This window comes from Melopsittacus undulatus, chromosome 1 (assembly GCF_012275295.1).
Source record: "Melopsittacus undulatus isolate bMelUnd1 chromosome 1, bMelUnd1.mat.Z, whole genome shotgun sequence".
Taxonomy (NCBI): Eukaryota; Metazoa; Chordata; class Aves; order Psittaciformes; family Psittaculidae; genus Melopsittacus; species Melopsittacus undulatus.
The window spans coordinates 68116255-68177202 of NC_047527.1; the positions used below are offsets into that span (position 1 = coordinate 68116255).

At 38.7% G+C, this 60948-nt stretch overlaps 2 protein-coding genes across 4 annotated transcripts; one reads left to right on the top strand and one right to left on the bottom strand.

Annotated features, from left to right (window-relative positions):
* Window positions 1-2880: 2880 nt before the first annotated feature.
* Window positions 2881-8459, top strand: C1H18orf21 (chromosome 1 C18orf21 homolog). The gene is made up of 5 exons (XM_034067470.1): window positions 2881-3073; window positions 3330-3352; window positions 4247-4446; window positions 7615-7823; window positions 8245-8459. Exons 1-5 carry the CDS (start codon window positions 2994-2996, stop codon window positions 8408-8410), a joined length of 678 nt encoding a protein of 225 aa, XP_033923361.1. The 5' UTR covers window positions 2881-2993; the 3' UTR covers window positions 8411-8459.
* A 2687-nt stretch (window positions 8460-11146) lies between these two features.
* RPRD1A (regulation of nuclear pre-mRNA domain containing 1A) lies at window positions 11147-53457 on the bottom strand. 3 transcript variants are annotated; one of them, XM_005153394.3, is made up of 7 exons: window positions 53081-53457; window positions 42701-42830; window positions 41899-42005; window positions 41722-41816; window positions 40615-40741; window positions 40341-40516; window positions 11147-15696 (listed from the first exon to the last, which is right to left on the bottom strand). In XM_005153394.3, the coding sequence occupies exons 1-7, from the start codon at window positions 53229-53231 to the stop codon at window positions 15547-15549; spliced, it is 936 nt and encodes a 311-aa protein (XP_005153451.1). In that variant the 5' UTR covers window positions 53232-53457; the 3' UTR covers window positions 11147-15546. The 3 variants fall into 3 exon arrangements, with proteins under 3 accessions (XP_005153451.1, XP_012985584.1, XP_030908709.1); XM_013130130.3 differs by lacking the exon at window positions 11147-15696 and adding an exon at window positions 38759-38841; XM_031052849.2 differs by lacking the exon at window positions 11147-15696 and adding an exon at window positions 38759-38853.
* Window positions 53458-60948: the final 7491 nt, after the last annotated feature.

Here is a 60948-nt window from a genome sequence, read left to right on the forward strand (position 1 = left end):
TCACAGTCAGGTCTCCAGTAGTAAACTGAACAACCTATCCTCCTGGCTCTTCTTTTCTTCTTTTTCTTTTCTGTAAACACATAATCCGTGCTTCAAATCCTTTAGGTACCACAAACTGTATTTCTCTATTGCCCTCTACTGACTGCCTGCTAACACCGCCTTCCCGGAGAATTGGCGAGTAACAACACAGTACGCTTTCCTCCACCGCCCGCCCTCAAATCAATAATGATACACGATGACCAAAAGTCGACACAAATCATTCTATTTTTTCCTTTGTTACAAAACACCAGGCAAGATTTACGGCTTGTTGGCCAGCCGTGGTAACTACAAAACACTAAGCAACAGAAGCAGGAAGCAGTTAGTAACACGGGTCTGCTAATGTGTTTTTTTTGGTGAATAAAAGCCAGGAAAAAGTAGAGACGAACACATTCTGCCTTGAAATGTGGGCGAACTCACCCCACCGGTGTCGTAAATACTGTACCAGGAAGCTGAGGATTATCTGGTTTTAAAGAACCGGCCCTGCCAGCCCTGGATGCACAGAAATACTGACTTCTGATGGGAGTTCTGCAGAAGGGGGCTCGTACAGAGCCATGAATTGGTGACCATGGTTTCTTGCTCATTTTCCTTTTGTCTCTAGAGTTTTATCTTCTTCGTATATTCAGCACCACACTTGAAACAAGAAACACAGCTCCTGTCTTTCCTGTCTCATGAGACAGGTACTGGGACAACACGATACACTGTATACAAACGGCACTGAGAGGTGGTGTGCGCACTGCTTGTTGGACAAAAATAATCTTTAATGAACAGAGAAACCAGTGAACTAACATAAAGAACTGCCCAGCATAGTTCCAGGAACAGAAGAAAAAAATGCATAAGCATTCAGACAGACTGGAAAAGACTGTGGGGAAAAGAAAACCAGGGGTAAAGAGACTGTAAGAACAGGTTGGGGGGGAAGAGGGGAGGAGAGAAAGAAAACCGCATGATTTACCTTCGATTAGTCACTGCATAAGTAGCACGGTACAGTGCTTGTTAACCAAGTCACTCTGGTACTTGCTCTCACAGAAAGTTATCCCAAGGTGCTGTGGCACGCCTGCACCACTTGAGGGGCAGGGAGAGGTCAGGTCCCAGCTCTAAACAATACTAAAATCCCCAGCATGTTTTTCTTTTGCTGGCACTATCCTGCCTTGCCATTCCTCCTCCTCTACAACCAAGTCTCCTATAGGGAAAGCATAGTTAAGAAACGACAGAAACAGGCCCACCCCACAAAAAAAACGTGTTGAAATTATTGTTGCTCACTTGCATGCAAAAAAACACATCTGTTTTTTTCCCCCACCACTAATAGTAAATGGGAATATTTCATTTGCCAAAATTCTGCTGACTGATGAACACTGGTTGTGTTTTAAATAGCTGTTAAGTGACATCCCTGCTCTCCCACTCAGGAAAGGCAGAGTTCACACAAACCCCATCATCAACAACACCAGCAACTTGGCAACAAAAAATGTGAAGTTGGAGGATCCCTTGGAAAATTCATTTTTAGTTCAAAAATAAAGTCAGCAGAGGCCCTAATTGTAGCTATTATGAACATTTCATTAATAAGCCCAGATTTATTGACTGCACTGTAATGCTCTCTTATTAAAGGAAGTCCAGAAATCCAATTCTTCGTATGCTTTTCTACTCCTGATGCCCTCAGCTACTCCATGTTAGAAAATAAGAAATTATTATATTTATTCAAATTCCTTGATGGAATATTGAAGCCTGCTCAGATGAATACCTCTCCTAAATGAGCACCATTACCAACAGATCAAAGAAGAAGAATGTCTAGCAAATGAATGGGGCCGAGGGAATTAATAAAACACACATCAAACGTTGAAAAGCTGGGGGTGTTTTTTCTTTTTAATAGGAGCACATATCCATAATAATAAAGCAAAGCACTAATACTGTAAAAGTCGGCAAATAACACTCTCTCAGACTTGTGTTCAAACCTTAGAAAGCAGGCATTTATTGCAGCACTGGAGATACAGGGGATCCCTTCCACCAAACGTGCCTGCCTGGCATTCTGAGAAGCAGGCATTATACGACCGTAACACACACATATGCATTAAATTTCCCAGAAAAGTTTTATATATATATATTTAAATAATTTTTTGAAACTCATGGATAACTCTTCTCTTTTACCACTGTTTTACCAGTTTGCTCAACAGGGCAAAGGCCGACACCCTTCTGTTTTACTTTGTTTACACGGACACCTATTCTACTCCTGCTAAACTGAGCACAGAATGTATAGGAGACAGCTCACTCACTAGCCCAGTGCGTAAAGATTAACCCTTTATGGTCCAAGCAAGTCGAGTATCAGCATGGAGTTGCCAAAATTCATCAGAGGTCATCTAAACAGAGCAGGAGATCCCTGAAGTTCGGCACTTTTGACCATCGAGCGGCGTTCCGGAGCTGCGGGATGGATTTTTTCACAACTCCTGACAAGACATCCAATTTTTTCCCTGAGGTAAAAGTTTTCTTTCAGACAGAAAAAACCCAAACAACTTTTACCACCTGAAGACCTGAGCGGCTCAGCAACACGGGTACCGTTTCTCACCGGGCGGCAACGCCATGGGGGCGGGCGCCTCTTTCCCCTCCCCACTCCTCCGCCGCTCTCCAAACCACCGGGGCCGCCCGCGCCCCGTCCCTCACAGCCAAACGGACGCTGCTGCCTCCCCAGCGGCCGCCGGCAGCACAAGCCCTAGCGAAGCCCCACAGCAGGGCGCAAACCCCACCCCCGGCTGCCCCACCGCCTCCCGGTTCGCCCCGAAGCAAGGGCCGCTCCCCTTCCCCATCCACCGGCCCAAAGAGAGGGGTAGAGCGGGCCTGTCCGAGCCCGGAACCATGGTGCTGCGACCGCAGTACTCGCCGGGCCTCGGCGAAACGCTACACATCCTCCCCCCTTCCTCCCCTTTTCCCTCCCCGCCCGCCGGACCTGTGTGGCGGCGGCTTCCGGCGGTATGGTGCGGCAGCGGTGGTTCCAAGAGGTGGCAGCGGAGGGGCTGGCGGCCGCCTGCCCGGGACAGGCACGGTTCCTGCTGTAAGCACCCCGCGGCGTGACGCGGCAGCCTGCGGGGAGGAAGGGAAGGGATGGGAATGGATGGGAAGGGAAGTTAAGGGATGGGATGGGAGGGGGAAAGCGAAGCGGTGAGGGAACGAGGCTGGAGGGGGTGGGAACAGAGGTAAACGGTGACGCATGTGGGTAGCCCCGCCCCGTGTCCTCGCGCCTGCCGTGGCGCGCCGCCGCGTGGCCGCGGACCATGACGTGACGTGACGCTGTGCCTTCTCCCTTGCAGGTGGACGCTCCGCAACTCTCGAGGCGAGTGAGGGGTCCGGGCGCAGCGGAGGAGAGGGCCGGCCCTGCTGTGCCGTGGGGAGACAGCGGGGTCTGCAGAGCACAGGCTTTCCTTTCTGCTTCTTCATCTCCCCCTTTGCTCTGCCCCAGCGTGGGCTTCGGGGCTGCTGGTGGGAATGGCAAGTGTGCTAGACAGCAGGGTCCGGGTGATACCTGCTGGTTTGGAGAGGGGTGCTCGAGTACAGACAGCTCTGGCAGCAGGAAGTAGTAAGGTAGATGAGAAGTATGCCTCTTATTATTAGATATAAGGAAGAAGTTCTTTGCAGTGAGGGTGGTGAGGCACTGGAACAGGTTGTCCCAAAGTGGTACATGCTCCATCACTGGCAGTGTTCAAGGCCAGGCTGGACAGAGCCTTGGGCATCATGTGGAAGGTGTCACTGTCATGGAATGAGGTGATTTTAAGGTCCTTTCCAACCCTAACTATTCTATGATTCTCTTAGGTCTGAAATTTATCCCAGAGCATTTATCCAACCCAGGCTGAGATGCTGTCATTTTCTTGCACTTAAAACAGGCAGACAGCTTTATGAGGCTTTGGTGTCACTGATTTGGCAGGAGAGTGTGTCTGCATGGAGCTCCTTGCAGAATTGTGAGCCTTTGTCATGAAAGATTTTTAGGAAGGAATTTCATCTTTTCTCGGGAAAATTGGCCATTACATGTTGTGTAAACTTAAACTTAGGATGACTTGTGCTCAGCTGAGCGCGTATTGGTACATATACTGGTGCTCTTGCATTCTAGTTGTGCCTGAAACATAAAAACATACCAACCTGGGTAATCTTAAAACAGAAATACAATTTTAGTGTCTGCCTGTAAACCATAATTATTTCATGTAGATTTAAGTCTACCTTTATTAATCCATAGGTAAGGAATATGGATTAGAAAGGGTATGCCTTTACTGCTTCCAGTTCCTGCTTCCTGATAGCCACCGGGTGCGTCTCAAACCAAAGATGAAAGTGACCCCACAGATAGAGAAGATTCTGAAACGAGAGGCGAAGAACCACAAACTTAATATGAAACAGACAAAGCTTCTGAAAAAGTACAGGGAGTCAAGAAGTGTTCTGGTAAGGCTATTTACTTGGAGCTGCCAAATACCTGATATTTCCATGAAACCTGAAGTTTCAGAAACCCTGAAATCCTTCTCTTAGAAGAGGAGCACACACCTACACATCTTTCTTTTTTTCAGGAACATGTAACTCTTCCTTTCTTTTGGGATAACTTCATAATCAAAATTCTTAGACTCTCCCCTCTACAATAGAGAGATCATGAGCACAGTGACAAGAACAGTAAGCTTCCCTTCCCCACAAAACCAAGCCAACCCCACATGTCAGAGAAGCTACACAAAAAGCTCTGCCTTCCCTGTGATCTCTTTAGCAGCAGCGTGGGGAGTCTCTGCAGATATCGTAACATCTTGCTGAAAATTAAGTAATATTTTCCTGCCAGGAAGCTGTTGGCTTCCACCATCAGCATAACTGCAAAAAATGGCAGAAGTTCCAGGGTTTTGCCTGTTGCTTTTTTTTGGCTATAATTTCTATTAAATTTCTATGAATTTTCAACTCTGCAAGATGCAGAGCCTTAATACAACAAATATACATCCTAAAATCCATTAGAATCCTTAGAAATCCATTGCTCTGAATACCCCAAAACATACCTAAGAAGAAAAGCATGCTGTTGATTGAAGTCAGGCTGTTTTTTTCAATAGGCATAGCTTTTGACCATTTATTGCGTTTGTTTCAGCTCTAAAGGGCTTGAGTGAGTCACAGATTGTGATTATTTTTCCCAGTTTTATCGGTTGTGTAAAAATACTTCGGCTCAATGAGCTTTACTTCATTTATTTCAGTAGACTGTCACAGCTACATCAGATTATTGTTACCTTCTGTACGAGCTGGGTTTTTTACATTTGTCTGAATATTGCTGTTTATAGGAAGTCTTTCAAAACCAAACCACGCAGGTAATTTAAACAAGTTAATGTTGCTCCTGAGGTTTCAGTTCTTTTACCTAAAATCACTCCGGCATGTAAGATTTAATTACTATTTTTAATACTAACTACTATTATTTGAAGAATAATAGTATACATTTAATCTAGTATTAAATCTCCATGCACTACTATTAAAACGGGTTGTATGAACGCATGTTTTGAGAAATGGGACGGCACCATATTGTGCCTGGCACATGTGGCATTTTCTCAGGTGAGAGTCTGCTGGTTTGGGGAGTAAAAGCTGTGAAACCCAGAATTATTAGAGTCAATAACATAAAATTAAACTGGGGAAATATCACAGAAGTACTGAGCTGTCGGGGCTGAATAAGGTGCTCTAGAAAGGTACCTTTGCTATTGCTCTATCCAAATTATAGATCATAGTTGAGCAGCAGAAAGGGCATCTGAGAATCTGGAATCTTTGCTTTATTTTTCTGGGATCACAAACATTTAGTATACATGAAAAACTGTATCTATAGACAACTGATGAACATTGTCCTGTAGAATTACAATAGGTTCTTAGATTTATTCTGTAGCTGGATAAGTTTACAGGACACACTGAGCATTGATATGAGTAGTTTACAATTCAGTTTTAAATAGATCCCGTTTTATCTCTGGATAATGCCTTCATCTTGGCATGTAATTACAGTTTGCTAAACTTGTGTTCTCAGTTCTGCCTGCACTTACACTGTGGGTTATGATTTAAGTATTTATGATCTTAAGTATTTAAAACACTGTCAGCAACTGGCAGCTTTCAAAATCAGCAATGTAGATCCCTGTAATCGAATACCTGAGGCTTGCAAAAATGAAAATCTGGAGTGTGGTTGAAAACTTAAACCTAGCAACAATGTGACAGGTTGTGCCTCTGATACCTTTCTTAGCAAGTAGAGCTTGATTTGAGAATGCTTCTGCCATGAAAAGGCATATAACAAAGGAACTACTTCAGAGCCGTTAAAAATTGTTGGAGGTAACTGCATATGCAGTTCAGGGAATGGAAACTAGATGCACAGTACTATGATTAGTTCATCAATTCCTGCATTGTAAAGTGTTTGCCTCCATTTATATTCTGTGGGGTGCTAAATCATCATGTGATGCTGTTTGTTTGGGTTTTTTCCATCTGAATTTCGTTTAGAACTGAAAAATACATCAATACCTGAGCTGTATAAGTTAATGATCTTTCTCTTTTTCATTTTGTTAGGCTGACAACATCTAGAGACAGTCACAATAACTGAAAACATTTAATTTTGGCATTTTTAGATGTAATTCTTTCTAAGCAATCTGGATTTAGGGAAATACACACACACACTCTGAAATGAAGAGTGATTTGGTATAGATGTTTTCAGAACTCCTTAGACATTTTTGACGTTCTTTGGAATACATTAATTTAACCAGAAACACCACGTAACCATGTTTTTCAGTCAGTGTAATTGTGTGCCTCAGAAAGTCTTCTCACTATATTACTCTCATGTCTCTGTAAGAGTAGTTGCCATGGCAGTAATAGATGTTAGGAATATCTGATGGTCTCTGTGGCTGCCTGACATTATCTGTTCTGATGCACCTTTGCAATTTACTGTGCTGCTCAAAGTCCCCTGCAGCCTAGAAGTAAACAGAGAGAAGAGAAAGTGCCCTTTGTTTAGAACCTTTGTTGTAGCAAGTATTTTTGCACTGCAAGACAGAAAGGGACTCAGAATGTAACTCCGAGTTATTTGTTCACTAAGATTTGCTGCTATTAGTTGTGGATGACTGGTTTTGAGAGTTTGGTAATTTAAGTATTGTATCTTAAGACTCCCTGTCAAGTGTGTAATATAACTTCATCAGTGGTAGAATACACTAATGAATTTAGATCACACTGAATGTCATGGGTTTTTAGAAATGAATATGAATACACCTAATGTATACTTAAGATACCCTATATCCAGTTCAGGTGCTGTTTAATCTTTCTGTTTTGACAGGCTTGTTTTCTATATTTCACTGTACAACATTCCATTCAGAGGTACAGGTCTCCTGACATTAGTTGCTAGGGAATTGGAGTCATTTCTAGATAAGCCCATAGGATGTGTTTGACTTCCAAAGCCTGAATGAAAATGCTAGGTGTAGAGTATGTGTTGCTTTTTAATAGCTCATGTTTCACTCAAGCTAATATTTAATTTGTGTAATGATATTTGGAGAATAGTTTGGGTAATTCTCACAATGGCTTTGTAACATAAAGGTGGAAAGGCTGAAAGAATGGTTGATACTTCTTTTCTTCTCTCCATAGCTGGTTACTTGCAAATCGTGCAACAAAACAACAAGGCATTATGGTAAAAGCAGGGATTTTCTGGCTACCATGGGACAAAATTCTGGCACTCCAAGTATTAAATCTACCCTGAGGACATCAGGTGTAAAAACTCAGTCTGCAAACAAAGTAACACCTGTCAACTGCAGTAGGTTGGGATCTAAAGGGAACAGTCCGTCATCGTTTCCCAGGTACCTGTTTCTCTCCTATTTAAAGGGGCACTTTGCTGAGTAGAGTGTGCTAGTTATGTCTTGTGGGAATGAGTGTCATGTACTGATTTCAGATCAATCACTTAATAAACTTTAAATTGATAACTATTTTTCTTCAGTGTTCTGATTAAGGAGATCAGTTTTAACTTTCCGACCTTTAAAATTGAAGATTCTAATGAAAAGCGACTGTGTGCAAAGAATGTCTAATTCTGGTTTTGGCATGAATATGAAATGTCTGGCTTAAAATTGGCATTAAAAAGTTATGCTTCTGATTGCTGACTTTCTCATGAAAATACACTATTTAGGGTCAGTTTTTTTCAAATTATGTATGTGCACTTTCATAGTTACTTTATGCTAATTCTCATTCCTCATCTTTACAACATTTGGGTCTTTTGTTTTTCAGAACACGTGTATCTGGATGTGCAGCAACCCACTCTGCTTCCAGCTCTGCTTCCAGGACTCCCCGAAACTCCAAATTTCACTTCTCTAAATTGAAACGAATGCTTGACCTAGAAGAAAAAGACAAAAGCCAGAAGGCAGATTTGAAAACCTTCTTGACTTTACTCTAGTTACAAGTTATTTCAGAGTAATAAAGTTTACAGCAATAACATTGTTTCAGTTTTAGTAAATCAACAAAGTGATTTCTTTACAACCCCAGCCAACAGAATGTACCCTGAGAAAGGATAGGCCATGTATTTTAAAAGCAAGCTCTGCCTCTGAGAGGACTGGTTGTCTGCAAGAAGGAGGTGAGAAAACAGCCAGTCTGATACACTTGGGAATCTTGAACATGTTTTGCAGTCTCTAATGACCCAAGAATTGAAAGCCAGGATCTGTCATTTGAGGAAACTGGCAATATTGGATCCATCAGAACCAGCACATCAGCTGCCAGACTTGAAAGCAGTTTGGAGCTGGGGAGGTTGCAGTTTGTTCCACCTCACTTTCCCACTGTTTTTGAGGTAATGCATCATAGCAGAATTTAGAAGATCTCATCCCTGCTTTGGATGTTTGAGTAGAACAACAACACTCACTGGTACTTTCTACAGGTACAATATTCTCAGGGGTCTAATGCAGTATTCTGTAGCATTGCTGTCTTTAGGTACCTGAGGTAATTTAAGCACAGCCTTTAACACAGCCTTTACAAAGGTTCCAAAATAATTTACACTTTAAAACAGCACTCATACAGAGAGCACTAAACCAGTGTATCACCAGATTAAGTTCCTCCATTTTCTTAACGATTTTCCCTATGATTTTGACTGCAGACCATGGTAATGCAGAACTTGTAAAACAACACCCTAACGCGGGATGATGTCAATGCTGACTTTCTGCTCCGGGGTAGGCTGTTATCAGCACCCTCATGTGAAACTGATACGAGAGTGGCACAGTCAAAAAACAGAGGGAATGCTTCTTTTCCAGTTACTCTGGTGCTGCCAAAATCAGTCCTATCTTGTTCAGAAATGACTTGAGGAGAGAACCTTTCTTAAATACAAGAGTTGCTTCTTTCCTGGACTTCAATCTGGACAAGCAGGTTTGCCGTGGACAGTAGTGATTCATTGCACCCAAGTATTTTGATGCAAATAGATGATTGTCAAGGTTAAACTAGTCTTCACTGCCAGATTTTACACTTTCAGTTCGGCACAAAGGGGAGAAAGGAGAGTAGAAATTCACCATTCAGGACTGAATTTATAGGTTATAGTCTGCAGTGACAGTTCTGCAAATGGTGGTTCAGATTTCCCCTCTGAAAAGAGAATCTATGAAAAAAAATTTGTATTCTAATGAATAGTCCCTTTAAGTGTATTCATACTCAATGAACACTGCTTACAAAATAGGACCAGCAAATTAAGACTTGTCAAACTTGAAAGCAATCCAGGGCAGTGGAGAAGAGTTTGCTGCAAATTCTACTTAGTCTCAAAGATTGGCATGTAACCTTTTTGTATCTCCTGTACACTTGTGCAATAACTTTGAAAGGTTCACTGTCATTGTTTCTTACGTACATGTAGGATTGAAATAACTGTCATTGGATCAACGTACAGACCTTGGAGTTACGCCTTTTCCAATGTAGAACTTGGCATTAATTCTGTTGTTGCTGTGTTCATGATGCAGTCTTCTGGAAAAACACTTCAATCATCTTGTTGATGGAAAATATGCATTATACAAAAGTATTTGAAAAACAAGTTTTGCAATAAGTTTTTCTATTAGAAGTACACACATTACTGCTGTGCTTCCTGTGAGGCTTACATGAAACCAGCATGAGCATCTGCTGTGTTTTAAGGTGCCCCAACATTAATGTGCTAGATCAAAAGAAGAGTATGCTCTTTAAGCAGATCTCTCAGTTGTCCATGTTTACTGTGCTTTTTATGCAATACCAACTGGTCTCAAGAGTATGTGAGTGACATTCCTTTTGGTTAAAACTACAGCTAATGGATAAAAGACATGATCTGGGACACAGCCAGTGTGCTGCGGATGCTAATAGGCACCATCTATCCGCAGGACCACAGGAGAGCTCTGAGGTACACAGCTCCGAAAACAGTGTATTGTGGATGGCAGGTCCTGAGCTTCAGGTATTCTGCACTCCAGGTGTATTACCATTGTAAAGCGCTATTTGTTAACATAGACAGAGTCTTGTCATGCTCCAAACAACATCTTTTTCTTCAGAATTACCAGAGTTGTCAGACATGTCTAGATGTGTTGTTATAAGGGATCTTGCTCTCAGACTATTGCATGCTAGCAGACTTCACTGTGAAAAAAAGGGGGGGGGGGGAGGAATACATTCAGTATGTGCCATTCCTTGTTTACAAGTGTGTTTCAAAATGATGGGCAGAAGTAGTGTTGGCATTTTCTGTCTGAAGTGCTTTTGTGTTATTCCTAAGCCTCTAATACAGTCTTTGTTACTAGACTTTCACAGAATCAATGTATTGAAAAACATGTATAGAGATACACACATATGCAGGTATCTATGTAGATACATATCTATATGTGATGTACATAAGTATATACATACACTCACATCAGATGCATGTATGTACACATATATACACATATACACCCTACATATAAACATGTGATGTGTTCTTTCCTTCAGAATACATCACATCCCTGTACTCACTGAAACAGTGAAAGTTAATTGCTGGCTGCCACTGGCTACGACTGGAGCTTCCCCACCAAACCTCTGCCATGCAGCATTACTGGTTTGTGGTTGAAGAGGCGGAAGGACAACTCTGGGGAAAGGAAACGGTCTCACTGATCCCGAAGACGCCAGAATTTCACCCAAACTTTGATTTGTTTACAATAAACAATGACTTCAAAGGTGTTTTTACAACAATGTTTTATTCTATTAAATACGAAAGAGTGTACACACAGGTGTTATTCTGAGGACATAAATTACACAAGTATTACACATTCTGTCAGAAAAGCACAATAATGAAACATCTTTACATTTCAAACTTTTCTTGTTAGCTTTTAACAAATGAGTCTATTTCTGCTGCATACAAGTAACGAGTGCTATTGAACTTTTGCAAATTCCCACAAAAACATCATGCTCAGTAGGATACTTTAAATACTGTAAAGATGAGATCAGAATTAGATTTCTAAATAACAAGATGGAAGAGATTTACTACTTAATCAAGATAAATGACACACTGAAGTAGAAACTGAGACAAAATTGGTCATTCATTAAAAAAATTCCACTTCAGACACTACATTTGAGTCTGCTTCCTCTACTTGCAGGAATAGCTACTGTGATTATATGCATGAATAATGAGCAGAACTGGCCTAAATATTTTAAAATGTCAGTCAAATTTTAGACATGCTGGTTTTCTAGTTCACTATGTTTTCCACTGGAAAAAAACCCCACACCCATGAGTCTGTTCGCTTACATTTCAAAAGGTTGAAATCCGACCCTTCTGCAGAGGACCAGTTGAGCCTATGGATGATTTCCATGTCTTCCATGGTCATCTGCATCCTATGTCTGTATTTTGAGTCACCACGTGAAGTACCAGACTGCGTTACCACTGATTCATGAGAGCAGTATTAGTCTGTGGAAGTCCTAATGCACTGTCTTTTTAAACTCCAGGTAAATAGGAATGTAATTTTATCACAATGAAAGCTCTCTGTTTGACATTCAGAAGACTACTCAGATAAAATACAACAGGCATGTAGCTTGGGCTGTGCTGCTATGGCTTTATGGAGGTGTTCTGAAATATTAATACAAACATTAACAGAGTGAAACAGACAAGCTAATGTTACTGCAGGCTGGAGTTTAATTTTCAAATGAAACACCATTTCTAAGCACGGTAATTTTTGTAACTAAGGACTTCACATTTATTTTTAAAACCACAGGAGTGGGGTAATGTTCCTCATATCTTTCAAAACATTCTGCAAAAACACAGTTTAAGCCTGCAAACACTAGAATATACAAGCAGTCCCAGGGACCTCCAATGTAAGCATACTTGTATAGTAAAGAGCTGCAGGAATCTCTGCTTTTTTTTTCCAGAGAATGCTCAATAAAAGTGCAGTACAGTGAAGCAAATAATCTCATTATTATGCTTTTATTATTAGACGAAAAATGTTCAGATATTTTACAATTGTGCCTTTTGTAAAGTGGGCATTCTGGTTTGTCAGACCAAGTTAGAAGAGACAGGCAGGGAACACCCTCATTCTCTTTCCCAGAGTGGTAACGCCCCAGAGCAGTACTATTGTGCTGCACAGTTTCACACTGTTACTTCTGTTTTGACAAAAGTTGACATTTGTTTTGCTTTTCATTTCCACCCAAGCATGTTCCCCTTTTCAGCTCCTAGGCATCCCTCCTTTCCCCCCCAGCCTCTTTTCTTCCTGAGACATCAGAAGTACGAACGTTAAGCTTTAGAACCTGAGAATTTGGAGGTATTTTTTTGACATTACAGGGCTGCATTTGTATCGTACCATGTTATCTCTTGCTATACTATTACAGTTACAATATAAATCTTCTAACTAGTTGATACCTGATGCCTTTCCCACATAAATAGAAAACAACATACCATTTAGCCACTAATATATGACACTTGCTGTAAGAGTGACCTTTATCTTCCACAAGTCCTCTTTTCCAAACAAATGGTGAGGGATCATTTTCAAAATCCCAGCTATGAAATACTCCTTGAAGTAAACAATTTCACAGTAAAATAAAGAAAAATATATCCAGAAAATAGCACTCTCTCAAAATTAAAACTTATATATACATCAAGAAGTTGAGATTTTTCCTCATTCTTTTAACAGTTCTACATTATCTGTAGATAAGCAACATTAATCACTAAGAGTTATGAATAGGAAAAACAAGTCTAGTGAAGTGAGTGTCGTGTCTTTTTTAATACTCTTGAGAGATCAAGAAAATCCAGCATTCAACTTATTTTTAATTATGGTACCAAAAGACTGTTTAAACTCAAATCCCTATGGTTTTGAGTATCCAAGTATACACTCTAACCAAGCCATGGCACTGCATTTATACCCACCGCTGGCTACAAATTAAGCAAGTTTTCTACAGATGGGATTCAACTGTGAACTCACTATTTATCCTTCTTGACTTATTGCTTGTTTTATAATTCTTAATAGATTATGCTCTTTTAATATTTATCACAAATTTGGCTCTATTCTTTAAGCAAGACTGAGGTTTAACTGCAACTGTAATGCGCATACACGTATTTTGGAATTTATGAGCAGAATTTAATGTAATAGAACAGAAATATTTAAAAATTAAAATTGTACCTGAAAATTCATTTTCTTACCAAGAATCTATGCTGAAAAGATGCCAGCATGTGTTACTTCATTTTTCACATTAGACTTAAACTGAAGCAACATTTCTATATAGTGTGGGCTCTTTTTTTCCTATGGAGTGGAAAATTGCCACTCAACATTCTTTGGACAGCTAGTGAGCTCTGATGAACTATTTTCAGCATTCCTACCTGTCAGTAAGAATTTTTGATGAAATCAATATTCTACATTGTACAGTGCATGCTATGGAATGCTAAATCAACAGCTCCTGGTTTTATCTTTTGGTGGTTTTGTCCTACTTAACCGACGTCTATTTCATGGCAGCTTCCATGATAAAAGATAACTGGACTGAGGTGCTTATGTCCAAGTATATCTACTTTAAAGAGAAAGATAATTCTCCATTCTAGCGAATAGCCCTGCAGAAGTCAATAACAAGTGACAGATCACTATCTTCAACAATATCGCTCCAGGATTATTTTGAATTGTTGTGAGTTTTGAAGAATAGATTTTTCTAAAGAAACCCTGCTTTCATGTGAGGAGGAGTATTAAAACTTGTAAACTGTGAATTTAGCTGATGCAAAATAACACCTGCCAAGTGCAAACCCATGAACAAACTGCAATCATTACATACTCAGGCGATCTAATCTATATGCCAGCAGTACAGGTAGGCTTTTTTTAAAGCTACTCCTCAACAATTACATGTCTAATTCCAATTGACTGGAAAACCTAAAGTTGCTGGCAATCTGCTAGATTCCTGTCTGTATCTTTAAATGAATTAAAAGCTGGAGCATAGTATAACAAATATAACACAAATTCAGCTACCTGTAGATAAATATCACATCTGGGGTTTGTATAAGTAACAGCCATGCAAAAAACTTCTAAAAACAGACATTGGGCAATAATTTTCCACTGTCTGACTCATACACAGGCCTGAACTGTCTCTCCTGTTCTGTGTGAAAGACAGTCAAGATCTAGAAATGTTTGCTAAAGCTGGTCAAGGTGGGGGCTGGAAGCCCACACAGGCCTCTGGGGTTTCTCAGTGAAAGATGATGTATAACATGGCTGTATCATTGTGTTGCTGCATGTAGCACACAGCACTGTCAAATGTTAATAATGGGCATTTAACAATTGGGACAGTTTGGAGAATGACCTTTCAATTTAATTAAAGCTGTAAAATGACTTCATGTTTCTGGGATTAACCTTTTTAGATGGAGATGGATGTTGCAGAAAGGGATTAGAGTACAAATGAATGGTCCCTCAATTTAGAAACTAAGCAGCTGTAAAAAGATAGTTACAATTTCTAAACATAATTGAACTGGTCAGTTGTACAGTTTCTTATGCAGAGCTTTAAATGATACTAAAATATTGCAGTATTTTGAGTAATTTAAAGATCTGCTCAGTGTAACGTGATGTATATTTTCCAGTACAAAATTGGTTACAAACTTTTACTTCAAAAAAACCCACCTGACTTGTTTTGAGAGTGGGTAATTTATATGTAATGGACAATAAGATCACTTTTAACTTTCACCTAAATTGCATCAACCTTCTTGCAAACATAACCTTGGGATTTCCACATTTAACTCCCTCACTAGCAACTGAAATGTCTCGAGTTAGAAGTATTTGTTGATTATATGTTGACCTACATTAAATACAGAGTACATAAGAAAAATCTTAACAGTTTTTTTTTTTACAGGGTACCCAACTAAAATCTTTACAAAAGATAAGATAATTATTCATTCTTCAGTGTAATAGACACAGATGCCACTTTTATAAATGTACCCTTATGTTCACTTGCCAATAAAATAGTAAACAAATCAACTTTTTAAACAATTTTTTATAAATTATTAGAGTATTTTTACTGACACTCTCCAACAATATACAAAAATACTACTACAAGAGTACCAATCAGTCAGACCTACCCCTCATTTCACAGAAAAGTAGAGGTTATGGAAGGATGTTCTTGCAATCAATCATCGCTGTAGATGTCTCCTGCAAATGGTAGGTGTACGTGGCTGCCTGTGACGTTGGGAAGTCGAGAGAGATCAGGCAGGTTCTGGATGCGTGACCTGAGTTCTTTCCGTACCTGGGACACTCTGGCTAGCTTGCGTTTGTACTCCTGCAATGCAGAAGAATTCAACATGAGACTTTTTTGCTAATACCGTCCCTGCTACTTACTGTACTTGCTATTTTCCAAATAAAACATTCCTTCTGAATGGTAGACGACTTAAGATCCTTTTAAAGGTGAGAACGCAGAGAAGGAGAGGCAAGAGACATCAGCGCCAGCATTTTCTTAGGACCTGACTTTGAAAGTATAGCTGTGGAATTATTTTGCTTTGAATTGTAAGTATATAAATGCTAAACAAAGAAGAGAATCCCAGTCAACACAACTACATGTGTTTCTCCACGCAACTGGTAGAATGGGATTATTCCTAGAAACTGTATTGAGAATAATAGATACACATACTTTACTATCATTCACAGAAACTTTTTTTAACTGGGGACTTAGGCTTTCACATTGTGTTGGAATACAGGTCAAACTACTCATAATTCATATATTTAATGATTATGAGGCACTTTTCACATGAAACAACATTATACCTGATAAAATATTTAAGACTGCAAACAAGTGCACTAGAATATAGTTAGTGCTCACCTATTAGGAGTACGAGACATAATGCAGAGAATACCAGCTTGTATAAAATGAAAAGTTATTCCAAAACGTAGGAAAAGGGTACAATTTATAGACATATTTACATTTCAAAAACTTGGAAACACATTTTTTTTGGAGAGCAGAAGAGATAGAGCATTAGCAGGCAAAGAGGCACTTCATGAAAATATACTGTAATTCACAACACATCAAATGCAGATGCTTTCTAGTGTGGCTGCAGGTTTTGCTGCAGCCTCAGAATAGCTGGAAATAAAAAGAAATATTTAACAACTCGGATAATCAGGCAATTGATAACAAAGATCTCATGATTGTAACCACTTCTAAATAGTGGGGAAAAAACCCTACAATATCCTGTACAAGTGCCAAAAATAAACACTTGAACATTCCAGCAAATATAAAAACACTTTGCACATGTCTATAAAAGGTAATAATCATGCTATTTACAAGGTCTAAACATAGCTTTAAACATTTCTTTATGCTGTTAATAGCATGGAGTAAAAAGGAAGGGCAATGAAAATGACCTTTTGGTAGCAGAATCCAAAACAGTAGTACAAAAGTAAAATACCAGAGGCATGATCAAGATTATTGGACAAGGTCCAACACACACAAAAACAAAGTTTGTAGATATTAGCAGCAGTGTAGCCATCTTACCAATGTCAGTAAGAGACCTATACGGAATCTTAAATTCTTAATGAAAAGGCAATGCATAGTTAAAAATAAATAAATTAATTTATTTATTTTACATAGAAAGAGAGAAAAAGGTGCCCCTGAATGAGGGTCATCAATTCCTCGATACCACTTTTGAAATACAGTTCAGAGTCTTATGATGTACTAAGCACAAAGTACTACAAATACCTAGGCAGAAGAACTGTGAACACCTGGTGACAGTAGACAAGGCGAAGCAGTGTTCCTGTTATGATGCAGATGACCAAAACAGTCTTACAACAGCCAGTCCCTTGGTGTTAGGAAAACTGTCACCTGCTCACACTTGGTAGAAACATTCTCCCTGATGCAAGTGACTTCAGGACATGGCTGTGGAAATGAAGGGCTGTATCCTGATGCTGTATCTTTACAGTAGTACCCAGAGACCACAAGCATTTTACTGTTTCATATCTAATACTACTGCAATATCCAGAGGCTTCTGTGAGCTGATTCTGTCGTAGAGAAAGTAGGCAAAAATCCAATAAAGAATACTTCTTGCCATTTTCACTATTTTAGTCCAAATTAGAAAGATAGGCTCCTATTACAATAGGGCATAGATTTCAATGTAAGAGGAAATTGTTCAGTAAGATCAATTTGGCAATATACCAGACACATTATTTTCAGAAGCAAAATGCCTGGAGATTGAGCATTGGCCAATGAGGGCTTTGGGCAAGCTTCTGGCCTCCATTTTGCAAAACATACTGCTGTAGGGAAGAGGATGAATAGAACTAAAGCAGAATCAAAACACTCAGAAGGCCCCAGATCAGGAAAAGAAATTAACTATAAAATCATTCCAGCCATTAATTCTTGCAAATGGTGTTTGAATCAGCTTAATCCTGACTAAGTACGTTCTGTCAATGAAGAATATGACAGACAGTATCCCTTCAGAAGCTTGAAGTGTGATGCTAGGCAGATACACATAGATCACACCTAGCAGCTATATACTCTCAAGACCTCACTCCAAAAGCTGAAATATACCTTAGATTGCCAGTTGCTTGGCACCATTAAAATTCCCTTTAGCTGATAATAAATAATTTCCATAATAACATCACATTTCTGACATGCAGCATTTTCCATATAAATTTTGCCTGGAATTTGTTGCCTAGTGAGTATCAGCTTGATCAATATTACTGATAGCAGCTTCCTTTTTCTCACTAAGAAAAATGTTCTTATAAATTCAGTCTCCAGTGCTAATAATGTCACCTTCCTCTCACCAGCACCTTTAACATAATGCACACTCTCAGGGAGTCAAAACTTGTTCCTTGAGCTTTCTCAGAGTTAGAGACATCTCAGAGTTTGCTCAAGGATTTTTACAATAAAACTAGATTAAACAATAAAAAACCAACACATAATGTTTTAGAGTTCATGATGTTATTAATGCAGATAAGCCAGAGAATGCAATTTTAATACACTTTTGGTAACTGAAAGCATATGTGAATATCTGCAACTGGGGGTTAGACTTCCATGACAATCCTCCCCCACAAATAGAAATATTATTACTTTATCCAGGACACATTTATTTTCCATGACACTATCCAAACCATTCTAGAAATCACTGGAAATGTCCAGTTTTCATGTCTGGTGAGCAAATTCAAAAGAGAGCTGACTTTCAAGCACAGTGACTTGGCATTTTTGAGGTACCTGCAAGGGGGCTGCTTTTCAGTTTGATTCTATTTAAAATCAGTAGTCACTTCTGAAAGGGTTTGCTTATGTATTTCAAGGCTGCTAATATAGTCCTGACATTACCTAAGTAGTCCTGGACTGTTGGAATACAAGTATCAAGTACTCATTACCAGCAATACTCATTATATGCACAGCCTTTATTATTTTATCATAATAGCACGAACATGTATCTACAACCTTTTTCCTCAGCATGTAAGGCAAGAGGGTGACAAAGCAGAGGAGCAGGAATGGGGATATCTAGGTGTTATTTCTGATACTGTTGCTCCATTAGAAACACTGTGTACTATACACCAGAGTAACAATTTAACCACATTGTTGGCACTTCAAACTGCAGAAATCCTCACGGAGAATCTCAATTCCATTTTCATTATGTTGATTTTAAGATATCCTTCAAATTACCTCTGTGTAAATGAGGCAAGATTCAGGCTATTTACTTCAAACAGTAAAGGACAGGAAGTATGATGTTTTCTTTTGCTACAGCAAGCATAATTTGCATTTTTTTCCTACCTGTGGAGAACCTTACTCTTGGGATATATGGGCAATCTGATGTGCAGCATAAAAAGCCTCTTCAATTTCTTCAGCAGACTAAGATAACACTACCTTCCAGCAGTAATTTTTTATACTTCCAGTCATAAGAGTAGGTTTATGAGCTAATTAGAAGAACTTATTTTTCTCATTGGAATCCCACTGATTACTACAGTTTCCATTACTTGACAGTACAGAATATGGATATTTTGTGAAGGCAATGATAACAAAATACGTACTCACACCGAGATTAACAGCATTCTCTATCAAGTAAGTACCAAGCAAAAAAGCCAAATAATTTTTGATTAGACACTATAATCATCATGAATAATAAAAATGTGGGCAGGCAAAATAGGCTGTGCACTAGACAGAATAGCTTCCCTTTCAACTGAAATAGGCTGAAATAGATCTTAATAGAGAGTTTCTGCAATTACCATAGAGCTATAGGTTAAACAACTTGGAAATTCACGTGTTCCCCTTACAATATCAATATGACTTTGAAACCTCATATGATCATGAAGGCTATGGCATGCATTAAAATACTGCATGGCAGAAAATGTACAGCAAAGTAATAGGGAAGCTTGATAAAGGATTTTGTCCACCAGCCACTGTTATGTTCAGAAAGGAATACGATGCAGATCTTCAAATCACATATTCCTGAGTACAGCAGCAGTAAATAGGAACAAAGCATTTTACCAGGACATTCCCTATCTGAAACTCTTCAGTGGTCACAAACTATTCTTCCCACTCCTTGAAAATGCAGTTTCTTTGTCCAGCTATTTCCAGCCTACACCTAGGTCTCCAATCTCATTCACGCCAATCATGACTCCTGGCCTCTATCTCCATTCACTGAACACTGTTCTTAGAACAAACCTCTTTAAACAGCAAGGCTGTTCAATGCCTCTCATGCTCCTGTTATGTCTGTATTCATACATGCATTACAACACAAGTTTGGAGGGTTTTTTTTTGCCTACCTGGTCCCATTTTCTTCCTTTCTGGCTCAATAACTGAATTCCTCCCTCTCCAATCCTCATCTGCACTTTGTCTTTAGTTCTGGCTATGTCAAAATTCTCCTCAGTTCTACACTCAATTTGTCCCTCTTCTCTGCCTATGTAGTATCATCAGATCTCAATCATATCTTTCTATCACCTCATACCAGTTTTTGGTTCCATTCTCTGAGATCAAAGGAACTCAAATTCCTCCCATTTTAGTCCCACATTACACTTTTCTGGCCAGTCACTCCTTTCTTCTCAACCAGCTGATCTATTTCATCATTTACTGTAATGTCTAGTCCTAGATCCTTTCTTTATCTTCTTTAGCCTCTGGTACCAAGTTCCATGGGAACTTGTTCAAGTTTTGCATTCAGACCCATCGGCTTCCACCTCCTTATTGCTTAGACTCATGGGAGCCATGCACATCCCACCCATTCTTATCAGGTACTTGGCCCATGTTCGGCCTAGAGAATAAATGTGTACATTTGCAATTGCAGAAGTCTTCTTTAGCCTAACCTGGAAAACTCTCTAGCAGGGAAGCTCTTCATGGAAGACAGTAATGTTTTAAGACATCTCTGATGAGTATATTTAAAGTAATATTGTTTCCAAAGGCTTGCAATTTCATTAAATTCAGGTTGGTTTTCATTACTATATCAAAAATGCATGCTCCTGACAGAAAGGATTTCCCCATTCCAGAATACGTTGAGAAAGAACATGAATTATATCATCTCAAAGTAATTTTTAAAGACTGTTTTATTATTCAAAACTTTCCCTTAGCTTTATTCTTGAAGATTGTGTTGGCAACAAGTTGGTCAATATTTGGGGAAGTTCAAGAAAAGAAAACAGGGACTTCTAAGCTTAATTACTAGGAGTATTACTAGGCTTACTTAGTTCATATTTACTTCCATTAAATCATAGAAGGTCCACAGTGATTAATATTAATGTAGAAAATAAATTACTACTTAAAATGTATTGATTTAATTACAGAATCTCTATAGGGTGATGATTTCATTTAAAGATTAAAGGATGGCAGATATGAGCACCAGCTCAAACAACTGATGCCTACTTGGGGTTAAATTTGGCCTTCTTGTGTTTTATTATCTGATAAAGCTTTTTTATCTGGTTGTAAAATTAGCCACCATAATAAACTCAAAGCTACGCACTTCCAAGAGACGCTTAAATTACACTGAATTCTTAAGTTTCAAATCTTGGCTGACAGAATGAAGTTTTGGAGAACTTCTGATGATAAGCAATCAGGCACTTGAGAACAATTCTGAGCAACTGCACTCAGATATTTAAGCTGATACTCTCTACAGACACACAAGGGATAAAGCAGAAGAATTTTGAAAATAAGAAATTAAATAACTGCAAGCTTAGAGATGATAGCTTAAAATTTCACCTATTCACAAATGATCTGAAGGAAACACAAATTAAAGGATATCAGGGTTCAATTTTAAAGGAATCTATGAATGAAGAATTTTGATGGTCTATTATAAAGAAACCCAACTTGAAGAGTGCATTTCAGAACAGTTGTGTAAAGTCTTCAGGCTCAAGTATTTACTGTACCTAACAGTGGAACTGTAAAAATTGTGTACATCAGACACACGTTCCTCATTTCATGCAACCCTTGCCTGCAGGCCATTGCAACAGTCTCAGTTCCAACTTTAAATTCCACATCTGCAACTCATCCCTCTAAAGCTAATGCTGTGGGTACTGAACCACAAAAAACATGGACTTCGACATTTATCATTTAACACAGACAAATACACATCTGAAAGTATGAATATTCAGTAAAGCCAAGACTTCTTGAAGATGAAAAGTGAATCTGAGAATGAAAGTAGCACTGCAGGTCACTAGGTAGGGGATTTATCTAGACCTTGCCAAGAGACAACTATTTCAGACCTTTTTATTTTGTCAAAGACAGATCTACATAAAGTAGAAGCATGAGAACTAGTTTTGTCATAGCAAAGCTGAGTACTAGCAGCAGTCTAATCCAAGTAATAGAGAACTTAAAGCAGGCTAATGTATACAGCTTTTGCAACTGTACTGTGGAGCCACTCAGTGTTAACCTGTAAGCAAGAAAGGAAATGAATGAGAAGTGTTTGAATCAGAAGTATTTTATTGACCTGAGATTGGCTATTAGCTACATTTCAAGTGAAATAAATAAAAGTAATACAGATGGAGATCCTCAAATTTATGCTACAGGTGAGCCCAGGCTGTTGACCTTGTTAATTCAAGTAATCTATCAGTGCAGGTCTATCTGTGCAAAACCTGCCTTGGACATTTTGAACAAGCTCTTCAAACTGTTTTTTCAATTTTTATTTCTTTATTTTCCCAGTTCATAAGTGACTCCTGTTCAACCTGAAGAGACAGCTGTGAAGAACAATCACCTTACAATTCCAGAACAGTCTTACCTGAAGGGCATGCGGCTGCTTCTTGAAAGAAATTTTTAGAGAATGGTTCTCAAAATAAGCCAAGAAATGCCAGGGGATCATCCAATGTGTGTACACTCTAATAAATTGCATCAGTTAGGCAGTTTCGTATTACACTTGTCAACTCATTCTCAAAATTTCATTAAGTAGGTTGACACATTTGTTTTAGAGACATGAATTCAAAACCAGAGGATCTAAAACAGCTCAGAGATAAGTATTCACAAGTCTGATTTGATTTAATAGTAGTTTAAAGTGCTCACTGTCACTTGAGAATTGAAACTGGTTTATGTGACTAATGAGAATGAGAAACTGATGACATGCTGCATGGTAATTTTGTTTTTTCTCTCCTCTTCTGTGTGTGAAATACATATTTCAAATGCATTGTTCAGTGATGGGGATGGGAGTGTGAGAAAAGTAAAGTTGGAAAGGAAGAGTTATGCAGCAGTAGATATTCTGACCAACTTATTGAAACTGCCCCTTGTGTCCTGTGGGAATATCTCTAATGAAAACCTTATCATGCATGAAGCAAGCAATCACAACCCTTCTACAGCCAACAAGAAAGGAGCAGAATCTTAATTTCTTAACAATGCATATGGATACCAATTCTTCCATTTAAAAAATTATGTTTACCCTCAAACTTTAGTATTAAAATACTATGATGAGAAAGTTTTGCATAGGGGAAGTGATACCAATAGAGAGCACGAAGCTATTACAAGAAAAATTCACAATGTAAAAGTCCCTTACCAAACTTATTTCAGGTAAAAATTTTGCACTTTCTCACTTATTACATTATTTATGCAATACTAAACTGCTCAAATAACTAGACTTACAATAAAAATGGTGTGAAGGAGATTGTCAGGACAGAAATTACAAGCAACCAGAGAAGAAAGTCTAGAAAGAAAGCAGAATATAGAATAAGGAAAGATATTTACAATGTTTTTCCTGGTTTTCTTTATCACTATGAATAATTTTCCCTCCAAAAGCCTACAGCTTGCAATAACCCTGCAAATGCACACCCATCTCTGATCTACCGATAAAAGAAAACATGTTTCAGAGGTTAGCAATCATTTCTATGTAAAATGTCTTAGCTTTTTAAAGCAACTTTCATCCCTTCAAGCCATCTTCATTAAAAAGGTCTTTAAAATTATTATCCTGGTTTATATGCAAGTTCTAAGAGTACCTGTGGGTTTTTCTGTTTTGAAGGTCTATATTTCTACCCCATTATGGATGAAGTGAAGATCACATCATCAGGAGAACATAGTAAATTAAAGGTTGTTAGAGTAATTAATTAGTAAGGTATTTGTAAGTGTAATAATGAGTAATTCAGGAGATGTGTTACAGAAGAAATAAGGTTAAAAAGTTCTTTAATTATTTCAACTTTCATCCAATTTTAAATAAATGTGTAATTCTGGAATGGGGAAGAATACAGGGAAGAATAACTGTTTGCACAGTACAGCATTTTAGATATTCCTGATAAAGATTCTAACAACTGAGATTTCAGGCTATTCAATAGGCATAATAATGTATCTAAACACAATTACTTTCTTCATGAGTTCCCTTACTGTATTTTCTAAAGTATTTGAGTTTCCATAGTGTTGAAGAAAATGGAATTACATTTAAATTCTGTGTTTTGCCCTATGCTTCCTGCATATCAGTATGCAAGTGACTTAGGTAAACTTTCACCAAGTACGTTACCTTGGGTTTTTTTCGTATGACAGACAATCCAAATTTCTCTTTTATTCATATAAAATCTACTCTCCTACACTTAATACTGTTTGAAATTTGTATCAGAGGTTCTAGAGAAAAACTCAGGGTCTACTTCCATTTATACAGGCTAAAACAGGAGTTTTAAGTTCTCTTAAAATTCTGTTTTTCCTTACAATACCACAGTAAAGCAGGGAAGCATGTGGGTTTTATCAGATTTGATGTTGATGATGCAGAATAATTACATCTGTTTCATTTTGATAGTGAGTTGCTTCAAATTCCCAAAGAATTTTCTTGCTACCCAAAATGGCTTATCATTGTGGCAAGTTGAACTGAATACAAATTGCATACACACAGCTTGCTGGGCAATTTAAGAACTTTTAAAATACTTGTCCATCTCGTTTCTACTTGTTCAGTGAACCGTTAAGACTGGTCTGTCCATAAACTCATCCCTCCAGATCTCTTACAAAGATGAAGTTTGAAACTAAAACCAAGCTATGCCTAGATCTGACAACTGGGACTTTCACCAAGAGAAACAAAACCTGCAGGTCTGAATCTGCAGCTGAAGTTCAAGCAAGAACTGGCTGGCACGGCAAGATCAGCCTGCTGGGACATGCTTTCAGATTTCTGGTCTGCTGGACATGATCAGCTGCAGGGCAAACTAAGTGTTTATGATGAACAACATAAACACCCTCTGGGTGTATGTTTCCAGCCTGCAATGAGGTAGAGGTCTCAAGTATTAGGCTTGAGTATGCCACTTTGCTTTCACTCTCCAGTGAACCATCATTCAAAAGTGCAACATTTCCCCCATGCAGGAGAGGAAACAACACTAAATCCAAGGCACGGTTATGGCAAATGGTTTATGACTTAACCATGACTTATAATGAAATATAAAGCTCACACCTAAGCAAGAAACCATCTTAAAGAATGGCCTTAAGTCACCATGCATTCATTTTCATTTTTTTAAAGGGCTCACCTTGTAAAGCAAAAGGCAACTTCTCTACTGGCACCCTAAAAAAATCACCTGTGAGTGAAATTAAATCAAGCTAGCCAGGCAGCACAAGCAGAAGGAGCTTAGCAGCCCAAATGAATTCCTCAGTGACTCCCAGTCAGCTCTAGCATGTTGATATTAGAACATAACAAGAATCCTCACTGAGAGAGCAAGTAAGTGCTGATGATGCAGAGCACAACCGTCCTCCATTTCACAGCAAAAAAAGAACAAACTACAAAACCATGCTTCTCCCACTGTTCAGGAAAAGGGACTTGCTTGCAGTTACATTATCAAGAAGAGTCAAGGAAACGGGGCCAAGTAAAACTACCAAAAACCCCTCCCCACCATCATCCAAATGTAGGTTGAAATCTGCAGCTGTGTAGGACATACTTCACTACATTTCCAGATCAACTGAATTTTGGTGGACAAAGTTCATTGTGCAACATGGCAAAGGCTGTGTGATGCAGCATAAAAGCATGCTAGGTACTCAAATGTTGGAAGGAAAAGTATTGTTAAACACACGTGCCAACATGCTTTAACAAATATGTCTGTATGCAGCAGTAGAAGAGAAAGCTTTTCTGCCATTAAACATTTTGCAGGCTCTGTAGAACATGTCTCCTGTAGAAATGGTTTTAGTGCAACTTTGGACCTCTCAGCTGTCAAAATTGCAGTGCCCCTTCTCCCACTATAGCACAGAAAGCCTGCCTGCTATCCCTCATAACAGTTTATCTGTTTTTTTCATGTGTGTTTACACTTTTCACTGATAGCTTTGCTTTTATTGGAGCTTTAATGAAATTTAATGAATATTTTCCAGCAACTTTCACCTACTAAACCTGGTCACCAACTCACACACAGAGGAAATAAATTTACTCTAAATCCTAAATCACATAATAAAATTATGATTTCTTAAATTAACAAATACATATTTAAATGCTAAATCTTTATCAAAAGATGCAAATATTTTTGTTTATGCTCAGCTTGTGCTCAGCATTTTATAAATGAAGATAGATAAAGCCTAGATTGCACATCTCAGTCTTTATTACTTCTGGTATTTTTAAGAGTAGCTTCGGTAAATTCTCTTGTTCTTTTAGTTATTATCTAACTGGATGCTAGTAGCTATTCAGACAAAGAATACATACAGGTAGCTCCAAAACTGCAGTTAAAGTGATCAAGATTATCCTACAGCCCACATACAGAATTATCCTCAGAATTACAGAATGGTTGAGCCTGGAAGGGACTCCTGGGGGTCATCTAGTCCAACCTCCCTGCTCAAGCAGGGTTACCTACAGCACATTGCTCAGGATTGTGTCCAGAAGGCTCTTGAATATCTCCAGTGAAGGAGACTCTACGTCCTCCCTGGGTAACCTATCCCAGTGTTCAGTCACCCTCACAGTAAAGTTCTTCCTCAAAAAAGCCTAAAAGTTACTGCTTACTGTTTAACCAAAAAATAAAGTTAAAACCTACAGATGCTATTGAGTGTGTATATTTTTTTCTGATCACATTGCATGAAAAGAGCATTAATTTTCCACTGACATCCAGCATAGCCTCAAGGACATGAATACATGAGATGTTTCTAGTCTGCACAGTGATAGCAAGCTTCTTTATCTTGAACCATAAGATTTGAAAAAAAAAACCAATAAAATAATGATAATAATAATTTTATGGTTTGCATATATATCAAAACAAGAATTTTCAATTACCTGTCTTGAAAGCAGTTGTATGATCCTTTGGAGTCCAATTTTAGTAACACAAATTAGCCCAGTAATAACGCAGCACCCCTCAATGACTCAAGGATTAGCACTAAGTGTAACAGCTCTACCAGAGTGTAGGCTGAGAATAAAGGAAGATCTCAGTGTTCCACAAAACAGGCCTGGATTCTTCTTTACAGTAATGCAGAAGGAACTAATCAGCCAGGAGGTAAAAATAGAACTTTCAAGGTGCTTCTTTCTAGAAATGCTGAGAACATGGGTACAAGATGGCTGCAGAAGAAACAGGCCATTAAATTTTCAATGCCATTAGGATGACTTTGGCTTACAGGCATTGCAGGTGGAGAATGCATTGATAATCCATATAAATTACAAGCAGAAGCTAGCCAAAAAACCTGAGTAGTGGTTTAAAGATTACTGTAAGATAGCCTAATCACATTAAATTTCTTGCTGCAATGTTCTAAGACAGCACTGTTGCAGAAGAAGAAATGCAGAAAACCAGGAATTATTAGTTTTTCAGAGGAACGTGTTGCCTGAAAAAGTTCACACAGGTTCTCCAGAACCAAACTGGCATATAGTGACTGCATTTTCTGCTAGGGTGTGTGCCTGCCTCGCTGTTTGTGCTTTATTCCACAACCTCAGGATAAAAAGGGTTTGAGACAACATTGCTGAGAAAGAACATCTGATTTGTTCCACAGATAAGAATATTGTAAATAGGGACTTTCCACTCCTACAACTTCAGGTAATGCCAAAGCTAAGCACAGTAATTGTGTTATCGCCAGAAGAGCAAATTAATAGGTGCACACATAGACAAAAATCGAATTCTCTCTACAGAGGCTGCATCTAATTCATCCTATGCCAAATGATGCGTTTTTCTACTGGAAATGGCACTCAATTCACTACATGACCTGTGACAGCAGCCCAAGAAATGCCTGGCTTTCAAGGCAGCATGCTAAATTGTTTTGCTAAACAGTCAGTGTTTGTAGTACTAATTACAGTGGTGCAGCTTCTAGATCAAAACAGTTTGAAACCAAAGGTTGTTTAATGTACCATTGGTTTAAAAAACAACAGCAGGAACAAAAAAAATCACCAACAAGCAAAAAAGCTTTCCTACGGCAGAAGGCAGAAAACAGGGAAAGAGGAAAACATAATTTACTGGTACGCATACAGTACATGCTGCTTATGCTAGTCATTACGGAATCATAGATGAGTGAAAGACTGAAAAGATATGGCTAGAAACTACTAATGAAATACCAGTTAAACTAAACCCCTGTTTTTTTCTGGATGCCAAACAATTATTGTATCTGGGAGGTCAAATACTCCAGAATAAAGTCAGTACAATGATGGTAGAGTCTGCTCAAAATATGCTGACCTTACAAATGAGCTACCACCTTTTGACTAGTTTGCTATGGATGATGGATGTCTATATCCATCAGAAAACAGGTAACTTAAAATGGGAGATTTTATTATGTTTCTAGAACACATCTGGAATTTAAGCAGGTTTCACCTTGATATTTTGAAGTTTTAGCCACCAAAATAGCACCAGATTCAGGTTCACTTTGAGTGATGTGTCTTGATATGTAAGTCTTGATGTGTAAGATAACAAAGACAAGATGAAGGGAGGGAAAGAAAGGTTATTCTATACAAATGCAACATGCTCAGTGTTTTCTTAGTGACTGTGGTTTGAGAAAGCAGAGCAAATGACAGCGCAAAAAAAAGAAGAAATAAACTGATGGGTGAGATTACAAATAGCGATTGGGATGTGATGCAGGAAATGCCTGATTTCCCATCTACTGTCCTTGTGGAATCACCCCTCCTATTCTGGTAGTTATTAGCAACCTAGAAATAAGTTGCATTAAAACCTTGTGCATTTGAAACATTGCCAAGTGTAACACTTGGGGGAGTTTCACCATCTGTGCAAGTCTTCTGCCTTCTACCATCTCCACAATCATAGGGTTCACATTTATTGATACCATGACAGCTGAATTTTGTTTTTAAAGAAGTTATAAGGAGCTCAGCTCTCTACAGAAAAACCAAGAACTTTTTCACAGGCACAACTCTGCACACAATGCTATCCTTCTACCTCTTTTGCCGTCTGATGAATGCAGTATTTGCACTGAAGCAAAATTAACCTTATCTGAGTGCTACTAACTAAAGAGAACCAAAGGACAAAGAGAAATACATAATTAAGAATGGAAAGGGGTAATAAGAACCCAGCATTTGAGCAACTAGAGCAAAATAAGCATCTTCTTGACCACTAGGACCACAGATACAAATCCTGCTTCTCCATCCTTCTGCATATTGTTTTATTGCTATTTTTAACATGTTGTTAGTGTGCTATTTTTAGAAGTAACCTCAGAACAAAAATCTTTTGAATGGTGGAACTCAAAGCTGAAATGCTTGTCTCCAACTTTCAATTCCGTGTGTTTCACAATTTTACTCTCTCTTGCAATGTAGTAACTAACAGTCACTACACATTTCCTGCCCCAAAACTCTGCATGCAGCAGAGCTTTAAAACCACTGCATGTGCTGACTGTGAAACTGAATCTCCACATCTGGTTTTCAGGGACTCAAAATGAAGCAGCATACAAAATCTAGTTTGGATGGGTGGGGAGGAGGAAAAAAAAACAGGGAAAAAAAACTCAAAAAACCCAAACAACAAGACTCAAAACACAGAGTGAAACATTTAACTTGCAGGAAGATCAAAGACTTAATTTTACAGTGATTTCTATTAGTTAGCACTGGCCTACACTTAAATGACCGGCAAAATAGCTTCAAATACTTCAGGACTTGTGCTAACATAAAAAATAGTAATACCTCAGTCCTCTGGTGCACATCTATTGTAACTTCTACAATTATTTAATAAAGCACGTGCCATTCTTCCTACTCAACTCCCTCCCTTGCCCCCATTAACAAATGATGTATGTGCTGTAGCAAAGAAAACCAGCTATGGAGAGAGAACTGATGGCTCTTGCACTGAGAAACCAGTCTGATTCAGGGAGATAGGGCTGTGACCAAATAGTACTGCTAACAGCAATTTATTTCCTCAGAGTCCTTATCTTGTCCATTAACAAAAAGTAAAACACATTTGTCTCTTATGTTCTCTAAATTTTCTGCCACAAATGTCCCAGTACATTCCTCTCCCGCCTATACCCCTCAAACATAACACTCTCATGGTCCTAAAAAATGTGTTCTGTTGTTTTGGGTGTTTTTTTTTTCTTAAATTGGTAGTGTAAAAGTGGAAGAACAAGTCCTTTTTGACACTTAAGACAACAGGGTGTTCCAAATATCCCCATTTAAATGTGTACCATCCCACTTCAAATACTGAAGCTCCTCTTCAATTTGAAAAAAGTTATGACAGCAGATTTTTCTTCTTTTTTCTTGATGGAGCACTGTACTTTCACAGATGATGAAAATCAAACAGAAAGGTGCCCTTGTGAAGAACAAACAAGTTCTCATACTGGATCAGTCAAGAAAATAAAGCAGCTAGTGATATTGGAGAGAACAGCTCAAAGCATTGGCTTTTCTGACTAATACTTTCAGAGAAATAGTGTTTCAATCCTATTATCACATGCAAGTATTTTACATCCTCCATAGTAGCATTTATTCAAGATGAGGCAGCACAGTGGTAAAAGTGTTCAGTGAATGATGCTTTTTGATTCTTGTAAAGAAATGGCTAAACATCTCAACTCCGTCCCAGTTAGTCTTATTCTCCATCCCACAGTATTTCCCACCCAGTCTGCCCCCTCCATCTCTCCCCTCACCATCCCAATACCCCTTGATGTCTTCTACATTGCCCAGCTATTATTGTGTCAAAGAGCAGTGGAGGTTATGGCTGGTTCCACGCTACAGAGGCTGACTGGGTAAGTAGACTGAGGGAAAAAGAGCTACTGAACATTCACTTTGGCCTCTCTTTTATCCACTTGGTCAAGAAATTAATATCATTGGAATTCTGAGGAACTGAATTATTGTTTCCCTGACGAATGAAATAAGAACTGATAGGCTAACAGCACGACTGCAACAGTCAAATCTCCCAAGAAATCAGAATAGCACAATACCTATAAGCTTTCAGTAACAGCAATTCATCACCCCCTCTTCCAATGATCACTGCCAGCAATAGCCAAGAAGTGTTAGAAAAATGTTCTGCCCCCTCTCATCAGCTTAATTCGCTTTTTACCTCAGAGATGTATCTTCATATTTTATTAGCAGAATGAGATTCCAAGACAACTACTTTATTTAAAAAATTTATATATCATCCTGAGTTGTTTCACTGCATTTTATTTCTCCTTATTTTCACCATTGCTAGTCCAAAGCATTCCAGATTTTGGCAGCAGAAAAACTTTACCAACTCCAAAGTAGACTAATCCAGTATTTTTTTACTTCTGGCAGAACTGAAGAACATTGTGACTGTATGCAGCTGTAAATGTACTCTGGCCATTCCTTTGGTCTAGAATTAAAGGCAAGTGGTAAGGACCATTTTACACCTATATTGGGTGGTGGTGAGCACTGCTGTAACAAAGAACTTCCATTTCTCCCCACCTAAGAAGCTAATTCTCAGGAAGCACAACAGATGTGGAATACATTGTTTTCTCAATGCTGCTGTAATACCTCTCCCAATTGCTCTCTTGCTGTTCCATTATACCCTTCCAAAAAAACCTAACACATATGGCTTCAAGAGACAGTCAATAATGAGATCTAGTGTTTTCACATTGTCCTTAACCATGTTTTAATTCATAGCTTCCAAGTTGTTCTCCCCCTGCAAACATCTGTACTATAGACCACTCTGAAATAATGTTGTAGAAAAAAGTAAGAGTCTTTGGGTGTGTATAAATATACACACAATCATAAATCTCAGCTTCCAATCATAATCAACACAAACATAAAGATTTCTACCAGGTAGCTGCAGCAAGGTGTGAAAGTCCAGTTCCCTTCCTCCTATTCCACCTTAACACTAATTCAGAGTACACATACAGTGTATGTGTACATGTGTATTTCAGTATGGAGGTAAGACTTCCAGCTTGGCTTCTCCAGGGAAAAAGGCTATCATTATTCTTGGAGATTATTTTTCATAACCAGGCCAGTATTAACTAAATTAAAACTGCTACTAGCTGAAAGGAACATTTTTCAAAACTCTATTTCACCTGCATGCTTTAACAGAAAGACAGTTTTTAAGAACTGGATTTTTCAGCAACAGCCCAGCTAAGAGAAGCCTTATTTTCCTTAAAAGTTTTAACCTTTTCTCAGCTGGGTCTCTTGGCCTCCTGCTCCATGAAACAGCCTACTATTCTTTGAACTACTTTTAAGAACCAGAAGTATCTGATGCTATAAAATGTCTGAACTTAATTTTTTGAAGCAAATTCCCCAGGTTTACTACACTTAAGACACTGGTGTGTGGTATTTTTCATCTGTAAAATTTAGTTTAGAGTCCTATTGAACAGTATTTCTGCTCTCTATATTTAGCCTTAGTTGAAGAGAGAGGAAAGCTACTAACTTCCACAATCTGCTACTTACAGGATTAGCAGAGCTTACTTATAAGGGCACATTGGAGAGCTACTGGTTAAACAAAAAGACATCACTACCACTATGTGTTAAAACTACCTGTTGGCTCATTTTGTCTATTTACTTGTACCTTTATTAAGAACTGTAGACTGAGAATTTATAATTAACAGAAAAGCCAAATGTGTCTTCAGATCAGTATCTATTTGAAAAAAGCATATACCATAAAATATGCGTAAAATGGTCACGATAAACCTTGTGATTGGTTTCGTATTACCGTTACGTAAGAACACGATGAATTTAAACTAGGCAAATAAAATAATTCAGTACCTGATTAAAGAAGCTCAGCTATGAACTCATTCATTTGGTTTTGGATGAACTCAAGAGAATTTTGACAACAGAATTATTAAACTAAAAACTACCCTTTCCGTCATGAGAGATTCACATGAATTCTTCAATGTTGTTCTATTTTTTTTACCCATAACTGAGGGACTTAGCAATAAATGAAATTCATCTATTCATGTATTTCAAGCTCTCCATGTCAAAAAAAAATCTCAAACCAGCATGGAAAATGTATTGTCCTTACACACCACAAAATGCTGAAATATTCTAAACCAAGACTATTTTACCCTAAAAAGGCTTTAAAAATAAAATGCAAACAGGTTTTGTCATAAAAATATCACCTAGATTTACTAATTCCGTTAGTGCCACGTAGCATTTCTTCCAGTAAGAACTTTACTTTCCCTACACTGACATTAAAATACTAGTAACAAAACGTACTTTATTATTTCATTAACAGACTCTGAAAATATTTGCACCTCAGACTATCACAGAAGCTGATGAATTATTTTCCTATGTATATGTGACGACAGAGGTAAATAGGAGCACTCTGCCCAAGAGCTCCCATAACTGCACTGGATGCAAATTTTCTTTAAATGATGTCTCATAAAAACCTAGATTTTCTCCACTTGCTGACTGTTTCCTTGCTGTGCACAAGTTCTTCAAAAGGTATCAGCCCTGTGCACAAATGCATGACTGCTACCATATTCTATGCAAGTCACTTTTCTGTCTAACACTATGCTGCTTCTAAGTGGAGACATCAAAAGTTTGTAACCAAGATACACTTGTTTCAGCAAAGCTGAGAGAAAAAGTGAGCCAATATTCTAGTAATTTCTCTTCTTTCTTCTCTCAGAGATTCCTAGGAGCACTTCTGATTAGCCCTTCCACCCAACCAGCCAAATTATGATCAGAAATGCAGAAAAAAAATCATCTTATCTACCAGTATATGTCACAGTAAAGAGTTACTTGAACATGGTGCTGCATCTTAACTAGAAGCATGTAGACCAAAAAAATTATAAGGATTCTAGATCCTAATGATGGCAGAAAAATTTTCCAAGTGTAACTTCTGGCTATTAGCCTAACAACATAGGCTTTAATTAGGCCACAGTTAAAAGAGAACACTAAGGATCATAGCATTTTAGTTGAACATAATTATCTTTTAATACACCTTGGCTTATTTTCCTGCTAAGGGAAACTACAAGAAGACATTAGCTAAAACAACAGATTTCTAATCAGTTTGTTTGTCAGAGTCACCTCAAATTGTAGAGCAAAGCTTTGCAATAGCATCGCCTTTCCCCTCCACAACATTCTTTTCTGAAACTAGATTATGCTTCCTTTGTAACTCTCAAAACTGCGTGTGAAAGTCCAATAATCACTTTGTGTAGTTACTACCTGTCATTCCAGCAGTCTTACATTTCTATTTAGAGTTTACAGTAGCTTTGACAAATAACAATTCCAAAAGCAAATTTCTAGTTGTGGGACAGATACAAGCAGGCTTTACAGTTCTGCTGACTCTGTACTCACAATACAGATTAAAAAAAAAAAATATATGTTCTTAAAATTTAATAGGTCTAGTGACAAAACCATCAACACTTTAAAAAGTATAAACAGCAACAATATTACCATGGGAAATGAAAGCTTGCAGAAAAGGTGTAGCCTTAACGTGAAAAGCATTGCTACTACTGACATAAAAATGTGTTGCAGTTTCGATATTTCTTACATCCAGTTGTAGGAGTTTTTTTCTCCCCGACCAACAAACATCTGATCAAAGGCAATATCTGCTGCAGAAAGCAAAGTCAGCTGCCAATCTACAGCTGACCTTCAAAAAGGCTCTAGATAAAGCACTGATGATTGTTTTCCATTTCCCATCATCTCAGATGTTTGCACAAAAAATGAATCCATTACATACCTGCAAAACTTGCTCTTCTGAGGATGACACAAACGGATCCATTTGTTTTGATTAACAGTATGAAGATTTTGGCCTACAACAGCCAGAAATATTCTACCTAAAAGTCTCACAAACAACAGCAAGTCCTACCTAGAGAAGACTAGTATCTTCTCTCAGTATTTTTATAACAAGGGAAAAAAAAGGTACCTCAAGCGTAAAGTACCCTGTATCTTGTAGTTCCCTCCCATCCCCTTCACAAATAGAAAGAAATGGGTAAGTTGCAGTGTGAACATTACAAAAAGCCACCATTCAAAAATAAGGTGTGTAATCAGTAATAGGTTTTGCAAATACAAAATAACATTTTTATTACCCTGTTTCAAAGCCAGAGCATCTTCGATATGAGAAGTGACACTTTAAAATGTGATGAACTGAAGCAAAAGGTTATCCTTATTTTACAAGGATGAGAAAAGTAGAACCTGACCTGTCAGAAAAGCCAGGATTTATACTCAAGTGCCTGGTAATTAAATTTAGAAAGGGTAAGTCTTCAAGTGTTTCAGTTGCTCTGAATGACAACAGAATTCTGAAGTCTAATACTCTTTCAAGGTATGAACTGAGAAACTGTAATATGTCCCCATGGCAGCTGAGGCTGCAGTCGTTAAACCACAATTAAAAATGGATATTTACTGCTCAACTAAAGAGAGCTTATATGCTTGTTGAAAGGAATAGGGCAAATAAGCAGTATTGTCATAAAATGGGCACAGCACAAAGGAACAAAATGAACTGACCACTTGACTTTGCTGTGTTTGAGGTAAGCGCTGCTGTTCTCCATGCCAATCCACCAAATTACTCCTGCAAAACTTGACCTTTATGATTGTATCCCTGCTACTGAAAAAAAAAAACAAACTGCTCAAAGAAGTATACAACCTGCACATTTAAAAGACAGGTTCAGAACCTGGAAGCATGCTTAGCAAGCCTACTTCTATTGCAGAGAAAAGATGCAATCTGTGTCTCATTTTAAACATCCTCTCACATCCTTTAACTTCTAACCTAATAAAGCTTAAGGAGATAAGTATTGCAGTGACTGCTTAATTGTGCCCATCATCTGCAGGCAGATAATCCAAACTACTGAGCTTCCTGACATTTTTATGGCTTTTTTTTTTTTTTGGTGGGGATTATGATTCTTTTTGGGTTTGTTTGGGGGTCTTGTGTGTGTTTGTGTGTTTTTCTAAAGAGACAGAAATACCCCAGTGCAACTTGACTTTAACATGAACACGCATTCACACTACACAAAGCATCTTAAGTAGTCATTCAAAGCCAAAGTATGAGTGAGGACTTTGAAACAATCAACACAAATCTAAGAATAGAGGCCTGTTTCTGAATCATACTTCATTTCATACACGGCAGGATGGGGAGAATTAGAATGAAGAGAACCTATCCATTAGAGAACTTAGAATACATTTCCCTCCTGACGGTTGAGTGACATACACTTCTCTGAAAAAAGTGACAGTTGCTTGCAATTGGCTCACAAAAGAAATAATTTGACAAAGGCTATCCTCCTTTTCTTATTATCAAGGGATCCAAAGTTATGTTTCCATCAGCCCAAAAATATCTGTATCAGTTCAAACACTTCTTTTAGTAGAGCACATATCCTCCCTGAACTGGAAGAACTGTCAATCCAGCCTTGATTTCTGAAGCTCTAATACTAACACTGAGCAGAATTTTATGTGCATGTTCATAAAACCAAGAGACCATAGAGCATGGCCTGTTTGGTATCACTACCTACAGAGAGTCTTTTGCTGCTAAGTATGTATCAGGAGATCTTACATACTTTACGAATACACATGAACCTTATTTACCACTTGCTGGTATTTCCTAGCTACCAGTTCTACAATCACTGAACTCTTAGCAGCAGATAAACCACAGCTCAGTTCTAACTCAAAATTAATCTGAGTGGTGCTTCCGTATTTAGGGAGTTGTAAATCACCTACATTGCTGCAAACTCTGCCCCATAGCAAAAAGCAGTATAGAATTCATGCTACAAAATCACCTTCCTCAACTTTATCAGCAAAATACTTTAGCTACTTAGCTGCAAGATTACAAAGAAACAAATCCCAATTATTTGAAGTGGACTTGAAAAGTACAAAGCGTGACAGCATCTATTACCCTAGGTTCCTCTGTCACTGAAAGAAAGAAGTTGGCATACAAAGGTAAGTGTAAGGGGTCTAAAGGAAAAAAAAAAAAAACAGCAAGAAAAGCACTATACCCTGTGACAATATGAAGGCCACAGTGGAGGGAAATAACAGATAATAGTATCTCTCCAGTCTTGCACCAAGAAACAAAACCCAAACACAAGAGGCCTGTCATAGTACTGTCATCCCCAAATTCTTTGCTTAACACTCTTGTCTGTGTTTGAAACCATTAACCCGGAACACAGGGGGGAAAAAAAAAATAGAAGCCTTTGACTCCAGAGCTAGAGACTAGGATGACCAACTGCTTGCTGTTTACCCATAAAATCCCATGACAAAATTAAACCCTTCAGGAAGACAAGTCAAGCTGTACTGAGCTATAAAGCTCAATTATGAAATAAAAGTATACAGAACATAATATTCTCTCAATATGCTAAGAAACCACAATTATAACCAGATGTAAGTGTAAGAATATGTTTATACAGCTGGAGAAAATCAGGAATGCAAGATAGCAACATCAATAAAAGTGCCTTAATTAAATGCAAGCTGCTGAAACACAGAAGGTCTCCCAGAGTAGCATTTCCTTCATAAAAATTTAAATTTACTAACAAGATGTTCACCAATTTAAAGTGGCAAGTTGACAGAAACACTATGCAATGAAACTGGGTTATCCAGTATATGCTAAGGGTAGTGATGCTACATTTTTCCAAAGCATCAAAATGAAGGTGAGAAGAGGCAGTCTTGTTTTTCCAAAGGCCATATAATCCCCTGCCCACACTCATTAATAAGTCATTTAAGATTTCAAACTATCAAAGATTTTATTTGAAATTCAGTATGTCTGTTTACTGTTATCAACGAGATTGTGGAAGAGCCAAAAGCAGAGCAATAGGAAAAAACAGTAAATCAGTTACTTCTGTTATTCAGGTCATCCCTGTATTTTTAAGGGTATGTTAATTCTAGAATGTCTACAGACAGTATCAAAAGAAGATGAACACACCTGGATATTCATTTATGTGTATCTAATCCTCTCTGCCTGGACAACAGAAAGGTCTTTTCATCAGCCTTCAGTAAGATCAATAGATCAGCCAACATTTCTGTTCAAAAACTAGGCGGCAGGTGGGGGGAGGGTGACACAATAAGGAAGCACAGGGGGAGGAGTCAGCCAAAGCAATGAAAACAGGGTATTAGTTCTCAGTGTTTTGAGAAAAAGAGAGTTCCTACAAAAATCTTTCTGCATAAATTCACGTTTTCTCTGACAGAATGATATCTACCTATAAATCCCATACAAGTTTTGAAATAGAGCTAGAGTACAGTGAGCCTCAACTATTTATACTACTTAAGTTTTAAAATGAAGGGAAAATCCTAAATTTGAGGAGGGCTCTAAACAGGCGTAAGAGCAATTATAAAAAACATTTTCCCTGTTACCTACTTAAAATGTAAAATAGATGTACATTAATAAAGTGAAAGTTCTTTATTGTGCTTGTGAAGGACAATTCCTACATCCATCACTTCTCACTTCTGATGTTCATGTAAATCTAATAGCTAGAGTGTAAGTTACAAAGTGACAGTCTGAAAACGTCTTGTTTCCACAGCAATTTCCTTTTGGTAATGGCAGCTTCAATGCAAATGACAGCCAAACTTCTGCATTTGGAATTTCAAATGATCTAACTCAAAGGACCTGAGTTTTAGGAACAACCATGTGAAAGTTTGAAGAAAAAAAGGGCATGACGCTGGATAAATACTTATCCATCTTGGGCATGAACTCAGTAATGTTTGTGAGAATATAGATGAAAATAGCAGAGGTCTGGTATGAGTAGTTATAGAATTCCTCCTGTTCCGTTTTCAAAAACAACAGACAATACAAGATTTTGATTCTTAAATTTATTTTTAGCAGGATGTGTGTACTAATGGATGGTGACATCATTAGAAGATAGGTCCATGTCCACCACCTGCAACAGAAGCTAGACAGATGTTAAAGAAAACCATTTAAGAGTTAAAGATGACATTACTTACCCAGAGCAGACTTAAGTCACCTAATTAAGAAGTACAGTTAGTTATTGATAAAGACATAATAGCTTATATTTATCTGATGTCAAAATTTTCTGTCAAGACTTAATGCATACATTACCTTGATTTTGATGGGAATCATACACTTCTGTTTAGAAACAACTGTTAGAGAAACTTATTATGAAAAAAATACTCATGGAAAGCTTGGTTATTCAAAGTTATTTACGTATAAATTTTTTTCTTCAGAAGATAAAGGATCTGCAAATTTAGGTCTAAGGCTCCCATCTTAAGTTTAAATTTAGCAAGAAATTCAAATTCTAATATTGTTAAACCAGATCAACAGCAGGTAACATTACTAGTTCCTGCTAAGAATATAATCACTTGTTTCTTTCCATACCTGGGTATTTGACAAATAGGTAGGATCTCAGCAATGTAGTTACAGATTAGCAATATTAATTCAGAAAGAAATAAAGACTTGATATAACCCAGAGACCACTTTATACTAAAACATCAATTAGCAGAAGTCTAACAAATGAAACAAGCTTTTCTAAAACAAGTTCATTTGACAAGAAATTAAAACTTACAACAGCAAAACCTAGGGAACCAGAGTCTCAAAGAATTAGGTGACAGCCCCTTTCCCAGTGCTATTTTAAATAAAAAGCCAAGAAGCACGGCACAATCTGAGGTATGGTATTTTCTAAGACTGTAAAAACAGAGTCCTTGCTTCAGAAAATAAATGCATCTGGCTACAGGTATTTTGTATTTACATCAGAAGATAGCAATTTCTTTAAAAAAAAAAAAAAAGAAAAAGGTAAACTAAGTCAGCTGACCCTTTAGACAGTACCATGAAGATATCCTGATCTTAGACTTCAAAACTTCAGAATGTTTATCAGCCTGAACTTCCCAAAACAAAAGGAACTATTGCTAAAGAGCATAAAGCCACTTATCTTAACACAAGTTTAGAAACTTGATTTTAATGTACTTGTTCTTTCTTGGTTCATAATTCTTTATTGGTACCCTGAGTGACTTCACCTTGGCTCACAGTTCTTTATTAATAACCTGCATTTATACCACACTGATTAGCCTAAAAACTTTCTTGCAGTTTACCTCAACATCCTAGAACTTCATCTCGTTAAAACAGACTGCTACAGGTACTGCTTTCTATCTGCACTACTAAAACTAAGCCTGTATGTATAATGAAAACTGATTAGGCTGAAAAAACCCAGACAAACACTGAAGCAATTACAGTTGTAACATTACCTAATGTTGAGCTGGGTTAAGATTTGGAACACAAGAACATTGTTAATAATGTGCTGGAAGCAAAGACCTAACAGTGGTAATTAAATCTTTACTTTTGGAGAGAAAAGTTGTTTAGGCAAACTAAAAACATTTGCAAGAACAAGCTTTAGTGAAGAATGGACTAAAACAAAACATTACGCACTTCCAGCTTATGTTCCTTCTCTGCAAGGAATTCTTTTTGACATCGGAGAAAGTCCGACAACATTCGAGTTAGCTGTTTTCTATCATCTATTTCAGCTGCCAACCTGCCATTGTAATCCGCCAGCAACATACATGCATCATCTACCATTTTGGAAAGTTGTTCTCCAGACTCCTTATCTAAAAAGCAAGCAGAGAAAAACAAGTAAAGCATGATTTCGTTATATACTGTTAAGTTCTCAGAACCACATTTCAGTCACCGGGACCCCAACCCTCACCTGTTATTCTGTCTAACAGGGACACATCTTGGACCTCTATAGGCAAAGAAGCTATTCTCTGATGAACTGCTGCATCCCCAGAGGCAGCGTTTTCTAGTTCTTGTAATGCTCTAATGAGATCTGTGGTCTGAAAGAAGCATGCAAGATCAAAAACTAGTTTAAATAAACAGGTCCTAGTACAAAACAGTATTTCACAATAAGCTTATGGAAAAAATTTGATGGTAATTTTAGCAGCATTTATAATGTCAGCATAGTAATATTTTATCCCCTCTCAGACTGGAAATAAAACAAAGTCAAGCCATTATTTCTCAGAACACTGCAGTGTTCCTAGTTTTAAAGGTCACCTTCCTAAAATAGATTTTTCATTTAAATTATTGATGCAAGACTACTTCTAAGTCTTTCATTTTTGACATTAGTGATAATTTTACAGTACCTTCCATTTTACTATACATTTTCTACATTATTTTTCTTGTAGTTTTGCTTCACTATTGCATCAGACTAGATCAGTGCACTTCTTTTTGAAGTAGGGCTGATGTTCATAGAAGCCCAGATGTCTGTTACAGAGAAACATACTAAATAGTGATTATTTGAGGGAAGCCATTTTTGCCATAATAAAAAGCCTTCTGAGATGGGGCAGTACCATTAAAAAAAATAAAAAACAAAAATAAAAAACCCCAAACCCACAAGAACTATAAAAGCCATAACAATGTAAGGTAGACAAGAACCTTCCCCAACCATCCTGATTGCAACACTGAGAAATATTTTACTGCTAAATCCACAACAACCTTATTTTAATACATGTGTTACTTGTTACCACTCTGGAAACCAAATGAGAACTTGAAACATTGTAGAAACTAATGCTGAAATCCTGCTGTGGACAAGGCTGGGTATCTAGTTAATACACTCTGGTTTAGTGTCAAACTGACAGGGTTACAGCATGCTCCACCTGTAACCCAAAGTACTGTGAAGGAGTTTCAAGTCTAGTCACCCTTGCTCAGAAACTGTTACCTCATTAAAAAGAGAAACAGAGACCATTAAAAACCAAGAGTAACTGACAAATTCTGTATCAAAACATATGCAGACAGAATTTTACAAACATCCTTTTACCTGAGGAGGGTCAGAGGGAGAACTTCGAGGTGAACAGTTATTTTCATCAATTTTTATCTGTTCATATGTGCGCTTCCTCACCTTTCTGTCTCCATCTAAATGAAAACAAGCACAGCAGTCAAGGAAATAACATTCTAAAGAAAAGACTGAATTTTCATACACACATAAAATACTTACACAAAGCTTGCCTAAGTTGTTCTAACACATCATTTTCATAAACAGACCTTTCTTCCCAGATAGAGAGCACTCGGCCAAGGTGCTTCTTACAACTCTCATCAGACTCACTGTTACAAGAAGAAAAGCAAAAATCAGCACCAGGTGAAAGTACAGCACTGCTGTAGGATTATGTCACGTAAGAACTGTGACATGCCTTAGCAATATCAAAGTATGAGAAGTCAATCTCAGAAAATAGCAAAATCACATTTTAAAGAAAATAAAGCAAAGACCGGTTCAACAGGTCTTAGCAAGCACAAAAAATAGGCCAGCACCCAATTCTCTGTTTGCTTGCCTGACCCATGGATCTGTAGGTGTGTAGCCCTATTACACAAACACTGAAAACAGGTTTGTGTTGCATCAACAGCTGCGTACCATGTGAAAATAATCTGTATCTAGAGTCTAGAATCATCATGCAACATGATGAATGGCTGCTGGGCAAAAAAAAAATAAAACACCAGTAATGAAACACACCAAACTGTTGTAGCACATAAAATACAGACTGAAAACAAATCTTAATGTAAGACATAGCTAACAGCTTTCTAAGGCAAAAGGGACTGAATGCAGATGAATTTACCATGCAACTTCATCCAATATCATTAAGACTGGTATCAAAAGAACACTGAATAAATTAATTTAGCAGGACTTCCAAGTATAGAAATAACACACGAAGACTGGCTGGGTCAGGAAAGATGCACTGAAGACTTCTCTATTACCTCTCAAATATAGTATGATGAAGGACATTGCACATAACAGTATACTGTACCTTGAAACATGCTTAAAAGCCTCCACTATTACCGGGGCAAAATCTTTTGTAAATTCTGGTCCTTTCCTTTTGCTGTTCTGTATGACATCATTGGCCAAGTACAGGAACGTCAGCTTCCTACTTGGTTTTGCTAATAAAGAGAGTTATAAACAAGAATAATTAGAAAACCTAGTTACTCAATACCTCGTTATCCACATTTATGCTAAATACAAAAACCAAATCAAGCATGTTTTTCCTATTCTCATTACTGCTTACAACATTTCACTCTAATTCTTTATTTTAAAATGTGAGAAAACTTTGGTCACCCATTGGCTTTTCCCTCCCTTCTGCTGTAACTCTGATTAGATTCTTCCTCCTTCATAATATGACATGAGTTCCTTCTAGCACCATCTTCAAAAATAAACAGAAAACAACATGACACTCTGAAGTGTTCTTTAGTCCCCAACTATTTCCATATGTTCTCCTGAGCCCTATATGATTTATGTCTTTGGAAGAAATCCATGAAGATTACCAAGTACTTTAGCTTCCCCTTAAGCCTGCATTTCTTACACCAATGAAGTCTTTTGACAGGGAGTTTCAGACCCACAATCACTTACATGAAGAACCTCCTCCTTTCAGCTTTAATTTCAGTCCTATATAAAACCACCCCTCATTCTCATATTTGAGTAAACTCAACAGTCAGCCCCTACTCAGTCTCTCCACACCATTCAGATACTTCCCTCCCTTATCTTCTAATAATTAACACACTTGTGTGTGTGCAGCTGTAATATTAAGAAAAGACTTCCAAAAATCACTTTCAGGCTTCTGGGGTATATCTCTTTTCCAAGCATCTCAAGCATGCTAGCCCACTTCCATTAACATTAAATAAATTACAAGCTTCAAATTTACAAGTTGCTTTTGAAAATCTATTGCATATTTTAAATGTTCCTACTCACATATTTTCATTTTTCACCCCACTTCATCCAATCTTCATTAGCCTACAGGTTTTTCAGAGCTGCAACTCTTATTGCTACACTTCTAACCTTGCGTTAACACCAGGAAAATTTCAGGCTCCATTACCAACCACACAGTCTCTCAGTACGTATGCTGACTCTAAAAATGAGATTTCTCTTAAAAGACAGACTTAAGGTTTTCTGCCCTCCTGAGGAAAGCAGCACTATGGTAAAGCCTTTACATGATCTTTGAACAGGTGCTCAGTTCTCAACATGATTTGATTTTGTTAATTTCCACTGCAACCTCTCAAACATTCAGAATCACCACCCTCACACAGAAGAGAAAAAATTTCAATGTTGGTATGCTTCCATTCTAAGGAAATGCCCTTGAGAATAAATTTAGCACTACACAAAGATTCCCCTGAAGGACTCATCCTTAGAGTACTGAATTTTTCCATCCTCTTGAACAGACATATCCAACAAGTTAAGATAGCTCTGGTTTAAGGGGAAGAGTGAGGAGGTAACAACTGTTACAAGTGAAAATGCACCTAACTCTCAGAATCAAGGCAAACTAAAAAGTGGCAAAAAGAATTAGTTTTGAAGTGCTGCACACAAGGAAGCTCTATTAAAAGTCTGCTGCAAACAATGAAGTCACTACATGCAAACACCTTGGAAATTAATCTAGTAGAGTAAAAATCTGGCTAAAATAAAATTAAGATTTTATAAACTTATGCTACTTAATTTGTATGTTAAAAACTGACAAACACATCTCTTACCTACTCTTTCAGGTAAATCACAGCTCTGACATAGAAAACTTTGAATTAATCAGTCGTAGAAAACGCATCTTGCCTCATGAGTGTGCCAAAATGTCTGACATTTGTTAAAGCTGACTCTGACCTCTACCCCCATTTCTTAAATAAGCCCAGAATTAGGACTCAAAATTTAACGAGGCAGGCTGTTGCCTATACTATACCCTTTGAACTGCATGTAGGATAGGTCCTTGCCTATCCATTTCACAGAAAAATAATCATGTTTTAACCTTCAGAGATGCAACTCATCTGTGACAAACCAACTCCCTTGTTTCCAACAAGTAACCACCTTGATGGTAAAGACGAGATATATGTAGTGCCATGAAGTCAGGTGATGTTGATTTTTCACAAAGCCTTGACTATCTATTCAGTACATTAAACAGATAAATATACCATGTTTGGAAAAAGCATTCTAAAACCCAAGTCACTCAAGACACTATTACTCTACCTGTGGCTTTGGTTAGAAATTCAGCTAAAATTCTACTCTTATCTTTGCAGAGAAAATGTGAAGTAAAATTTAATTCCTCTTGCTGTAAGAATGCTCTGCAGAATTCCAAAGCTAAACATGTCATCTGTTCTCAAGAAGTGTTCCTGTCCAGTTCACTAATCTTCAGGAGTCACATACTGGCCTACTACCACTCTGCCTTACACATGAAGCTAAGGTGCAATGTAACATTTTGCAACTCAGGTTGATAGCCATTAGCTGAAAAAACATGAAGCATTCTATCACTACTATGATCGTAAACTAACTATGGAAGTCTGAAATGCAAAATTAAATTCCAGACTGGATAGATCTGTTCTGGAAAAAAAAAAAAAAAAAAAAGAAAAAAGAAAAAAGAAAAAAATTCATCTCTTTAAAAAGTGTCTCTCTTCAGTAGCAGTTATAACAGCTTTTCAACCCTGGGCTTTGATATACCTCAGAACACCAAAATGAATCAAAGAACAGCTACAGACTATTTTTTGAAAAGTGTCACATGGCATTCAACACATGGCAAGGCTATTAGCAAAAGCTCTCTTACTGTCAGAAGAAAGTGAAAGAAAAAAATGGATGATCTTAAGTGCAAGAATGATCTGAAAGGCACATACTGCCAAAATATAGTGTTAGAGAAGTAGCTAGCCCACACTATCTCTGGTACGCTAACGGTACAGTCTGCAAACACAAAACTGCAACGAAAACATCCGTGTTGGACTGAATCATCTTTTCAGACACTTGTATCATGTTCACGTAACTCTTCTGCTTGTTTCAGTTTTATTTACCATTTACCCACAAAAGCAGCTCCCTGAAGTACTGGACTCTGAAATATTTTAATAGGTCAATGGTGTTGGTTGATATAAAAGCCATATTAAGCACATTAAACATCCATAGTGAGACTAAACAGGAATGACATCCTGCAACTGAAACTAAGTCTGTCTCAAAAATGTATCTGACATATTTAAATACCAATGAATACTCTGCAGGCATTCATGGAATTTAACCTGCAACTAGTGTAATCAGGCACCTACAGTGGACAGACTTAGAATTCTCATTATCAAGTCTTAGTTTCCAGTAAGCTATACATACCCGTTAGTCCAGTCTAGGCATTCCTAGGTTTCTACCAGTCCTGTACGAACGCCCTGACACTGTATGCTTGAAACCACAAAACTCAGTGAACTATAATGCTGAAGAGCCACCACTTTAGTGAAGAAATTCTAGAATTTTACCTTGGAAGGCAGTAAGCAAGTTATCTTCACTCAGGTTAACTCTGGTAATCAAAGCCATCATAATCCTATTCATCTTCCCCAGGTCTACCTCCTGGCATTGGAAATTGAGCTCCCATGAAGATTGCTAGAAACATGTGCATCAGTGTCATGCTCTTCTATACCTCTTCCCTAGAGTTGAGATGCATTTGCTGCCTTAGACACACAAGCATAAGAGATTTCACCTACATCCCACTACAAGTGTATAGTCTATTGATGTATTTGAAAATCTCACATCAGGTTTTCACTTTGTACAGGCTAGCTCTGCTACGAATGAAAATAGCATTTAACAAAAAGTTCTGAGAAAGTGAACATCAGTAAGTTAAAATCCCACAACAGTTACCAGCACTAAACAGTTTCTTTTTTTTACTAAAGTTCTTTAACATGGATTCAAATAAAGATCTGACTCAACTGCTTTTCAATTACATTACTTTATATATATATAGCAGAATACCAGTCTCAGCAACTTCCAAAATCCCTGGGACATTTCCAGTATCACGACATGCTTCACACCTTCACAAAAGAAGTTAAATGACATCTTTGTAAACACCTGACAAGCTTTCTAGCTTTTTATTATAAGACCCAACTCATCTTAAGACAAGCAGCACTGAAACTTTAGTGCAAGATCACTGACCTTTCACACTGAGAACTAAATCTGAGTTTTTATGCAAGCTGATCAAGTGCAGCATCTTTAGTAATATGGCTGAAGGTAGTAACACTGCCGTAAAGTGACTTGAGAGGCTACCTCCAGAAAGGACAATTCAAAAATAATATAATTCATAAAAGGCATGTTGTACAACAAGCACTTCATCTTAAAATACATTAACCTTCTGTTATGCAAAAGTTAAACTTAGTGTTCAACACTGCACTGTCACCTAATTCTCCTGGTGAATTTTACCAAGGTTTAAGAATTGCTGTGTTTCCTTTTCAAAGACAGGAATGAGACTGCCTACAGAATGCACGTTCAATATTTGAGGATCCAAGTGACTCTGGAGGCTAGTAGACAAAAGAAACACAGCATATAGCCACTGCTGGGAAAGAGGCTATCAGCATCAAATTACCATGGCGATGAGAGAAAGCTGATCACAAACCAAGGAAACCCTTCCAAAATAATAACTCTGCAGAAGCTTCCCCCTGTAGTTGGTATATCCTGAATTACCTGAACCCATGACACAAACCAACTCCTTTCATTGCCTCACCTGGCTGGTACAATGCCAAGATAGATATAAATCCACAGCAATAACAGTTTTAGGATAGAAAAAATACACCACAAGGAAGTATTTAAAAGCAGAATGGTGAAACATAGGCAGGTTCAGGTAAGATACGAGGACACAAGTGGTACAGCAGTAAATTAATCCAGATTTGTACATACTGCATTCTTTCAAGACTAGTATTAGAGAGTCAACTAGTCAGGCTGGATTACACAATCCAAATGTGACTATTTTAAGTGAGAGATTCTAACATTGCTTATAAAATTACCTATAGTCAGGAGCAACAGATAAATCATTATGCAATAAATAAATTTCTCTAACTTGACTTAACTCACATTCACCTGAAGTTTTGCCTGCTGTTGGTTATCTCCAAACTTTTCTCCATAGATGAGAATATTCATGTGGAAGAAGCACAAGCACCTCCATCTTAAGTATCTTACTGGCCTCCCCAAGAACACCTACTACCCAGTGAAATCAATACGCCATAGTTTTGTTTATTTTAAATGTTTCTTTTTAAAAGAAAACCAAATCTATTTATTCTCTCAGGTATATCACATTGGCCAATGACGCTATACCACCAATATGTAGAATAAATTACAACCACCAATAAAGAAAGATTCCTTCTCTGCTATGTAGTGCAGAAAAACTGCACTATATAGTAGAGAAAATAATTGTTTTAAATCAAGAACTTTTCTCCTGAAATCCACTTCACATCTGCAGAGCAATATATTTCCACTACTTTTGGTTGTGGTTCTGCTCCAAATCAGTTAACTGAGTATTAGAGTAATTCAGATGTAGTATAACTTGAAACTCTGGTTTTAATGTTGCTAGATCTTCTCAATTTGCCTACTAAGAGCCTCTATCTTCCAATTTTCAGTAGCACTGAGCAACTGCCACAACAGCCACTAGCTTCAGAAAAACATATTGCATCAATGCCAACAGCTATAAGGACTGAGGACATAAACAACAATGTTATGTCCCAGCAGCAGTGGTAGACAAACAGCCATAAAGAATTAAAAATAGTCACTTATTATACCATTGAACAAGCACCTACTATGCATCCTTGAAGGTTGATGCTTTGAATTCTGGAACTGAAATTTTAAATTTCAACGCATACAAACAACAATCCCCTACAGCTGCAGAGTATCCTGAAACCAGCGGTTAATAGATGTATGCAATAGAACATCTATTTTACAAATAACAAAGAATATGTCTTAACAGCCTCCATCTAAGAAAAGCCTCCTCAAGGGGGCTCCTAAGGGTTTTCTCAGAGGCTGCAGGCTTACAAAACAAAATTGCACATGTCATGCCACTATTTAGTTACAAAAAAACCCCAAACAAAAAAAAAAAAAACAAAAACAAACAAAAAACAACACCAAAAAAACCCCAAAAAACACAATCAACCCTGTAAGTCAACCCTTTTATAGACATACAAAATTAAAGTTTTAACGGGTCCACCAGTTGCATTTTGGGAATGACTGATGTATTCACATTACAGTTAATTAGTACTACTTAAGTACCTAAATACTCAGTGAGCTTGCAACTAGCAAGTATTTAACTATTTAACTTCCAAGTGTTACATTTCATACATCTGAATTCTAGCTGCAACAGGATCTTTTTCCTCAATGCACACTTTTCAAGCCTTTGCCAAGTTTCTCCCTAGCTTTCACTCAAAAGCCTCTGTAAAATAGTTAGGTTATGGAGCAACATTATCACAGAACTTAATTCACAAAAGTTACTTTGAAGCAATTATGAAGGTGACATATCACAAGAAAAAAAAAAACCCATGCTTTTCTAAAATAATTCAAACTGCATGAGATTCTCATTTTAATAAGGTATTTACTACAAATGATGAATACCCTCCCCACCAAATTATTTATTCCCTAAGTCAACTATGAAATTCTGGAGAACACAAACTCAGAATCAGTGCTAATACAGGCTGCAGACTACAGGGGAGATACTATCCTCACAGTCTCCTTTCTGCCACCACCAGCTTTCCATTAGGGAACTCATCTATTTCAAACTAATTATTGGGTTTTCATCAGCAGCACAGCACAAGATACTGTCAGCAAAAAAAGCATCAGAAATATTTAAAGACATAGCTAACCAACAGCAGACTGGAAAAGGAGCTGTTCTGTTGTCATTGTAGACCTCTGCTTATCTGTCAAAACAGGAGAAATCTTTGTTATTTCATTACAGTTTTAATTTAAGTTAAATGCATTCTATTATTTTTTTCTCATCATTTTACTCATCAGTGAACAAAAGATCAATGAATGGCAATCTATTCTCTACCAATCATAATAATAGACAGTGGGGGGGGGGGGGAATCCACCACTATATACACTAAAATGTGGAGTATCTTGAGTGACACCTGAGTGGTTTTGCACAGATGCATAATCAGGAATACTTAATACCACCAGCTCTACCACAGCCCCACCCTTATGGCACCATTCACCCATGCATTTTTCATTATCACATATTTGAGGTCAGTCATCAAAGAGAATGTCCCTGTACTCAGTCTCCTGAAGCATATAATATGCAACTCCTGATCTAATTTCAAACTAATGGCTGTATAAGATAACATCCTCTCCTTATGTATTTATGCATCTGGACATTCAGAGTATCAGTACTTTCACAATACAGTCAATTCTAGAATACATTACACTAGCTTTACTCCAATTCCTTATTCTAAGAATGACCCCATGAATTCTCCATGCCAGTACTTTAGAAGCTACATATACAAGTTACCATAGTATTAGAAAAAAAGCATATAGCATACTCCTTCGGGAATCAGTTACATCAACTCTATTGCTACAACCTTAGCAACACTGGAATTCAGGGAGACAAATCCAGTATAAACACTCCAAGTTATGACAAAGATGTGCAAGTTCTGATCATTCTCCAAGTTTACATCTAAGTGCAAGGGTTCACCAAGAAAATCAGTGAAAGTTCAACTGCAGATGAAGGCTAATGAAATAGATGATCTGTAGAAGTGCCCTAATACAGGTCCTGAACACAACCAATTCATCCAGGTAAACAGGAAGGGACTAATATGTTGCCCAAGTTATGCTCACATTTGAAAAGCTGCCCCTTCACCTCTACTCTAACATAATACAAAGACAATTATTATTTTAAAAATAAAAGAATCAGAACCAAACATGAAGGAACAAAAGAGCTGCAATTCTAGTACTTGTTCTCGTGAATAACTAAAGATGTCTTCAAAAAGGTTCATGCAAGCTGATCTGATGCAAGTGATCTTTTTATTTAGCCAGAGAAAGTGTAGTATCACACTGTACTATGTTCAACTTGGTTACACAATATTCCATGAGCCCCAAAGGGAGTAGGCTGGAAGCTAATCCCCTTGGGGATTAGGGACCACCTTACAATTATATGCTGCAATTAGCAAACCAGTTAGTACTGGGCTAATGTAAGCTAACATTCATAAAGCTCAGGTACTATTTATCAGAGATGGAAAATTAAAATACATCCTATGTACATTAACTATGCCAACTTCAAAATGAAGTGGAAGAGGAACATAGGAAAAACGCACTAGGCTTAAAAGCACAGAAGGAAAGGTGCACGACCCTGAAATCACCTAAGTTGCTCCTACCTGACAGAGTATCAATGGTTTCTACACACTCTTAAAGGCTGGCTTCCAAAGAGATAACCAGAAAAATCTTACTTTGAAGAAGCAAAGGCTGGATAACAACTTCAACAAACTGAAGAGGAAAACAATTGCAGTAGCTATATTCATCCAAAGCTCAAAATAGGCTTAAAAGTTAAAGCCATAAGCTGAAAACTGGCAGAAAGCAAAGCATTCCCAAGAGTTCTTAAGATCACTATCCTTATCACTCAAAGCCACCTTAGAACATTTAAGCCATATTTAATAGAATCATAGAATGGTTAGGGTTGGAAAGATCATCCTAGTTCCAACCCACCTGCCATAGGCACGGACACCTTCCACTAGACCATGCCACCCAGGGCCCTGTCCAGCCTGGCCTTAAGCACGGCCAGGGATGGCGCATTCACCACTTATTTGGGCAACCTGTTCCAGTGCCTCACCACCCTCACAGTAAAGAACTTTGTCATATCTAACCTGAATTTCCCCTGTTTAAGTTTCAAACATTTCATTTTTCAATTAGTCAAACAGCACAACAGGCAAATTATGCTAACACTGAAGTTAAGGACTGACCTTTAGTATTAGATTGTTATAAACTGGTATTGTGCATTTTAATTAAGATGAGCAACCAAAACTCTGGCTTTGTTCCAATTAGTTTAAGATACCTTTGTGATATCATCCCAAACACCAAACATTCAAGCTGGCTGTTCAGAAGGCCCAGAAATATAAAATGTTTCAGATGCAGATGGGAGATAATTTGTTTTCAGAACAAGAAAGCATGCTTGCAACAGCAATAATGTGCCACGTGAAAACCTACAGAGTTCATAGGAACATATATCCATATTACACTGTACAGTTTATTATTACTTCATATGCAAGATATTTAAGGGTAGTTCATCTGTTATGAAGTTTTGCCCCCCCAACCAAGGGGTCACTGTGATCCAGCCATGCACTCTTCGTATTCCATTACATATAATTTCTGCAAGTCAGCTATTCCTCTTAGTTTTGAGAGTGGTTCCTCTTTCTTAAGTCCTGAAACAACTTAGTCCTATTTTTCCTTTCCACTTGAAAAACCTAGCCTTCTACTTTCCCCATTAAAGAGCCACATATTAATGAAGCTCCAAAGGAAACTCCTGTAAAAAATGTAACACTCCCTAGAGCAAAGCAGAATTCTAGCAAGAGACTTCTTTCTCTTAGATGAGCCAACTTAAGATCATATAATTCTCCATTCCGGTCAAATGTAACTTTCACATGCCATTTCTGCCTTTCAGACCCTGAACCTATAGATGCAAGTTCTTTCCTATTAAAATGAAAGCCAAAGAAGAATCTAGGTCTGCACACTCAATATCAGATACTCAATACAGCTAAAAAAACACACGTTTCTGTTATGCTAACATTTGTATTAGCCATCTGACAAAAACAGGAAGTAAAAACCACTTTGGACATATTAAATTGATCTTTCCCCGGAATATTCCCATCCTCAGCTGCCCTATAAGAACAGTCGCTGGCATGAGTGGACAAAACCCACCTTGTCAGGAAACTCAATCGGTATTACAGCTAACCATCATTACAGATTACGAAATACAAGGCCTAAGAAGGGTGATCTTGAAAAGCCGTAACTACCAGTACTAAAACAAAAAGCCTTAAGCCCTGTGCTTGCCTCATTCCTTCCGTTTTCCCACTTTCTATTAAAAAACTGAAGTAAAACACCAGAAGCGGCCTCCTCAGAGGCATCTCACTGAAGGCGGAATGGGACGGAGAAAACAGAAGCCAGGGGAGTGGAGAAAAAACAGAGGGAGGAGAAGCACCTCCCATCCCCTAGTCATGAAGCAACTGAGACACGGGGCTCAACATTTACCCCAATAGCTCCGTTCTCCCCAGCTACCAGGGCGTGCCGGCCCTCCTTCCTCCCCTGCTCGACAGGCCGAGGAGCCCTGCCTCAGCAGCCGCACACTCGAAGGCAGCCTCCTCTCGCCGCACCCCCCAAAGCCGCTGCCCCCGAGGAAGGCCGCACCCGGCAGCCAAGGGCGGAGAAAGACCCAGCAGGGTGGCTGCGGCAGTGCCAGGCTCACCTTTGCGCAGCTCCCGCTCCCACACGCTGACGATGAGCGCCGAGTGCTTGCGGTGGTGGATGAGCCACAGGCTCAGGGTCTGCACGCTCTGCTGCGAGTTGCTCAGCTCCGACAGCTTCCGCTCCAGCGCCGCTTCCGAGAACGCCGACATAGCCGGGCCGCGCTCGGCTCCGCTCTACCCACCCTCGCTTCTGCCACCGCCCCTACCGGCCCGGGCCGGCCGCACTCAGTCTCCGCCTCTACACCCCAGCAGGGGAGGAGCCGGACGAGCCCCGTCCCTTCCCGCCTCGTCTCGCCGGCCGCTACTTCCGCGCTCCCCCGCAGCCCACCGCTAACAAAATGGCGACAACAGAACCTCCCGGAGTGCCGCCCTACCCCGCTCCGCCCCTCTCCTCCTCATTACCCCACTTCCGGCAGAGGCCCACAACGAGGCGGAGCGAGGCCCGGGGAGGTGGGTCTTAAAGTGGGTGCGCCCCGTCGTGTCCCAGCGAGCAGCTCCCGCACGGCCTCCCAGGCGCGGCTATTAGGTCCGCTCCGCCTGAGGGAGCTGGGTAGCGGCTGGGCAGTGGTTTGCTTGGTGTCCTCCCTTAGGGCGCCAGGCGGGAGCCTTTCGGCTGGCTGTGCTCCTGAAAATCGGTGAGGGTCAGCCGAGTCTTAACCAAGTGACTTTGGAGAGGTTTCTCAGTGAGCTGTTGCAGGCCCTAGGACATACAGAGCAGAAGCAGGCTTAGGGGCCATTGGTGCAGAAGTGCAGGTATAGCAACATGTTGCTCTGGGAAATAACATTAAAAAATTAGACATAAATAAGTCTCCAAAGCAATCCAGGCCTTCCAGTTTCTGCCATCTGCCATAGCAGGTTAAGAACTCTGACACTGGGTGTGCGGTATTATGTATTTGCAGGTGGACATGTACTCCACAAATGTGCCTGGTCACATATTTAAAAGCCTTTATTTTGTTTCTCATTTACGGAATTGACAGTATCATGACAATTCCACTGTTCAATGACAAGATTATGTGCAAAAACACTTCTCAGTTGTTTCAAACCTGTTCACTCAAAGCTCTTGCTACTCCTGCTGTTTCGGCACTACCAAAGAAAAATGGTTCTCTGCTCACCTTTGCATTCTCTCATAGATTTTGGCTTGTATCATCTTAAGTAATTTTTCAAGCTGAATGATCCAAGTTAGCTTTTAGATGAAAAGTGCTGTATGCTGCTCAGCATGAGAGAATTTCTAGTGTTTATGAGAACATTTCTGAGGAACAGCCTAACATTTGCCCACCCTCATTCTCATGGGGGACTTCAACCACCCTGATATCTGTTGGGGCGACGGTACGGCCCAGCACAAGCAATCCAGGAGGTTAGATTGTGTGGAAGACAACTTCCTTCTGCAAGCAATAGAGGAGCCGATGAGGAGAGGTGCCCTGCTTGACCTCGTGCTCACTAACAGGGAAGGGCTTGTTGGAAATGTGACTCTCCAGAGCAGCCTTGGTTGCAGTGATGATGAAATGGTCAAGTTCCAGATCCTCAGGACAGTGAGAAGAGTGTGCAGCAAGCTCACTGCCCTGGACTTCAACAGAGCAGACTTTGGCCTATTTGAGAACCTGCTTAGCAAGGTTCCACAGGATATAGCCCTCGAGGGCAGGGGGGCCCAAGGCTGTTGGTTGATATTCAAGGATCACCTGCTACAAGCTCAGGAGTGTTGCATCCCAACTAGAAGAAAGTGCAGCAGGAGGGCCAGGAGACCTCCTTGGATGGATAAGGAGCTGCTGAGAAAAATTCAGAGGAAAAAAGAGGCTTATAAAAGGTGGAAGCAAGGACAGGCAGCCTGGAATGAATACAGGGATGTTGTCTGGGAAGCTGGGGACAAGGTTAGAAAAGTTAAGGCCCAGTTTGAATTAAACTTGGCTAGGGATGTTAACAGGAAAGGATTCTATAGTTACATTTCAAATAAAAGACAGACTAGGGACAACGTAGGCCCCCTCCAGAAGCTATTGGGAGAACTGGCTACCCTGGATTTCGAGAAGGCTGAGGTTCTGAATGGCTTCTTTGCCTTGGGCTTCACTGGCAAATGCTCTGACCACACCAACCAAGTCTTGGAAGGTGGACACAGGGACTGTGAGAATGAATCATAGAACCACAGAATAGTTTGGGTTGGAAAGGACCTTAAGATCATCTAGTTCCAACCCCCCTGCCATGGGAGAGGATCTAGTTTGAGACCATCTTAAAAACCTGAATGTACACAAGTCCATAGGACCTGATGAAATCCATCCACAGGTCCTGAAGGAGCTGGCGAGTGAAGTTGCAAAGCCACTGGCCATCATATTTGAAAAATCATGGCAGACAGGTGAAGTTCCCGATGACTGGAAAAAGGGAAATATAACCCCCATTTTCAAGAAGGGGAAAATGGATGACCCAGGGAATTACAGACCAGTCAGTCTCACCTCTGTGCCTGGCAAAATCTGGGAGCAGATTCTCCTGGAAGGCATGCTAGGGCACATTAAAAACAACAAGGTGCTTGGTGACAGCCAGCATGGCTTCACTAAGGGGAAATCCTGCCTGACCAATTTAGTGGCATTCTATGGTGGGGCTACAGAACTGATGGACAGGGGTAGAGCAGTTGATGTCATCTACCTGGATTTGTGCAAAGCGTTTGACATTGTCCCACACGACATCCTTGTCTCTAAATTGGAGAGACATCAATTTGATAGGTGAACCACTCGGTGGATGAAGAACTGGCTGGATGGCCACACACAAAGAGTTGTGGTCAATGGCTCAGTGTCTGGTTGGAGACCAGTAACGAGTGGTGTCCCTCAGGGATCGGTGTTGGGACCGGTCTTGTTTAACATCTTTGTCAGTGACATGGACAATGGGATTGAGTGCGTCCCCAACAAGTTTGCCGATGACACCAAGCTGTGTGCTTCGGTTGATACGCTGGAGGGAAGGAATGTCATCCAGAGGGACCTTGACACACTTGTGAGGTGGGCTGATGCCAACCTCATGAAGTTTAACCATGCCAAATACAAGGTCCTACACCTGGGTCAGAGCAATCCCAGGCACAGCTACAGGTTGGGCAGAGAAGAGATTCAGAGCAGCCCTGCAGAGAAGGACTTGGGGGTGTTGGTTGATGAGGAAATGAACATGAACTGGCTTCAGTGTGCGCTTACAGCTTAGAAAGCCAACTGTATTCTGGGCTGCATCAAAAGGAGCGTGACCAGCAGGTCGAAGGAGGTGATCCTGCCCCTCTACTCTGCTCTCGTGAGACCTCACCTGGAGTATTGTGTGCAGTTCTGGTGTCCTTAACATAAAAATGACATGGTAATGTTGGAACAAGCCCAGAGGAGGGCCACGAGGATTATCAGGGGATTGAAGCACCTCCCATATGAAGACAGGCTGAGAAAGTTGAGGCTGTTCAGCCTGGAGAAGAGAAGGCTGCATGGAGACCTCATAGCAGCCTTCCAGTATCTGAAGGGGGCCTACAGGGATGCTGGGAGGGACTGTTCATTAGGGCCTGTAGTGACAGGACAAGAGGTAACAGTTTGAAACTTAAACAGGGGAAGTTTAGATTGGATATAAGGAGGAAGTTCTTTACTGTAGGGATTGTGAGGCACTGGAATGGATTGCCCAGGGAGGTTGCAAATGCTCCGTCCCTGGCTGTGTTCAAGGCCAGGTTGGACGAAGCCTTGGGTGGCATGGCTTAGTGTGAGGTGTCCCTGCTGATGGCAGGGGGGTTGGAACTGGATAATCTTGAGGTCCTTTACAATCCTAACTATTCTATGGTTCTATGATTCTGGCCTTCCTACTGCTGTTCTAGAAAATACCTAACATCATTTCTTATTTCTTATTAACATCACTAACTCACTGACATTTTCAGAGAACTGAACTGCCCACCTTAGCCCTTACAGGTCAGTCCTGAATCATGTTTCTGTAGCTAATAATTATGACTGCAGTCACTATCTGTCTCAGATAGTATTTTTAATATTTCCATAAAATTATTCTTCTATTGGAAAAAAAATTTAATTTACCTTACTCTTGGGACATCCTGGCAATGGTCACCCACCTTTAAAATATCTGCCTTTAGAACATAGTATTCCTGTAACCTTTCACACATCCAGTTTGTCGTCACCCAACAGCAGAAAGCTTGTTATGAAAAATAATCCTTTTAAAACTTTACAAAGATCTTTCTCCCTATGTCTGACATTCAGAGAAGATGTCCCAGAAGTTTCTTTTCAGGCAATTTTCTTAATATTGGTTCTTAGTGAACTCTTCCCTTTAAACATAAAATATTGGTGAGGGCAAGGTGTGTTAGGAGGTTTTAACTTGGATTCTAATTGTAAAATCACTGTACCATGAATGATTTTGAGGGACCCAGGAAGCATTTTGCAGAAACGCTTTTGATAGATATTCAGTGAGAAGCTGCACAGAGCCCTACAGAGTCTCTTTTTCTATCAGTTCATTTTGATCATTATGAGTGAAAGAACCTGTAATATATTGCTATTTTTTGCTGTGTACAGGAGAGGACAGTGGCATTAAGTGGAACTGGACAATGAAGTAAAATTAAGACAGAGCTAACATGGATGCAAACATTAGAAATGTGAAATATGAACGGTAATCTTGTAACATTCAAATGCCGTTTACTAGAGGCATATATTCTGCTATTAGAAGGAGAAGCTTGTGGGCAACAATGGGAAAAGAAGCATTTATGTAGAAGAATAGATTACATGAAATTTTGGTGTTAAATCAAAAAAGATAAGGAGAAAGAGCAGGAAATTGGTAGATAGTTTTAGTAATGATTGTAGAAGTGTTCATTACTGTTTCCTCTGCATATTTCATCCCATATTATCACGACGTTTTACAAACAAAAATAAATTGTCTGAGATAGTTTTTTTCCAGTAAGTAAATATACACTGAATACTAAGAGAGTGATTTATCATCTGTGCAGAACATTGTGTGTAATATACAGAAAAATTGAGATTTAACTTTCCCCGTAAATCTTTGTAGCACATTTTAAATTTGTGATTGTAAATGTTTACATCAGTAATCTGATTTTACAAGCTATTCTTATCCAATCAGTGAATGGAGATTTACCCTGAGACTTATTCAAAGTGAAATGACTCTCAGACAGGAGGTATGCATGAAATGTTCATTTGCTCTGGAGCTTTGAAAACCTTGGCTTTCATTCAGAAACAATTAATACATTATTCACCTGCCTTTAAAAAATTCACCCATGTCCACAGGAGTGGCATTGCCAACAAATGGCAAGTTCCCTTCCACTCATTCCTGTGTACAAGCTGAAATAGCATCTTTCCTATGATTTCTGAAGAGTAAAATTCTGCACTGCTTCCCTTCTGTCTGGCCAGCATGGGTTAGTAGCAGTCTGCTATGTTCTCCCACTCCCAGAGAAAGGAGCCCAGTGCAAGTGTAAAATACAATGACTGCAAATAAATTACATGGTCAGTGTTTCTAGAGAACATGGGACTGGGAAGCTCTAGGTAGTTCAAAGATGTAATTACATTTCAGATTCTGATCACCAAGAGGCTGTACCCCATCCTTACTTCATGTGCTGGTCACAGATTTTTTGTTTCTCTGTTCCCTTCTCTCAAGGACATCCAAATAAATTTCTTTTCGTAAAAGGGAAATTTATCCCTAGTAGCAATTCGAAGTTTATAAAGTTCTGTTACCTTGAGGGAGACCTGAGAAGTGTTAAAACACAAGAAGGCCTAATCTGTGTCTAAAGCAGCAATGCTTATGGTACAATGTAGGAAAGGTAAAAAAAAAAACAACCCAACAAAACACATCAATCCACATCTTTGCTTTTTCTCCTCCAAATATCTAAGAATTTCTGTTATCCAGTTTTAAGTCAAAGAGAAGGCTTGCTTCTACTGAGGTGTTAAGGCACACAGCATCTTGAATCTGCTATAGGTCTCTCAAAAGCAACCATTCTGAGCCATAAACCTGTATGTATGCCTCAATTCCTCCAGCTGATCATCACAACATTGAACCCTGTTTCTTGGGCTGCCTGTCAGCAAATCTAGCCTCTGGTACTCTTGGAGGCACAATCAAAATGAAAATGCCACAAGACAAAGAGCATGATTTTCTTATCAATAAGCATTTGAAAGGTAAGACAACAAAAGATAATACAGGCTATTTTCTCTGAAACTGGCAAGAAAAGGCAAAACTTAAAATGAGATCAGCATCAAGATAGATAAGACAGATTGTCCCAGATAGGGCCAAAGGAATGGCAAAAGTGGCAGCTTGTGTTGGTTAATAGAGTCCCCAGAGAGGGAAAACAGGCAAAGCCACATGAAACTGGCCATTGTCTGTACTCCAGTAGGCTGTTATGCTCTACAGAAAAGCACTCTCCCTGCCAAAATCAAGAGTTGTAGACTATGTAAAAAATACCATCTGACTACCATTCACCAAGCCTATGTATCTCATTGCATTGTTTGTTGATACGAATATGTCTTGGTCTCTTGAAGTAATTTTTAACTTTGTTTCCTCCAGGGCATTCTCCCCAAACAGCTGCCACCTTTAGAAGTCATTTTCTCTTGAAGCTGAAAGATGTAACTGAGTGGTTCATTTATCCTTATGAATATTCTCTGCTTCACGAGAATTGTTTAGGAATCCTTATTTTACACTACTGTATAGAGTAGTAAAACAATCTATGCATACATATGCTGGTTTACCAGTATACATTGTTCATCAGCCATGTGGGATTTGAGCTGAAACAAGCTTTTGCACCAGAATAAACCAGAGCTTTCTCTGAATGAGGCTGACCTTCAGCATTTTTATCTTTGTTTTACAGCTCTTTCCCAAACAGTCCCACCCAGGAGATGCAATAATATTAAAGGAGAAATTAGGTTTCTCTAGACTTGTTTCCTGCCTGAGAATTTATGTTAGCCAGCATACCTATTGCTACCTGGATATCAGAAATACCACCCTGGCATATCAGTTCGTTCTTATTGTTCCAATGTCTGATCCATTCAGTGTAACAGTTTCTGAAGTTTCATGCTTAAAATTATATTTCCACCTGTCACAATATGCTTGTGCATCTCACAACCCAATTCTGTGTAAATAATCCTACTGCCCATATCCCAGTAAGGGCATGAGAAATGGAGAAATGCAAAAAGAAGATATAATATAGCTGTAAAATGATTCCTGACTGAGAAATGATTATTCATATAGGTAATTTCTTCAGAAAAAAACTATTTTTTATCTGTATAACAAGAAGCATATCCCTGTTAGAAATTATTAATCAATCAATAAATAAATTCTAATTTGAAACAGTGTGAATTCCTGCAGGCAGAGAATAAAAGAAAGCTTTAATGGAAGGAAGCCCACTGAAGTAACTTACAGGAGCTGCTTGCTGGAGCCAAAAAACCTCAGGGTGAATAATTATGCTTTTACATGAGTTCCTGCCACTAAGCACTTTACCTCTTAATGTAATTCATTAAAGGCAGGAATTATTTGCTACTTAGGAGATTAACAAAACCCACTTACTGCGATATATATATATGATCCAGCAAGGCATTCCCATATTTTATGGAGAAAGATAGATTGTACAATTGAAAAAAAACAAAATAAAACAAAACAAAAGCTCTCTTGAATTTCTGTGATTTCTTTGGCCCTCTGTAGAGATGTAAAAATGTTTGTAGAAAGCCTTCCTTTTTTCCTCAGTCAGGCATTCAGCCAGACAGCTCTGTACATCCAGCTTCTTCATCATTTCACTATTAAGTGAAGTCATACTATGTAAACATACACTGTGATTAATATATGGATGCAATCAAGTCCCAGTTTTCCTTAGTAGAAAGAGTGCTGTAACTATGCAAGAAAGCACTCTAGGGTATGTATTAATTCAGGTGTGCAGAAAGGC

What these genes read in the sequence shown, in the direction of transcription:
- RPRD1A (XM_005153394.3), bottom strand. Translation starts at nt 53,231, where the DNA reads ATGTCGGCGTTCTCGGAAGCGGCGCTGGAGCGGAAGCTGTCGGAGCTG. An exon ending in CTCCCTCTGACCCTCCTCAG is followed by an intron (nt 40,742 to 41,721) that starts GTAAAAGGATGT and finishes TGCTTCTTTCAG; the next exon opens with ACCACAGATCTCATTAGAGC. An exon ending in CCTGTTAGACAGAATAACAG is followed by an intron (nt 40,517 to 40,614) that starts GTGAGGGTTGGG and finishes CTTGCTTTTTAG; the next exon opens with ATAAGGAGTCTGGAGAACAA.
- C1H18orf21 (XM_034067470.1), top strand. Translation starts at nt 2,994, where the DNA reads ATGGTGCGGCAGCGGTGGTTCCAAGAGGTGGCAGCGGAGGGGCTGGCG. An exon ending in GACGCTCCGCAACTCTCGAG is followed by an intron (nt 3,353 to 4,246) that starts GCGAGTGAGGGG and finishes ATTAATCCATAG; the next exon opens with GTAAGGAATATGGATTAGAA. An exon ending in GGGAGTCAAGAAGTGTTCTG is followed by an intron (nt 4,447 to 7,614) that starts GTAAGGCTATTT and finishes TTCTCTCCATAG; the next exon opens with CTGGTTACTTGCAAATCGTG.